The 54,216-nt window shown below is 43.7% G+C and overlaps 1 protein-coding gene across 2 annotated transcripts; it reads right to left on the reverse strand.

Annotated features, from left to right (window-relative positions):
* Positions 1–11,099: 11,099 nt before the first annotated feature.
* LOC140205483 (complement C1q tumor necrosis factor-related protein 1-like) lies at positions 11,100–36,183 on the reverse strand. Of its 2 annotated transcripts, XM_072273091.1 has the most exons (4): positions 35,816–36,183; positions 28,417–28,431; positions 26,573–26,834; positions 11,100–13,274 (listed from the first exon to the last, which is right to left on the reverse strand). In XM_072273091.1, the coding sequence occupies exons 3-4, from the start codon at positions 26,826–26,828 to the stop codon at positions 12,727–12,729; spliced, it is 804 nt and encodes a 267-aa protein (XP_072129192.1). In that variant the 5' UTR covers positions 26,829–26,834; positions 28,417–28,431; positions 35,816–36,183; the 3' UTR covers positions 11,100–12,726. The 2 variants fall into 2 exon arrangements, with proteins under 2 accessions (XP_072129192.1, XP_072129193.1); XM_072273092.1 differs by lacking the exon at positions 28,417–28,431.
* Between the last annotated feature and the right edge of the window lie 18,033 nt (positions 36,184–54,216).

The raw sequence follows: 54,216 nt of genomic DNA on the forward strand, positions 1-54,216 counted from the left end.
GGCACTGTATCATTTCTGAAAATGCAACAGATTTCAAAACATACATCATGATAATAAACACAATTCTGATTCTTCTAAACTCCAGTGCTATGTTTTGTTCTGTGATCAGAGAAAGGAGTGGGAGATGAAAGAGGTGGTGAAGGAGGGAGAGGCAATGAGAGAAAGAGAGAGTAAAATAAAGAGAGGGAAGGGAATAAAAGAGATAAAGCAAATGAAGGAAAAACTGGCTGAGACAAAGGAGTAGAGAGGGAGACGAACAAGGAAAAGTAGGACAATTCACTGCAAAGCCACCAGAGGCCACTGCATCCTACTTTGTTCGAATGAGGGCACCATAAGACCATGTTAGAAATGGGTACAACTCCAGTTACTTACCAGATAACATTAAGAACAATATCAATAAGATTGAAAGAGTAGAGAAAATATTTTCCTCTGGTTTCCTCCCACATTCCAAAGATGTACAAGTTTAGGTTAGTCAGTTGTGGGTATTGTATGTTGGCACCTAAAGCATATTGACACTTGCTCAGCACAATCCTTGAACAGTTGACACAAATGACACATTTCACTGTGTGTTTTAATGTACATGTAACAAAATAAATGTAATCTTTAATCTTAATCCTTTCCCTGCAACTTTAGCTTTGTTAGGTGACTCCTGACCCACAGTCCCAGCTACTTCTCCCCCGGTACAGACTGGTACAGCCTAACAAACAATACATTCTAGATGTTCATCCTAGAGTCATAGGGTAACACAGCATGGAAAAGTCCATTCGTCCCAACCCATCCATGCTAACCAAAATGCCAGTTTAACCCTGTCCAATTTGACCCGTGTATCTCTAGGCATTTCCTAATCGTAAAGTCATAGAGCAAAAGGGCACTACAGCACTGAAACAGGTTCTTTGGCCCATCTAGTCCATGCCAACATGATCTTCTGCCTCATCTCATCGAACTGCATCCAGACCACAGCCCTCCGTACCCCTCCCATCCCTTCTCTTCAATGCCGCAATTCAACCTGTGCCCACCACTTCCGCTGGCAGCTCATTCGACCCTCTTACCAGCCTCCAAGTGAGGGTTTCCTCTCAGATTCCTCTTAAATATTCAAGTTTCACCCTAAACCTATGGTCTCACCCAACCTGAGAGGAAAAAGCTTGTAAGCATTCAGAATCAGAATCAGAATCAGGTTATCACCGGCATGTGAAGTGAAATTTGTTAACTTAGCAGCAGCAGTTCAATGCAATACATAATCTAGCAGAGAGAAAAAAACATAATAATGATAAATAAACAAGTAAATCAATTACTTATATTGAATAGATTTAAAAAACGTGCACAAACAAAAATGCTGTATATTAAAAAACAAGTGAGGTAGTGTCCAAAGGTTCAATGTCCATTTAGGAATCAGATGGCAGAGGGGAAGAAGCTGTTCCTGAATTGCTGAGTGTGTGCCTTCAGGCTTCTGTATCTCCTACCTGATGGTAACAGTGAGAAAAGGGCATGCCCTGGGTGCTGGAGGTCCTTAATAATGGACACTACCTTTCTGAGACACTGCTCACTAAAGATGTTCTGGGTATTTTGTAGGCTAGTGCCCAAGATGGAGCTGACTAGACTTACAACCCACTGCAACTTCTTTCCGTCCTGTGCAGTAGCCCCCCCATACCAGACAGTGATGCAGCTTGTCAGAATGCTCTCCACAGTACAACTATAGGAGTTTTTGAGTGTATTTGTTGACATGCCAAATCTCTTCAAACTCCTAATAAAGTATAGCCACTGTCTTGCCTTCTTAATAACTACATCGATATGTTGGGACCAGGTTAGATGCTCGGAGATCTTGACTCCTATATAACCATATAACCATATAACCATATACCAATCACAGCATGGAAGCAGGCCATCACGGTCCTTCTAATCCGTGCCGAACTCTTACTCTCACCTAGTCCCACCAACCCGCACTCAGCCCATAACCCTCCATTCCTTTCCTGTCCATATATCTATCCAATTTAACTTTAAATGACAACATTGAACCTGCCACAACCACTTCTGCTGGAAGTTAATTCCACACAGCTACCACTCTCTGAGTAAAGAAGTTCCCCCTCACGTTACCCCTGAACTTTTCCCCTTTAATTCTCAACTCATGTCCTCTTGTTTGAATCTCCCCCACTCTCAATAGAAAAAGCCTATCCATATCAACACTATCTATACCCCTCATAATTTTAAATACCTCTATCAAGTCCCTCCTCAACCTTCTACGCTCCAAAGAATAAAGACCCAACTTGTTCAACCTTTCTCTGTAACTTAGGAAATGAAACCCATCCAAGATTCTAGTAAATCTCTTCTGTACTGTCTCAATTTTATTGACATCTTTCCTATAATTCGGTGACCAGAACTGTAGACAATACTCCAAATTTGGCCTTACCTGTGCCTTGTACAATTTCAACATTACATCCCAACTCCTATACTCAATGCTCTGATTTTTAAAGGCCAGCATACCAGAAGCTTTCTTTACCACCCTATCCACATGAGATTCCACCTTTAGGGAACTACGCACCATTATTCCTAGATCCCTCTGTTCTACTGCATTCTTCAATGCCCTACCATTTACCATGTATGTCCTATTTTGATTAGTCCTACCAAAATGTAGCACCTCACATTTATCAGCATTAAACTCCATCTTCCAGCTTTCAGCCCACTCTTCTAACTGGCCTAAATCTCTCTATCCACAACTCCACCTATCTTAGTATCACCTGCATACTTACTAATCCTATTTACCACCCCATCATCCAGATCATTAATATATATGACAAACAACATTGGACCCAGTACAGATCCCTGAGGCACACCGCTACACACCGTCCTCCAATCTGACACACAGTTATCCACTACTACTCTCTGGCATCTCCCATCCAGCCACTGCTGAATCCATTTTACTACTTTGATATTAATGCCTAACAACTGAACCTTCCTAACTAACCTTCCGAGTGGAACCTTGTCAAGAGCCTTACTGAAGTCCGTATAGACAACATCTACCGCTTTACCCTCGTCAACTTTCCTAGTAACCTCATCAAAAAATTCAATCAGATTTGTCAAACATGACCTTCCACGCACAAATCCATGTTGACTGTCCCTAATCAGACCCTGTCTATCCAGATAATTATATATACCATCTCTAAGAATACTTTCCATCAATTTACCCACCACTGACGTCAAACTCACAGGCCGATAATTGCTAGGTTTACTCTTAGAACCCTTTTTAAACAATGGAGCCACATGAGCCATACGCCAATCTTCCGGCACCATCCCTGTTTCTAATGACATTTGAAATATTTCTGTCAGAGCCCCTGCTATTTCCACACTAACCTCCCTCAAGGTCCTAGGGAATATCTTGTCCGGACCCGGAGACTTAGCCACTTCTATATTCCTTAAAAGCGACAGTACTTCCTCTTCTTTAATCGTCATACTTTCCATAACTACCCTTCCTGTTTCCTTTCCCTTACACAGTTCAATATCCTTCTCCTTAGTGAATACGGAAGAAAAGAAATTGTTCAAAATCTCCCCCATCTCTTTTGGCTACGCACATAGCCGTCCACTCTGATTCTCTAAGGGACCAGTTTTATCCCTCACTATCCTTTTGCTATTAATATAACTGTAGAAACCCTTTGAATTTATTTTCACCTTACTTGCTAAAGCAGCCTCATATCTTCTTTTAGCTTTTCTAATTTCTTTCTTAAGATTCTTTTTACATTCTTTATATTCCTCGAGCACCTCATTAACTCCAAGCTGCCTAAATTTATTGTAGATCCCTCTCTTTTTCCGAACCAAGTTTCCAATATCCCTTGAAAACCATGGCTCTCTCAAACTTTTAACCTTTTCTTTCAACCTAACAGGAACATAAGGATCCTGTACCCTCAAAATTTCACCTTTAAATGACCTCCATTTCTCTATTACGTCCTTCCCATCAAACAAATTGTCCCAATCCACTCCTTCTAAATCCTTTCGCATCTCCTGAAAGTTAGACTTTCTCCAATCAAAAATCTCAACCCTGGGTCCAGTCCTATCCTTCTCCATAATTATATTGAAACTAACGGTATTGTGATCACTGGACCCGAAGTGCTCCCCAACACATACCTCCGTCACCTGCCCTATCTCATTCCCTAGCAGGAGATCCAACACTTCCCCTTCTCTAGTTGGTACCTCTATGTACTGCTGCAAAAAACTACTGTATTTTGCACACATTTTACAAACTCCAAACCATCCAGCCCTTTTACAGAATTGGCTTCCCAGTCAATGTGTGGAAAATTAAAATCTCCCACAATCACGACCTTGTGCTTACTACAAATATCTGCTATCTCCTTACAAATTTGCTCCTCCAATTCTCGCTCCCCATTAGGTGGTCTATAATACACCCCTATAAGCATCACTACACCTTTCCCATTCCTCAATTCCACCCAAATAGCCTCCCTAGACGAGTCCTCTAATCTATCCTGCCAAAGCACTGCTGTTATATTTTCTCTGACAAGCAATGCAACACCTCCCCCTCTTGCCCCTCCAATTCTATCACACCTGAAGCAACGAAATCCAGGAATATTCAGTTGCCAATCACACCCCTCCTGCAACCACATTTCACTAATAGCTACAACATCATATTTCCAGGTATCACTCCATGTTCTAAGCTCATCCACCTTTCTTACAATGCTCTTAGCACTAAAATAGATGCATTTAAGAAACTCTCCACCTCCTACTCTCTGTTTATCCCTAATGGAGCAAACAACTTTGTTATCTTTTTCTTCCTTCTCCCCTACATCTTCGGTCTGAATGCTCCTGTTCTCTGTCCCCTGCCTATCCTCCCTCACACACTGTCTACTAGCTTTCTCTATTTGTGAACTAACCACCTAGGAACTTGAAACTGTTCACTCTCTCCATTTTTGATCCCTCTCCGAGGATTGGTATGTGTTCCTTCATCTTACCCTTCCTGAAGTCCACAATCAGCTCTTCCGTCTTACTGCCGTTGAGTGCCCATCTAGCTGCCTCATAATTTTATATATCTCCCCTCATTCTCTTCTGCTCCAGGGAATAATGTCCTAACCTATTCAACCCTCCTTATTACTCAGATCCTCAAATGCCAGCAACATCCTTGTAAATTTTATCCACACTCCTTTAAGCTTATTGATAACCTTCCTGTAGGTAGATGACTGGATCTGCACACAATGTTCTGAAATTGGCCTTACCGTCGTCTTGGGGGCTGCTATTATCGATAAATTAAAATGGGACGAGCTTGTTATACTCATCACTTGGAACATCTAACAGAGATTTATTGTTCTTCCTATGCCAGTGCCAGTTTAAAAAATTTAACATCTCAGGGAGGATTCTGATGAAATTTCACTCAGCCATCATTGTTCTGATCACCTCTGGTTTTCTGACACCTCCTCATTCTCCAAGTTCAGTGTGCCTCCAGTGGTCCACTCAGCGGAAAAGATGATTGGCTGTCAGTTACCACCATTCGAAGACCTGTTCATTGCCAGACCGAAGAAAACAGCTGGAAAAATTACTGCAGACTCCACTCACCAGTCACCTATTCACCAAGTTGCCACCAGGGAGAGACGATACAAGTCCATCACCACCATGACTACACATCATCTCCAAAGTTTTTTCCTGCAGCGATTCAGCTTCTCAACAAAACTCACACAGGTGTAATATCCTAACTGTTCTTGCAAATGTCCATTGTGTGGTCTTTCTTGCTCTCCTTGTTCTGTTGATAATTATTTAATCTCTTCATATGTTCACATTTATTTAAGTTTGATTATTAAAATTTGCACATATGACCATTCTGCTAATTGTTGATTGCTTATGGCTGTTTGCACTATTGGCGTGTAAATTTCTGGTTGCTATTGTGTTGTCTGTTATGGTATTGTCCTGTGTTTTATGTTTGGCACCGAACTACAATCAGATCTGATTTGTTTCATGCACTGGCAATAAAGTGATTCCGATTCTGATTTTACAACTTCAAAATAACTTCCCAACTCTTGTTCTCAGTGACCTAATTTATGAAGGCCAATGTGTCAAAAGCTCTCTTTACAACCCTATGTACCCATGATGCCACTTTCAAAGAATTATGGGCCTGTATTCCCAGATCCCTTTGCTGTACCGCACTCTTCAGTGCCCAGCCGTTCACTGTGTATAACTTTCGCTTGTACTTGTCCAAATGCCTTTTAAATGTATCTAATGGACCTGCCTCAATCACTTCCTCTGACAGGCGACCTGGGTTCAATTCCTGTCCCTGCCTGTAAGGAGTTCTCCCCATGACTTGTGGCTTTCATCCAGGTGCTCCAGTTTCCACCCACAATCCAAAAAGGTTGGTAGGTTAATTGGCCATTGTAAAATGATCCCAAGATTAAATGAGGGGATTGCTGGGTGGCACAGCTCAGAGGGCCAGAAGGGCTTACCCTGCGCTGTACCTCAATAAATAAATAAAACTGAACACAGTATTCCAAACACAGGCTCACGAAGTTTGTACAACATCCCAGTTTCTATCCTGTGCTCTGACTGATGAAGGCTGGAATGCTAAAAAGCTTTTTCACCTCTCTGCCTACATCAGACATCACTTCCAGGAGCTATGTATCCATGCAGCCAAGGTCCCTCTGTTCTACAACACAGATACGACCAGATGTTTCCTGTGTATTCTGCCTCTGCTTCAGAAACCATTTCAGTGGTGCAGAAAGGGTTTTGGAATGTGAAAAGTGAAGGCCAGTTGACCCTTATGGGGATGGTTCTTTATCAAGAAGATTGTCCACTCTTTTTTCCAGCCTGTTTTATGTAGAAATATACATTACAAAGCATTGTGGTTAAACTCAAAGCTGTCTCTCCAAACATTGTCTCTTACAAAGCAATGTTATTAACAGAGTGTGGGAGATATGTATACCCCCATTTTAACATAAAACAACGCCACGATTACCCAGCAAAGTCACCGTGATTTCATACAGTCTTGTGCCCATTGTTTTACAGACAGGAAATGAAGATGAAGTGTAGCCATTTTCTAAAGTGGGATAAAGGGCAATTGAGCTCTCATTTAGTCACACATTTTATCACAAGTTTTTACAATTACAATGCAATCCATAAATAGGTGTTTATATTGGCAACTGTTATATAAACATATCACACTGCAACTGTGCTCTCCTACCAGTAGGGGCGCTGCAGCTATAGGTGGAGGAATATGATAGACATTTCAGGAATGGGTAAATATAAATATACGTACATTAAATGAAGGATTTTGTTACTGATTCTCCTGTGAATATTTGCTAATTGATTTAGTGTACAACAATATTACCTCTATGACAATAACAACATGTCTTTACATAGCACCTTTAATGAGGTAAAAAAAATCCTGAGGCTGCATTTGGACAAATGCTGACCATGAGATTAGGAAGAGTTGGTTGAAAGCTTGACCAAAGAGTCGCAATAGAAAGGGGATTAGGAGGGAACGTGGACACATACACACACATCTAGTTGCATCACGGCCTGACATGGAAACACCAATGCCCAAGAATGGAAAACCCTACAAGAAGTGGTGGATACAGGCCAGTCCAGCACAGGAAAAGCCCTCCCCAACATTGAGCACATCTACAAGGAGCACAAGACAGTAGCATCCATTTACAAGGACACCCATCATGCAGGACATGCTCTCTCCTTGCTGCTGCCATCGGGAAGGAGCTACAGGAACCTTAGGTTCCACACCACTAGGCTCAGGGAGAGCTATTTCCCTCCAACCATCAGGCTCCTGAACCAGTGAAGATAAATTTAACTCACCTCAACTTGGACTGACTACTGAACACAACTGTGGACTCACGTTCAAAAACTCTACATACAACTTATGTTCTGAGTGTTTTTACTTTTCTTTTAGACCATAAGACTATAAGACATAGGAGAAGAACTGGGCCCTAGGTAACCCTAAGTAATTTCTAAAATAAGTACATGTTCAGCACAGCATCGTGGGCCAAAGAGCCTGTATTGTGCTGTAGATTTTCTATGATTCTATGTTTCTATTTCTGCACTGGCACTTATTTATTATTCTTATTATTTTGTATCTGCACAGATTGTCTGCTTTATCACACTGGTTATGTTTTCATTGATTCTATTGTATTTCTTTGTTCTACTGTGGATGCCTGCAAGAAAATGAATCACAGGGTGACATATTTGTACTTCAATAATAAATTTACTTTGAACAATCAACAGAGGAGTGAAAGGACATGGATGATGCACTGTAGGCTGGGGTATGGCTCTCCAAATGGCTTAGTGTATCTGCTAAAGGAAAGATCAATGGAGAAGTCGCTTTTTATCAATTTCAATTGAACACGGCTAAGAATTGAAAGGCTAGATTAATTTGATCCCATTATATAAATATTTTAGCTGTAGTTAAATCACAGTGAAAGATTCCTTGCTTAGAAGCTGAAGAAAGAAAGTAAGTAAACTGCTGTAATACCCATAGATGAGTTATTTATATAACACCCCAGGAAGGTACATCCCAGAGCAATGCCGTTGTGCTGAGAACCCATCAACGCACGGTGAAATGCATATGTTGCCTCAACAGTTTGTGAAATGAACAAAGCACAAACTTGCTTTTTATTTCTACTAGCAGTGAGGGGGGACCTCACTGTAACCGATTGAATATTGCAAGGTCCAGATAGAGTGGACATGAAGATTTACTTTTGAATGCTGAACGTTTGAACTTTTGAACTTTTTGAGGGGCAAATTTTTTTCATGGAGAATGGTAGGTGTTTAGAATGGATCACCAGGGATAGTAGTTGTGGACGAAGCAGACAGTTTGGAGGAGTTTAAGTGGCTTTTAGATATGAAGGGAATGGAGGGATATGGATGATATTCAACAGAGTTTAGAAAAATGTAGGGGGGAGCTTATTGAAACCCGTCAGATATTGAAAGGCACAAACAAGAGAAAATCTGCAGATGCTGGAAATCTGCGCAACACACACAAGATGCTGGAGGAACTCAGCAGGCCAAGCAGCATCGAGGAAAAGAGAGTACAGTCAACGTTTCAGATTGAAACCCTTTGGCAGGACTGGATGCTAATATTGAAAGGCCTAGACAGAGCGGATATGAAAAGGATGTTTCCTGTAGTGGGAGTGTCTAGGACCAGAGGGCACAGCCTCAGAATAGGACAGCCCTTCAGAACAGAGATGAGGAGGAATTTCTTTAGCAAGATTGGGACAGATTGTTCTCTGGCAAGGATGTGATCGGCAGGTGGGAAGCCTTCAAAGGAGAAATTTTGAGAGTGCAGAATTTGTGTGTTCCTATCAGGATTAAAGGCAAAGTGAATAGGAATAAGGAACCTTGGTTCTCAAGGGATATTGCAACCCTGATAAAGAAGAAGAGGGAGTTGTATGACATGTATAGGAAGCAAGGAGTAAATAAGGTGCTCGAAGAGTATAAGAAGTGCAAGAAAATACTTAAGAAAGAAATCGGGAGAGCTAAAAGAAGACGTGAGGTTGCCTTGGCAGTCAAAGTGAAGGATAATCCAAAGAACTTTTATAGGTATATTAAGAGCAAAAGGATTGTAAGGGATAAAATTGGTCCTCTTGACGATCAGAGTGGTCGGCTATGTGCGGAACCAAAGGAAATGGGGGAGATCTTAAATAGGTTTTTTGCGTCTGTATTTACTAAGGAAATTGGCATGAAGTCTATGGAATTAAGGAAAACAAGTAGTGAGATCATAGAAACTGTACAGGTCGAAAAGGAGGAGGTCCTTGCTGTCTTGAGGAAAATTAAAGTGGATAAATCCCCGGGACCTGACAAGGTGTTCCCTCGGACCTTGAAGAAGACTAGTGTTGAAATTGCAGGGGTCCTGGCTGAAATATTTAAAATGTCGCTGTCTACAGGTGAGGTGCCGGAGGATTGGAGAGTGGCTCATGTTGTTCCGTTGTTTAAAAGAGGATCGAAAAGTAATCCGGGAAATTATAGGCCAGTAAATTTAACCTCGATAGTAGGTAAGTTATTGGAGGGAGTACTAAGAGACAGAATCTACAAGCATTTGGATAGACAGGGACTTATTAGGGAGAGTCAACATGGCTTTGTGCGTGGTAGGTCATGTTTGACCAATCTATTGAAGTTTTTCGAGGAGGTTACCAGGAAAGTGGATGAAGGGAAGGCAGTGGATATTGTCTACATGGACTTCAATAAGGCCTTTGACAAGGTCCTGCATGAGAGGTTAGTTAGGAAAATTCAGTCGCTAGGTATACATGGAGAGGTGGTAAATTGGATTAGACATTGGCTCAATGGAAGAAGCCAAAGAGTGGTAGTAGAGAATTGCTTCTCCGAATGGAGGCCTGTGACTAGTGGTGTGCCACAGGGATCAGTGCTGGGTCCATTGTTATTTGTCATCTATATCAATGATCTGGATGATAATGTGGTAAATTGGATCAGCAAATTTGCTGATGATACAAAGATTGGAGGTGTAGTAGACAGTGAGGAAGGTTTTCAGAGCCTGCAGAGGGACTTGGACCAGCTGGAAAAATGGGCTGAAAAATGGCAGATGAAGTTTAACACGGACAAGTGTGAGGTATTGCATGTTGGAAGGACAAACCAAGGTAGAACATACAGGGTAAATGGTAAGGCACTGAGGAGTGCAGTGGAACAGAGGGATCTGGGAATACAGATACAAAATTCCCTAAAAGTAGCGTCACAGGTAGATAGGATCGTAAAGAGAGCTTTTGGTACATTGGCCTTTATTAATCGAAGTATTGAGTATAAGAGCTGAAATGTTATGATGAAGTTGTATAAGGCATTGGTGAGGCCGAACCTGGAGTATTGTGTTCAGTTTTGGTCACCAAATTACAGGAAGGATATAAATAAGGTTGAAAGAGTGCAGAGAAGGTTTACAAGGATGTTGCCGGGACTTGAGAAACTCAGTTACAGAGAAAGGTTGAATAGGTTGGGACTTTATTCCCTGGAGCGTAGAAGAATGAGGAGAGATTTGATAGAGGTATATAAAATTATGATGGGTATAGATAGAGTGAATGCAAGCAGGCTTTTTCCACTGAGGCAAGGGGAGAAAAAAACCAGAGGACATGGGTTAAGGGTGAGGGGGGAAAAGTTTAAAGGGAACATTGGGGGGGGCTTCTTCACACAGAGAGTGGTGGGAGTGTGGAATGAGCTGCCAGACGAGGTGGTAAATGTGGGTTCTTTTTTAACATTTAAGAATAAATTGGACAGATACATGGATGGGAGGTGTATGGAGGGATATGGCCCGTGTGCATGTCAGTGGGACTAGGCAGAAAATGCTTGGGCACAGCCAAGAAGGGCCAAAGGCCTGTTTCTGTGCTGTAGTTTCTATGGTTTCTATGGTTTCTAAGAGGGTGATGAATCTGTGGAATTCATTCCCACAGATGGCTGTGGAGTCAAAGTAATTGGACATACTTAAAGCAGAGGTTGATAGGTTCGTGGTTAGTCAGGATGTCAAAGGTTACAGAAGAAGACAAGAGAATGGGATTGAGAGGGGTAATAAATCAGCCATGATGGAAGGGGGAGCAGACTCGATGGGTTAAATGGCCTAATTCCGCTCCTGTGTCTTATGGTCTTAAGGTCTTATGATATGCAGGAGGAGGACATTGAGTATAAATTGTCATCAAGATCAGCACACAATTGTAGGTCTGATGGCCCGAGCAGTGTCTATATTCTGTGCTCCATGTTCTTCCTGCACATAACGCACATCCCCCCACACCATTCTCTGCATGTGTCTGTCTAAGAACCTTTTAAACACCTCTATCAAATCTACCTCCACCACTACACCTGGCAACGTTCCAAATTACTGAATTTTTTCCCTACTTTTTTCTATAAAAAGAAATCAAAGTTTATTTAAAAAGTGCCAACAGTTCATATTGAAATTCATTGGGTGGAAAGCTCTTTGCGGCATCCTGAATGAATGATAATTCTTTACTCAACTGAAGTAATTATGAATGTAAAATGGTAGCTGTATTAAATATCTGCACCTTGCTCCTTCAAGCATAAACCCACTGAGTGATTACACTTGATCTCAGTCCTGGGGCACTCCTGTTATGAGGATATTAAAATCTGAAATCATTGACTTTTTGAAACTTGTCCTTTATATAGATCAGAGTTAAAGGCCTACATGTGAGCATTATTTTTGCTCTTTTTATCATTGCTTTAACAAAGCAGCTTAATTAATATACTGCCATCTATGCTGAGTAGCAGGGTAGAGATACATCTCTACCAAAGGAGGCATAAGGTGCTCCTTCACTCTGCTAGCCTGCAGGTCACCCTTGGGCAAGGTGTAGCACCTGCTCAGGGTCATGTGAAGGCATGGGAGCAGGAGGTGGATTGTCGTACGAGCAGCTGGTGCACATCACAAGTGTTGGTTATGTGACCACTGACTCCAGGCAGACAGTCTCTGAAGAGAATTGGTAATGGCTGGGGTCACCTATCTTGTAAAGACATCGCCCAGAAGGAGGCAATGGCAAACCACTTCTGTAGAAAAGTTTGCCAAGAAGAATCATGCCCTTGAGACCATGATCATACATACGACATGGCATATAATGATGATGATGGCATCTATGTGGATCAAACAATAAAACCAACATGAGTGATTCCAGGTGAGTGAGTGTTGCTGACATAAGCTGAGGTCCCATGTAAAGCACAATGGAATAACCGAAGATGTTTCCTATAAAGTGAAGCAGGATGGAAAAGTGAAGGGTGTATGGAAAATCGAGGGGGTTCCTAGTCCAGGTTGGGTTTTATGAGATAACCGTTGAAGGTCACATAAATGTCAACATCGTCACTGTAGACCGCGTTTTCCCGCTCACGTTTGTAGAGGCGGACCCACACTTCGTCATTCTGCTGTAGCTCCAGCATGATGCTCTGGCTCTGCATGATGCTGCGGTTGCTGGGCTGGGCGTAGCAGATCACCATGTCCTGGTTGTTCTTCATGATGTGAAGGTAGGTCTCTTTGAAGTTCCACGTGTGGATGTTGAGGTTGAAATAGTAGATCCCTGGGATGTAGCAGTAGAACTTGCCCTTGAACATGTTGAAGTGACCATAAAGGTTCACAAACGTTGTGTCAAAGATCAAGGTTTGGTAGTAGTCGCTGCTGTGGAGGCCTTTCCTGCGGCCTACTGAGAAGGCTGAGTAGTGCTGCTTGTAAGAATCTCCTGGGATACCTGCTTGGCCCTGGTCCCCTTTGGCTCCTGTGGGGCCTCGGAGACCCATAGGCCCTTCCTTTCCCAGCTTTCCCTGAGGTCCTCGATCTCCCCTCTCTCCTTTCTCACCTGAAAAAACAAGAGGATGTCAAGAATTCGCTAGCAGGGGTAGGGAGTGGAGAATGTGCAGTAAGTGGTTGGTGCCATGTCTGCTCTGTTTCATCTTATATGTAAATGATGCAGATGACAGAATTGATGGCTTTGTGGCCAACTTTGCAGGTGATGTAAAGATAGGTGGAAGTTCAGGTAGTGTTGAGGAAGTAGTAGGACATGAAGAGATTAGAAGAATGGGCAAAGTGGCAGATGGAATACACTTTAGGGAGTGTATAGCCATGTACTTTAGCAGCAGGAATGAAGCCATAGACTATTTTCTAAATGGGAAGTACATTCAGAAATCAGCGGTCCAAAAGGACTTGGGAGTCTCGTACAAGATTCCCTAAAGGTTAACTTGCAGGTTGGGTTGGTAGTAAGGAAGGCAAATGCAATGTTATTATTCTTTTTGAGAGGACTACGAGCTATAAGAAGGATGTGATACTGAAGCTTTATAACACATTGGCCAGATGGTATTTCAAGTATTGTGGGCAGTCTTAAGCCCCGTATCTAAGAATGGATGTGCTGGCATTGGAGAGAGTCCAGAGGAGGTTCATAAGAATGATTCCAGGAATGAAGGGGTAAACAGATGATGGCTCTGGGCCTCTACTCAGTGGTGATTAGAAGGAGGTGGGGGATCTTATTGAAACCTACCAAATACTGAAAGGCTTACAGAGAGTAGTCAAAGGGTGTTTCCAATAGTGGGAGAGCCGAGGACCAGAGGTCACAGTCTCGGAATAGAAGGATGTCCCTTCAGAACAGAGATGAAGAGGAATTTTTTGAGCCAGATGATTATGAATATCTGGAATTCATTGCACAGATGGCTGTTAGAAACATAGAAACATAGAAAACCTACAGCACAATACAGGCCCTTTGGCCCACAAAGTTGTGCCGAACATGCCCCTACCTTAGAAATTACTAGGGTTACCCATAGCCCTCTATTTTTCTAAGCTCCGTATACCTATCTAAAAGTCTCTTAAGAGATGCTATCGTATCCACCTCCATCACCATTGCCGGCAGCCCATTCCACGCACTCATGACTCGCTGAGTAAAAAACTTACACCTGACATCTCCTCCGTACCTACTCCCCAGCACCTTAAACCTGTGTCCTCTTGTGGCAACCATTTCAGCCTCTGACTATCCACACGATCAATGCCCCTCATCATCTTATACACCTCTATCAGGTCACCTGTCATCCTCCGTCGCTCCAAGGAGAAAGGGCCGAGTTCACTCAACCTTTTCTCATTAGGCATGCTCCCCGATCCAGGCAACATCCTTGTAAATCTCCTCTGCACCATTTCTATGGCTTCCACATTCTTCCTGTAGTGAGGCAACCAGAGCTGAGCACAGTACTCCAAGTGGGGTCTGACCGGGGTCCTATATAGCTGCAACATTACCTCTCGGCTCCTAAATTCAATTCCACGATTGATGAAGGCCAATACACCGTACGCCTTCTTAACCACAGAGTCAATCTGCGCAAGTGCTTTGAGTGTCCAATGGACTCAGACCCCAAGATCCCTCTGATCCTCCACACTGCCAAGAGTCTTACTATTAATACTATATTCTGCCATCATATTTGACCTACCAAAATTAACCACTTCACACTTATCTGGGTTGAACTTCATCTGCCACTTCTCAGCCTGGTTTTGCATCCTATCAATGTCCGGCTGACAGCCCTCCACACTATCCACAGCACCTCCAACCTTTGTGTCATCAGCAAACTTACTAACTCATCCCTCCACTTCCTCATCCAGGTCATTTATAAAAATCACAAAGAGTAAGGGTCCCAGAACAGATCCCTGAGGCACACCACTGGTGACCGACCTCCATGCAGAACATGACCCGTCTACAACCACTCTTTGCCTTCTGTGGGCAAGCCAGTTCTGGATCCACAAAGCAATGTCCTCTTGGATTCCATGACTCCTTACTTTCTCAATAAGCCTTGCATGGGATACCTTATCTTTGCTGAAATCCATATACACTACATCTACTGCTCTTCCTTCATCAATGTGTTTAGTCACATCCTCAAAAAATTCCATCAGGCTCGTAAGCACGACCTGCCTTTGACAAAGCAATGCTGACTATTCCTAATCATATTATGCCTCTCCAAATGTTCATAAATCCCGTCTCTCAGGATCTTCTCCATCTACCTACCAACCACTGAAGTAAGACTCACTGGTCTATAATTTTCTGGGCGATCTCTACTCCCTTTCTTGAATAAAGGAACAACATCTTCAACTCTCCAATCCTCTGGAACCTCTCCCATCCCCATTAATGATGCAAAGATCATTGCCAGAGGCTCAGCAATCTCCTCCCCCACCTCCCACAGTAGCCTGGGGTACGTATCATCTGTCCCGGCGATTTATCCAACTTGATGCTTTCCAAAAGCTCCTGCACATCCTCTTTCTTAATATCTACATGCTCAAGCTTTTCAGTCTGCTGCAAGTCATCACTACAATGACCAAGATCCTTTTCCATAGTGAATACAGAAGTAAAATATTCATTAAGTACCTCTGCTATTTCCTCCGGTTCCATACATACTTTCCCACCGTCACACTTGATAGGTCCTATTCTTTCATGCCTTAGCCTTTTGCTATTCACATACTTGTAGAATGCCTTGGGGTTTTCCTTAATCCTGCCCACCAAGGCCTTCTCATGGCCCCTTCTGGCTCTCTTAATTTCCTTCTTAAGCTCCTTCCTATTAGCCTTATAATCTTCTAGATCTCTAACATTACCTAGCTCTCCAAACCTTTTGTAAGCTTCTCTTTTCTTTTTCACTAGATTTATTACAGCCTTTGTACACCACGGTTCCTGTACCCTACCATAACTTCCCTGTCTCATTGGAACGTACTTATGCAGAACTCCACACAAATATCCCCTGGACATTTGCCACATTTCTTCCGTACTTTTCCCTGAGAACACCTGTTTCCAATTTAAGCTTCCAATTTCCTGCCTGATAGCCTCATAATTCCTCTTGCTCCAATTAAATGCTTTTCTAACTTGTCTGTTCCTGTCTCTCTCTAATGCTATTGTAAAGGAGATAGAATTATGATCACTATCTCCAAAATGCTCTCCCACTGAGAGATCTGACATCTGACCAGGTTCATTTCCCAATACCAAATTAAGTACAGTCTCTCCTCTTGTGGGCTACATATTGTGTCAAGAAACCTTCCTGAACACACCTAACAAACTCCACCCCTTCTAAACCCCTTGCTCTAGGCAGATGCCAATTGATATTTGGGAAATTAAAATCTCCCATCACGACAAGGTGAAGTCATTGGGTATATTTAAGACAGAGATTGATACATTCTTGATTTGTAAGGGTATCAAAGGTTATGGGGAAGAAGGCAGGAAAATAGGTTGAGAGGAAAATACATCATTCATGATTGAGTGGCGGTGCAGATGAGCTGACTTGCTTAATTCTGCTCCTATGTCTTATGGTCTTCTTAAGCACCTTGTCTACTTGTGCGGTAACTTTGAGGGATCTATACATGAGGACTCTAAGATCCCTTTGACCCAATTAATGCATTCGACCTTCAAATTCAACCTTCCAAAGTGTTTCACTTTACAATTTTCTGGATTGAACTCCATCTGCCATTTCTCAGCCCATCTCTGCATCCTATCAATGTCCCACTGTAACTTAAGACAAACTTTTACACCATTGAGAAGACCACAAACCTTCATATCCTCGACAGACTTACTAATTAGTCTTTCCACTTTCATTAAGTCATTTATAAAAATCACAGAAGACAAGAGTCCCATAAATATCTTTGCAGAACACCACTACTCACTAACTTCCAGCCAGAATATGCTCCTTCGGCATCCACCCTCTGCTTTCTAAATCCATATAGCCATGTTTCTCTGGATCCCATGCCTCCTGACTTTCTGAATGAGCATACCATGGTAACATTGTCAAACAATTTACTAAAATCCACATATGTCACATTCACTGCACTACCTTCAACAATTTTTTTTGTCATAAGGTTTCATTTTGACTTTCACGTGATCCAGGGCAAGAGGCCTGAAGACCTGAAACTGTCAGGGGTTATTATCTGAACTACCTTTTCATGCAGCTAACGAATGGCAATTCATATCCCTTGATTTCACTGACTCCAACACTTATCATCCTTGTTTCGAATTCAGAAAATGAGTCTGGGAGAGGAAATTCCAGTGACTTGCCCTCTGAGTAAAGAAATGTCTTCTCACCTCCTAACCTTAGTCCTCTCCCCTTGTTCTGAGACCCATCCCTGGTTTAGACACAGCACTTAGGAGAAAGATCATCTCTGTAACTACACTACCAGTTTCCATTAGAAGTTATTTTATGTTTACAAATTATTATCTTACATTCTTATAATATCTAGAAAATATAGATACAAGTAGATGGAATTTAAAATAAATTGTAAACTAATTAAATGCAAAAGATTTGATTAGAGGCAGGGTTTCCTCTGATTACTGTGTTCTCAGCAGTGTAACTCAAGTGAGATGGGATCTTTTATTGGAAGTGTCAAGGTCTTGGATGTTGCCCCATCTTTACACTCTAGTGTCCCTGCTGCTGAAGTGTAAAAGAGTTTATAACATACAAAATATGTTCAAGTGCTAGAAGTGGGATTTGAAACTGAAAACTTCATTGTGTCCACTGAGCCGTAACCAAATTTACAAGGGGAAATGCCATGAGTTGATTGGAATTAGAATTGGCTTTGGAATTGGATTTGGAATTGGATTGGATTTGGATTTGGAATTGGAATTGGTTTGGATTTGGAATTGGCTTTGGATTTGGATTTGGAATTGGAATTGGATTGGCAATCTATTCATTATTGTCACATTATCGAGGTACAGTGAAAGGCTTGTATTGCACACTGTTTGTACAGATAAATTCAATACAACAATGCATTGAAGTAGTACAGGGCAAAGCAATAACAGAATGCAGTAGAAAGAGTAGCAGCTTGACATGAACCCTTTACACCAGCAAGGGGCACTGGGCAGCGGCAGGTCCTGACACACCTGATTGTCATTTATTTGAGTTTATTAGAGTTGTTTAACGACTACTTTTATCATTAAGTAGTCTCTGTGTTTCTAGTGACGCTCGTTATGTGAATACGGTTTCATTATGCTTCTCATTCTTGAGTGACTAGTCCTGATTTCAACCTGCACGGGTTTTCTGTGTTTTATGTTCTATTTAAGGTGACTCCGGACCAGTGCTCATCATTGAGTCCTAGATCCGAGTTCTGTGTGAACTGCATTCTATGTGCACAAGTGAACTCTTAATTTGATTATTCTCTGTATTATTCTCCAAATTAATCCTCATCATTAATTTCTACTATTGAGTCCTGAATTTGCTCCACACCTAGGTGCACTTGTTACAGCTACAGGGAAAGTGCAGTACAAGTAGACAATGTGCAAGGTAGAGTGTGAGGTCAAGTTCAATTAATTATACTGGGGAACCATTCAGTAGTCCTAGAACAGGGGGTTAGAAGCTGTCCTTGAGACTTAGGGTATGTTTTCAGGTGTTTGTACCTTTGGTCTGATGGAAGGGGGGGAAAGAGACAGTGCCTAGGTTTAGTGGTGACATTGATTATGCTGGCTGCGTAACTGAGTGCGAGGTGCAGACAGAGTCTATGGAGGGGAGGCTGATTTGGAACCAAACACAAGAGATTGTGCAGAGGCTGGAAATCCAGAGCAACACACACAAAATGCTGGAGGAACTCAGCAGGTCAGGCAGCTTCTATGGAGAGGATAAACAGTCAACATTTTGCGCCCAGTCCTGATGAAGGGCCTCAGCCCAAAACATCAGCTGCATTTTGCTCTCCATAGATGCTGCCTGATCTGCTGAGCCCCTCCAACACTTTGTGTGTGTTTTGGGAGTCACTCTCTTGCATTGCCCAGTGAGAAGCAGTCTGAAAAATAATCAGGGAGTGATGGATCACAATGATCATTGATGTTCTCTCATTCCATTAGTAACCAAGAAGGTGCTAAAAGCTGTAATTGGATTATTAGTGTGATTGAAACCACCTTCCTCAAACTCTTCCTGAACACCAAGTTGCATGAATCACCCAAGTGACAGTCCGTGCTCCAAACACAAAACACGCTCTGTCTGAATCCATGAAAATCATAAGACAAAGGAGCAGATTTAAGCCATTCAGCCTATCAAGTCTGCTCCTTCGTTGCATTTTGGGATTTATTATCCCTCTCAACTTCATTCTCCTGCCTTCTGTTCATAACCTTTGACACCCTTGCTAGACCCTTGATAACAGGTATATTACTTTGAATACTATCGGGGGGGGGGGGGGCGTGCGGGAATGACCTAACGGAGGAGAGTCACAGCGGTCAGGACTCTAGCACTGAGTCTGCCTCTGAGACTCAGAAGGGAAAGAGGGAAAGGAGGAACATTGTCATGATAGAGGATTCGTTAGTTAGGGAAATGGACAGGAGGTTTTGTGAGTGAGATCGAGATTCCCGGATGTTATGTTGCCTCCCGGGTGCAAGGATCCGGGATATCCTGAATCAGGTCCTCAGCATTCTTAAGTGGGAGGGTGAACAGCCAGAAATCATGTTCCATGTGGAGGATGAATGGGTAGGACAAGTGATGAGGTTCTGCATAGGGAGTTCAGGGAGTTAGGTGCTGAGTTAAAGGGCAGAACCTCCAGGGTTGTGATCTCAGGATTGCTACCCATGCCACGTGCTAGTGAGGCCAGAACTAGGAAGATTATACAGTTTAAAATGTGGCTAAGAAATTGGTGTAGGAGGGAGGACATAAGATTTTTGGATCATTGGGCTCTCTTCCAGGGAAGGTAGGACCTGTACAGACAAGACAGTTTCCACCTGAACTGGTGGGGGACTACTATTCTAGTGGGAAGGTTTGCTAATGCTGCAGGGTGGGGTTAAACTAGAGTTGCAGGGGAATGGGAACCAGAGTGCCAGAGCGGTTAGTGGAGAGGTTGTGGAGACAGATGTTGGTAAGACCTCAGATAAAGTTAGGAATCAAAAGGTTGAGCATGGTGCGACTAGTGTCCTGAGCTGTGTATATTTCAATGAAAGGAGTGTGGGAGGAAAGGCGGATGATAGTGCTGAAGCTGAGGTAGCTGGTTGGCAAACAGGCAATGTGTGGTGAGGAGAGGCTGTTGATAGGGTAAAATTGCAGTCAAAAGGTTGAGCTACAACATAAAAGGAGGACAAAATTGACAGGGGTGAGCACAGGACTGCACGTATTTGAATGCGTGCAGTACATGGAATAAACTTGCAGCTCAGTTGCAGATTGGCAGGTATGATGTTGTAGGCATCACTGAATCATGGCTGCAAGAAAATTATGGCTAGGAGCTTAATTTCCAAGGATACACATGATATCGAAAGTATGGGGAGGAAGGCAGAGGGGGTGGCATGTCTCTGTTGGTAAAAAAAAACAAAATGAAATCATCAGAAAGAGATGACATAGGGTCAGTAGGTGTTGAATCATTGTGAATAGAGCAAAGGAACTGCAAGGGTAAAAAGGCCCTGATGGGAGAACCCCAAATAATATTAAGGATATGGCCTACAAATTACAACAGGAAATAGAAAATGCATGCCAAAAGGGCAATGTTACAATTGTCATGGGGACTTCAATATACAGGTAGATTGGGAAAATCTGGTTGGTGTCGTATTACTGGAAGGGGAATTTCTAGAGTACCTTTTGGGATGGATTTTTCGAGCATCTCGTGGTTGAGCCCACTAGGGGATCAGCTATTCTGGATTGGGTGTTGTGAAATGAACTAGAATTGATGAGAGCTCAAGGTAAAGGAATGCTTAGGGGCAAGTGATCATAATATAATTGAATTCACGCTGAAAATTGAGAAGGAGGAGCTAAAGCCAGATGTATCAGTATTACAGTGGAGTGAAGGGGATTTCAGAGACATGAGAGAGGATTTGGCCAGAATTGATTGGAAAAGAGCCCTGGCAGGGATGATAACAGAGCAGCAGTGGCTGGAGTTGAGAGGAAAATTGGATCAGCCATAAAGAATTAGCAGAATAGACTCAATGGGCCAAATGGCCTAATTCTGCTCCTATATCTAAAAATCTTATAGTCTAATCGAGAGCCTATAAGTGTCTGCCTTAAAGATACTTAATACCTTGGCCTCTACAGCCATCCATGGCAAAGAATTCCACAGATTCACTACCTTCCTGCTAAAAAAAAAATTCCTCATCTCTGTACTAAAGGGGCATCTCTGTGAGTTAAAGCTGACTGCCCCACTATAGGGAACACCCTCGCCATGTCCAATCCATCTTGGCCTTTCAATAATCAATAGGTTTCAGTGGTATCATTCCTTATTCTTCTAAACTCCAGCGAGTTGCCTCTGACAGTAGATGGAGATTACATTTGACAGTGTATAATTTGCAGCAGGTCAGAACTTCACTGCTGTGTTATACTTTTCAGTAAAATCAGTTGACTTCCCAGAGCTGTTCCCATGCAGAGTACTGTGCACAGATGGTAAATTATATACTTCAAGCCTTGATCAAGCTATCACAAGGCACGGGAAGTTTAATAAGTTTCCGCCTGACTCTGTTAAAATTTCCAGTAAAACAATTCAACCTTCTTTCAGATGAGATATTAAACAGATGCCTGTCTCTAACAGAAAGTTGGCTTTTATCTGAAGGAGACTAGTATATGAAGCAACACACATCAAAGTTGCTGGTGAACGCAGCAGGCCAGGCAGCATCTGTAGGAAGAGGTGCAGTCGACGTTTCAGGCCTAGACCCTTCGTCAGGACTAACTGAAGGAAGAGTGAGTAAGGGATTTGAAAGTTGGAGGGGGAGGGGGAGATCCAAAATGATAGGAGAAGACAGGAGGGGGAGGGATAGAGCCAAGAGCTGGAGAGGTGATTGGCAAAAGGGGATACGAGAGGATCATGGGACAGGAGGTCCGGGAAGAAAGATGGGGGGGGGACCCAGAGGATGGGCAAGAGGTATATTCAGAGGGACAGAGGGAGAAAAAGGAGAGTGAGAGAAAGAATGTGTGCATAAAAATAAGTAACAGATGGGGTACGAGGGGGAGGTGGGGCCTAGCGGAAGTTAGAGAAGTCGATGTTCATGCCATCAGGTTGGAGGCTACCCAGACGGAATATAAGGTGTTGTTCCTCCAACCTGAGTGTGGCTTCATCTTTACAGTAGAGGAGGCCGTGGATGGACATGTCAGAATGGGAATGGGATGTGGAATTAAAATGTGTGGCCACTGGGAGATCCTGCTTTCTCTGGCGGACAGAGTGTAGGTGTTCAGCAAGGCGGTCTCCCAGTCTGCGTCGGGTCTCGCCAATATATAAAAGGCCACATCGGGAGCACCGGACGCAGTATATCACCCCAGTCGACTCACAGGTGAAGTGTTGCCTCACCTGGAAGGACTGTTTGGGGCCCTGAATGATGGTAAGGGAGGAAGTGTAAGGGCATGTGTAGCACTTGTTCCGCTTACACGGATAAGTGCCAGGAGGGAGATCAGTGGGGAGGGATGGGGGGGACGAATGGACAAGGGAGTTGTGTAGGGAGCGATCCCTGCGGAATGCGGGTGGGGGGAGGGAAAGATGTGCTTAGTGGTGGGATCCCGTTGGAGGTGGCGGAAGTTATGGAGAATAATATGTTGGACCCGGAGGCTGCTGGGGTGGTAGGTGAGGACCAGGGGAACCCTATTCCTAGTGGGGTGGCGACAGGATGGAGTGAGAGCAGATGTACGTGAAATGGGGGAGATGCGTTTAAGAGCAGAGTTGATAGTGGAGGAAGGGAAGCCCCTTTCTTTAAAAAAGGAAGACATCTCCCTCGTCCTAGAATGAAAAGCCTCATCCTGAGAGCAGATGTGGCGGAGACGGAGGAATTGTGAGAAGGGGATGGCGTTTTTGCAAGAGACAGGGTGAGAAGAGGAATAGTCCAGATAGCTGTGAGAGTCAGTAGGCTTATAGTAGACATCAGTGGATAAGCTGTCTCCAGAGACAGAGACAGAAAGATCTAGAAAGGAGAGGGAGGTGTTGGAAATGGACCAGGTAAACTTGAGGGCAGGGTGAAAGTTGGAGGCAAAGTTTATAAAATCAACAAGTTCTGCATGCGTGCAGGAAGCAGCGCCAATGCAGTCATCGATGTAGCGAAGGTTTAGTGGGGGACAGATACCAGAATAGGCACGGAACATAGATTGTTCCACAAACCCAACAAAAAGGCAGGCATAGCTAGGACCTATACGGGTGCCCATAGCTACACCTTTAGTTTGGAGGAAGTGGGAGGAGCCAAAGGAGAAATTATTAAGAGTAAGGACTAATTCCGCTAGACGGAGCAGAGTGGTGGTAGAGGGGAACTGGTTAGGTCTGGAATCCAAAAAGAAGCGTAGAGCTTTGAGACCTTCCTGATGGGGGATGGAAGTATATAAGGACTGGACATCCATGGTGAAAATAAAGCGGTCGGGGCCAGGGAACTTAAAATCATCGAAAAGTTTAAGAGCATGAGAAGTGTCACGAACATAGGTCGGAAGGGATTGAACAAGGGGTGATAAAACAGTGTCGAGGTATGCAGAAATGAGTTCGGTGGGGCAGGAGCAAGCTGAGACAATAGGTCGGCCAGGACAGGCAGGTTTGTGGATCTTGGGTAGGAGGTAGAAACGGGAAGCGCGGGGTGTGGGAACTATAAGGTTGGTAGCAGTGGATGGGAGATCCCCTGAGCGGATAAAGTCGGTGATGGTGTGGGAGACAATGGCCTGGTGCTCCTTAGTGGTGTCACGATCGAGGGGTAAATAAGAGGAGGTATCCGTGAGTTGTCGCTGTGCCTCGGCAAGGTAGAGGTCAGTACGCCAGACTACAACAGCACCCCCCTTATCGGCGGGTTTAATAATAAGGTCAGGATTAGTGTGGAGGGAGTGGAGAGCAGAGCGTTCGGAAGGAGTGAGGTTGGAATGGGGACAAGGTGCGGTGAAGTCGAGACGGTTGATGTCCCGTCGGCAATTAGCGATAAAGAGATCCAGAGCAGGTAGAAGACCAGAGCGGGGCGTCCATGAAGAAGAGGAGGGTTGAAGACGGGAGAAGGGGTCATCGGTGGGGGTGGAAGAGTCCTTACCGAAGAAGTAGGCTCGGAGACGGAGACGGCGGAAGGTAAAGAGATCCAGAGCAGGTAGAAGACCAGAGCGGGGTGTCCATGAAGGGTTAGAGGTTAAGATGCAGTTATATAAAAGTCTGGTTGAGTCCATTCAGGAGAATTGTGTTCAGTTCAGGGCTCGATACTCTGTATACTTATATACTTCTTAGAATTACTGTGGTTTGGAGTTGCCAATGGAATTCAGGTTCGGCGATGCCTTGATTTAAAAATTCTTGTCAGTGTTTTCAAATCCATCCACAATCTCATCTGTTGCTTTCTCCGTAATCTCTGCACACCATTCTAACAAGGTAAAGAAACAGATGTGGAGGCTCAGGTGAATAGTTCCTTGTAAGTGGCAGGTTGTGGAAGCAATTCAAAGGAAAAGCACTTGAGATCATGGACGATGAAGTAATAATGACTTAAGATAATGCGCTGCTTCAGACATTACTTTTTCCAGTATTGTGTCTATACTTAATTTTCTAGCAAACTCAACATCCCTCTCCCTCCATAAGGGAACACTGACTCAGACCATGAAAGGCTTGCGTCGGGCATTTCAGTGCCTTACAAGGAGCAGATTGGAAGTCTGTGTGGGGCACCACTCCTCGCACAGACACTAGAGCAAGGTGTGATCAAGTGCCTTGCTCAAGGACACAAACACGCTGCCACAGCTGAGGCTCGAACTAGCGACCTAGAGATCATTAGACGAATGCCTTAACCACTTGGCCATGTGCCTACATCCATAAGATGCTGCCTTACCCTATGAGTTCCCCCAATAGTTATTGTTTTTTCCATGGGGCAATTAAAATCAGATTAAGTTTTTTGTCACTCAAAATTTTGCAGATGCTGGAAATCTTGAATAACACACTCAAAATTCTGGAGGATCTCAGCAAGTTAGGCAGCATCCATGGAAGGGAATAAAAGATTGACATTTCTGGCCAAGACTCGTTATTAAGACTTCATTAGAGTCAGAGTCACAGAAACAGGCCCTTTGGCCCATCTAGTTCATGCTGAACCATTTAAACTGCCTACCCCATTGACCTGCACCGAGACCAAAGCCCTCTATAACCCTTCCATCCATCGCATATCCAAATTTCTCTTAAACGTTGAAATCAAAACCGCAAGCACTACTTGTTCTGGCAGCTCATTCCACACTTTTACCACACTCCGATTGAAGAAGTTTTCCCCTCATGTTCCCTTCAAGTGTTTCATCTTTACCCTTAACCCATCACCTCTTGTTCTAGTCTCATGCAACTTCAGTGGTAAAAGCTTTTACCCAATCTATACTCCTCATAATTTTGTGTACTCCTATCAAATTTCCCCTCAATCTTCTACGTACTAGAGAATAAAGTCTAGCCTATTCAATCTTTCCTTATAACTCAGGTCCTCCAGTGTTGGCATCATCCTTGTTAATTCCTCTGTACGTTTTCTCTGTACTTCATTGGCAGAAGCTGCAGACTCAGCCAGTTCCATCATAGGAACTACTAAAGTCCCCACCATTGAAGACATCTTTGAAAAGGCGATAACTCATAAAAAATGCATCCATCATAAGGACCTCCACCACCCAGGAATACCTTCTTCTCACTACTACCATCAGGGAGGAGGTAAAAAAGCCTGCAGGTACACACTCAATGTTTTAGGAACAGCCTTCTCCCTGGCATCAGATTTCTGAATGGTCCATGAGCACTCCCTCACTATTGGCACTATTTATTTAATTTTCTAATTGTAACTTAGAGTTTAAAAATTCTATATTGCGTTGTACCGCTGCTGCCAAACGATAAATTTCATGCCCTATTACAGGGACAATAAACTGGATTGGGATTCTGACCATTCCTATTAAAATGTCTCGGCCCGAAAAATCAACTGTCATCTCCCTCCATAGATGCTGCCTGACTTGCTGAGCTCCTCCAGCACTTTAAGCTTCTTTGTGTGATATGTCATGAATGGTAATGGTTTGAGAGATGATCAGAAGACCAAAACCCTACAAAGAAAGTAAAAGCTGAAATTAAAATAGCAGCAGTTCTCGTGAGTGAGTTGTCCAAAGCCGACAGCTCATTGGAGATTTCATTCGACTTAATCTCCAATCATGCGTTCATGCTTTGTAATGTGGAGGTCAAACATTGGCATTGAGAAATGTAAGAAAGGAGGAGAGAGAGTTCCGAAATGTTCACACCAGTATGTAATGCCATGATGGGAAACCATTTGATTACCTTTGAGGATGGTAATGTTGATATGAGGGTAGACTTGAGGCATGGGGTAGGGAGGGCTATAAGTGCCCTGGTGCGGGCTCGACGACGGGTTGCCCTCTCCAGACGGAGGCATGGTGTACTCATGGGGGTCGCAACAGCGGATACACATGTCCTGAGTCGATGCTCTCTCCACACCAGGTTCGCTGGATGGAGCCCCAGTCACTGGCGTCAATAAAATGAAGACCAGGATGTGTCCCCGAAGCCTTCTAGTCACCATTGCTGACTGTAAAACACAAAAAGAGACATCTTTTCCAAGAGCAAATGCCATAAAGTCATGATGGACGTAGATTAGGTGGATGGTCACCGTCTTTTCTTCAGGAAAGGGGAGCTTAAAACCAAAGGGTATAGGTTTAATTTGAGAGGGGAAATATTTGCAAAAGACCTGAGTGGCATTTAAAAAGGATGTCACTGTGGAGGTGCTGGAGTCAAATGTGATAGAGGCATTCACAGACTTTTACAGGGGCACATGAATGTGTGGGAATTGTGAAGATCTGGACATTGTGTAGGAAGAAAGGATTAGTTTAGTTGGGGATTTGATGACTCATTGAATTAGTCCGGCACAACATTGTGGGCTGAAGTTCATGAACTGAAGTGTTCTGTGCTCTATGATATCAGACTTGAGTTACAGGGAAAGTTTGAATAGGTTAGAACTTTGTTCCCCAGAGCATAGGAGAATAAGGGGAGATTTTTTAGATTATGAAGACACGCAGTCCTCTTTTATTGTCATTTAGTAATGCATGCATTAAGAAATGATACATTATTTTCTCCGGTGTGATATCACAAAACGCAGGACAGACCAGGACTGAAAAAACTAACAAAACCACATAATTATAACATATAGTTACAACAGTGCAACAATACCATAACTTGATGAAGAACAGTCAATGAGCACAGGAGATTTGATAAAGATATACAAAACTATGATGGGTAGAGGTATGGTAAATGCAAGCAGGCCTTTTTTACACTAGTGAGACAAGAACTAGGGGATTAAGGGTGAAAGGTGAAATATTTAAGGGAAACCTGAGGTGGAACTTCTTCACTCAGAGAGTTGTGCGAGCGTGGAATGAGCTGCCAGTGGAAGTGGTAGATGTGGGTTTGATTGCGACACAAATGAAGTTTGGATAAGTATATGGATGGGAGGGGTGAGGAGGGCTATGGTCCAGGTGGAGGCCAATAGGACTAGGCAGAATAACAGTTCAGCGCAGAATAGATGGGCTGAAAGGCCTGTTTCTGTGCTGTAGTGCTCTATAACCAGCATGTAGATTGAAACACTGACTGCCTATCAAACAGAAAGATCAAATATCAAAATAGTGGTAACACCTTTGCAAATCATCTGTCTTCAGAAGATAAATTTTCCTTTTGCTCAGCCTCTCAATATGAGACACATCACTATTGCTTATAACTTTCATGTGCTCTCTGCTTCTCTTCAAGCAAGCAGTGAGGTAGTAAATAATCCAGACCTTTGGATCAGGGAACTGCTAATTATCACAAGAATGAATGGGCAAGGAAGGTGATTGTGATTTATGGCTGTGCCATGGAATCACACAAATACTGAGTTAGTGAGAGATCGGAAGCATGGAGAACAAGCAGCAGGAAATGACCACCATCCATCTTCTATAACAGATTGCCTTAATTTGTCTGTTAGAGTTATGTCTGTATAGAGTTTTCGTAAAGGAACTGGTCCTTTGAAGGATGGCCTGGCCTAACATGGAACAAAGAACATATAACATAGAAAACAACATAAAGACAGGACACAGAACATGAAACATAGAACATAAAATATTGATGGTGAAAATCAAGAGTACCGTGCATGCAAAATGCTGAACGAGCTCAGCAGGTCAAGCAGCATCAAAGGAAATTAATATAGTGTCAATATTTCAAGCTAAGATCCTTAATCAGAAAGGCCCAATTATCTCGAAATATTGACTCTTCATTCCTCTCCTGATGTGTTCCCCCAGCATGTTGCGTGTGCTACATAGAACTCAGAACAGTACAGCACAGAAACAGGCCCTCCAGCCAATCCTATATTCACTGTCAGGGAAGAGTACAGCACAGAAACAGGCCCTTCAGCCCACAGTTAAGCTGACCTTTTAAACTACTCCAAGATCAATCTTCCCTCCCATATAACTTCTTCCACCCACTTAATCCTCTGCTTTCCTCTTTTGCCCATGTGCCGATCTAGGAATCTCTTAAGAGAGCCTGTTATATCAGAACCTACCACCACCTCTGGCAATTAATTCAAGACATTTAATACCCTCTGTGTAATAGAAAACTTATCTCTGACATGTCCCCTGAACTTCCCTCCACTCAGTTTAAAAGGATGTCTTCTGAAATTGGCCATTGCCGTCCCGGGAATAAGGCTTCCACAAATCCGTCAGGCTGATCAACAGCTCCACCCATTAACCTACAACACCACCACTACATCCACATCAGCAAATTTATCATAAGACCATAAGATATAGGAGCAGAATTAGACTATTTGGCTTATCGAATCTGCTCCACCTGTTCATCATGGCTGATCGAATTTTCCTCTCTGCCCCAATCTCCTTCCTTCTCCCTGTATCCCTTCATGCCCTGGCTAATCAAGAATCTATCAACCTCTGCCTTAAATATACTGAAAGACTTGGCCTCCACAGCTGCCTGTGGCAAAGAGTTCCACAGATTCACCACCCTCTGGCTAAAGAAATTCCTCCTCATCTTTGTTCTAAAAGGACATCCCTCTATTCTGAGGCAGTATCCTCTGGTCTTAGACTCTCCCACCACAGGAAACAACCTCTCCACATCCACTCTATCAAGGCCTTTCACCATTCAATAGATTTCAATGAGGTCTACCCTCATCCTTGTGAATTCTAATGAATACAGGCCCAGAGCCGTTAAATGCTGATCATATGAAAAGATTTTCTATCCTGGAATCATTTTTGTGAACCAGCTTTGAACCCTCTTCAGTTTCAACACATCCTTTCTAAACTGCTCACAATACTCCAAGTAAGGCCTCACTTTATAAAGTTTCATTATAACATTCTAGTCCTCTTGAAACTAGAGCTAACATCATATTTGCCTTCCTCACCAAGACCCAACCTATTAGGCTTGTGAGACCATGGGTTTGCGCCTTGGAAGGTTTTCAGGGCGCAGACTTGGGCAAGGTTGTATGGAAAACCGGCAGTTGCCCATGCTGAAAGTCTTCCCTCTCCACGCTACCGATGTTGTCCAAGGGAAGGGCACTAGGGCCGATACAGCTTGGCACCGGTGTCGTTGCAGAGCAATGTGTGGTTAAGTGCCTTGCTCAAGGACACAACAGGCTGCCACAGCTGAGTCTCGAACTAGCGACCTTCAGATCACTAGACCAATGCCTTACCCACTTGGCCACGCGCCAACAAGACTCAACCTATAAACTAACCTTTACTGCACAAAGACTCCCAAGTCCCATTGCACCTCAGTTTTTTTTGTATTTTTTCTCCATTTAGAAAATAGTTCCATTTCTTTGACCAAAGTGCATGACCATACATTTCTCAAAACTGTATTCCATCTATCATTTCTTTGTCTATTCTCCTAATCTGTCTAAGTCCTTCTGTAGTCTCTCTACTTTCTTAAAACTATCTGCCCCTCCACCTGTTTTCATATCATCTGGAAAATTTGCAACAAAGCAATCAATTTCATTATCCAAATCATTGACATATAATGTAAAAAGAATTGGTTCTAACACAGACTGCTTTATAACACCACTGGTTACTGGCAGCCAACCAGAAAAGGCTCCTTTCATTCCCAATCTTTGCCTCCTGCCAATCAGCCACTGCTTTATCCATGCTAGAATCTTCCCTGTAATAGCAGCCTCACATGTGGCACATTGTTAAAAGTCTTAATCCAAGTATACAACATCAACCAATTCTCCTTAGTCCATCCTGCTTGTTATTAATTCAAAGAATTCCAACAGGTTTGTCAGACAAGATTTTCCCTTAAGGAAACCATGCTGACTTTGTCCTATCTTGTCCTGTGTCACCAAGTAGTCCATAACCTCAACAATAGACTCCAACATCTTCCCAAACACTGAAGTCAGGTTAACTGGTCTATAATTTCCTTTCCTCTGCCTTCCTCCTTTCTTAAAGAGTGGAGTGACATTTGTAATTTTCCAGTCCTCCGGCACCATGCCAGAGTCCAATGATTTTAGAAAGATCATTACTAATGCCTCCACCATCTTTACCGCTACCTCTTTCAGAACACTAGGGCGCAGTTCATCTGGCCTGGGAGACTTATGTGCCCTTGGGTCTTTCAAATTTTTGAGCATCTTCTCCCTTGTAATAGTAACAACACTCACCTTCTCTTTCCTCACACCCTTCAACATCTGGCACACGATCAAAGCCACGTAGAACACATTTCTTCCCCATTCTGATGTTTGGTCTAAGCAACAATTGAACCTCTTGGCCATGTTTGAATGCTTTTATGCACTGAGCTTAGTCTTAGCTAAACTGTAATTGCTGAACTAATGATTCAGGTTCAATGTCAAAGTCAAAGTAATTTTATTATCAAAGTGTATATATCACTAATTTAGCAACTACAGTTTAGCTAAGACTTCTTTGTGCTACAATAGACTTTGATTTTACTTTGCTCCAATTGTGTACTTTCTTGTAAAAACTGTATCTAATTTATATTTATATGTATCTTGTCAGTGCTGATAAGTACCTGTGATGCTGCTGCAAGTAAATTTTCCATTGTATCTGTGCATATGGAGTACATGATTTTTTGCTTTTGCCTCTTCTGCCCAATGGCAGAGGGGTGAAGAAAGAAATGTCCAGGCTGGAGGGATCCTTGCTGATGCTTTAATGATATTAGGTTGTGTATCAATGTATCTTGCAGCACTGGCTCCAATTCCATGGACATGTACACAATATGCACATAATGACTACTACTACATAATCTCACCATTTTGCAGTCATGGGAAGAATGTACAAATTCCTTACAGACAGCAGAGGGAATTGAATCTAGATCTTACAGCTGGCACTGTAGGGTGATTGTGCTAACTGCCAAGCCACTGTGCTGCCCCTTCTGTTTTTGTGATCTCAGGCTGGGATAAAGATATGTGAAAACTCCCTTGATCATCCAAGGCAATAAGAGGCAGCAGCTCATTTTAGCATCACATCTGGTTCTTTCTGCATTTGGGGAATTAGCCAAGCTCCTTGGGCTCTAGTCTCTGAAGTGAGACTTGAACCTTTGAACTAAGTGAACCATGGATAAGGTACAGCTATTTGCATTGCAGATCTAAAATACCTACCTTCAGTGGAGAAAGGGAAAAGTTCTTGACTGGTTAGGCCTTTGGGCCTACATTTTACAGCCTCTTCAGAATCAGAGTCAAGCTTATCATCACTGAATACAGTACATCATGAAATTTGTTGTTTTATGGCTATAGTGCAAGACAAAAAATTACTATAAGTTACAAAAAATAGATAGTGCAAAAGAGGAATAACAGGGTTCATGGGTTCGTGGACTGTTCAGAAACCTGATGACAACAAGGAGGAGGAAGCTGTTCCTAAACCTCTGAGTGATGTCTTCGGGTTCCTGGACCTCACCCCAAAGGTAGTAATGAGAAGAGGTTATGTCCTGGAGGGAGGGAGTCCTTAGCGATAGATGCTGACATCTTGAGGAATCACCTCTTTAAGATGTCATCGATGGCAGGGAGGGCTGTGCCCGTGTTAGACAACCCTCTGCAGCCTCTTTCCATCCTACATATTGTAGCTGCCATAGCAGGTGGTGATGCAACCAGTCAAACTGCTCTCTACTGTGCATCTGTAAATGTTTGCAAGAGTCTTTGGTGACATACCAAAGCTCTTCAAACTCCTAATGAAGTAGAGACACTGGAGTGCCTTCTTCATGGTTGCATCATAGCGTGGGCCCAGAATGGATGTTCTGAGATCTTGACGCCAGGGAACTTGAAGCTGCGCACCCTTTTCACTGCTGAGCCCTCAATGAGGACTGTTATATTTTCAACCGGCTTCCCCTTTCCTGAAGTCTCTTCATCACTCCATGCAAGTTGTGTGGTGCTTTTGTCTTGGACAAGTTTCCCACTGGCCTCAGCTGAACTAAACTGTACAGAGAGTTTGAGCCCATTTACAGATGTGCCTGTGACTCTGGATATGGGAGTACACATAGAGGCTGGGATCCTGCCGAGGGGCTCGATGGCACCAACCTCTTAATGGGGCCCAGGAGAGTTTTCTGGCAAACTCTTCCTTCAGATGGAAAGTTCATCCAAGAAACGGCAACGTCCATGCTTGGAGCTGTTAGTAGGATTGGGTTAGACAAAGAACACGTTCCTGCTCATCGAAAAGTGGGGCATGGATGGAGGCTATTTGACCCATCATATTCATGCAAGAATACAGAGCTTAGGTACACCCCAGCAGTGCACGTGTATAGCCTGTTCAGTTTGTATACACCCACTTGCTAATCTATTAATGAATCCATGAATAAAACCCCCAGGTGGGGGGGGGGGGGGCAGAGCAAAAAGCTCCTAAAGTTTTCACTCCATTCTTCTGAATGATCTATACAAGACCATAAAACATACAAGCAGTATCGGGCCCTTCGACTTGGTCTCCACACCCACCCGTGGCAATGAATTCCACATATTCACTACCTTTTGTCTGAAGAGATTCCTTCCCATCTCTGTTCTAAAGGGATGTCCTTCTATTCCAGGGGGTCCCAATCTGGGACCTATGAACTCCTTGCTTAATGGCATTGGTCTATGGCATAAAAATGGCTGGGAAATGAACCCCTGTTCATCTGGTCCCAGACTCTCACACTATTAGGATCAGATTTTCCACACCCGCTCTATCCAGGGCTTTCAATATTCTGCAAGTTTCAATGAGATCCCCCTTCCTTCTTCTAAACCCTAGACTCCTCATATGTTAACCCTTTCATTCCCAGGATCATTCTTGGAAACCACCTCTGGACCTTTTCCAATGCCAGTGCATCCTTCTACACTTATACAATTTCCTGATTTTGCAGGAAGCATGAAATGTTTTAACTGACATTGAGTTAGGCCCTTCTGGTCCCCCCCTCCATAACCCTGCACTTATATCATTCAAGAGCTGCCATTTTCAGATAAAATTTATAGACCTTTGCTTGATGTTAATGACAAGAAAATAATGAGTATAAACATTGGGAGGTCACTTTGCAGCTGCATAACACTTTGGTTAGGCAGCATTTGGAGTATTGTGGGTAGTTCTGGTCACCACAATACAGGAAGGATGTGAAGGCTTTGGAGAGGGTGCAGAAGGTTCACCAAGATGCTGCCTGAATTCAAGTATTAGTTCTGAGGAGAGATTGGACAAACTTGGGTATTTTTCTCTGGAATGTTAGAAGCTCAGGAGAAATCCGACAGAAGTACAGGATATAACACTATGAGAGCTACACGCTCAGTAGCCACTTTATTAGGTTGTAATTGGGAGAAATGTAAGTAATTCACAACTACCGACATTGAGTTGGGGTTTCACTTCATGAGGCTGGTCTGACCTAATGATGTAATTACATAAACAGTTTTTAACACGCCTTATGTTCAGTTTCTGTGGTGTTCAATAAATGAGTTGCCATGGCTTTTCTGAAACATAAAACGCCTCCGCTGTTTTATTTGCAAAAACCTACAGATAAACTTGTATACCCGCTTGTTAATGCAAATATTTAATCTGCCAATCATGTGGCAACAACTCAATACATAAGAGCATGCAGACATGGTCAAGTAGTTCAATTATTGTTCTTACAAGGATATTGCTATGTCTGAAGGATCTGAGTCATAAGGAAAGATTGAATAGGTTAGGACTGCATACTTCAGAACGTAGAAGATTGAGAGGAGATTTGACAGAGTTATTCAAAATTATGAGGAGTTTAGATAGGGTAAATGCAAGCAAGTTCTTTTCCACTGAGTTTGGGTGGGATTACAACCAGAGGTCATGTGCTAAAGGAGAAAGGAGATAAGTTTAAGTGGAACATGAGGGGAAGCTCCTTCAGTCTGAGGGTCATGAAAGTGTGGGACAAGGTGTCAGCGCAAGTGGTGCATGTGAGCTCGATTTCAACATTTAAGCAAAGCTTGGTAGGGGTATGGAGGGCTATGGTCCCAATGTAGATCAATGGGAGTTGCCAGTTTAAATGGTTTTGGCTTGGACTAGATGGGCTGAAGGGCCTGCTTCTGTGCTGTACTTCTCTATGACTCTACAACTCCATGACCAAACATCAGATTGGGGAAGAAATGTGATCTAACTGACTTTGACTGTGGAATGATTATTGGTGCCAGATGGGGCGGTTTGAGTATCTCAAACTGCTGATCTCCTGAGATTTTCACACACAACAATCTCCAGAGTTTACAGAGAATAATGTAAGAAACAGAAAAACATCCAGAGAATGGCTGTTCTGTGGCAATAATAATGTCTTGTTAATGAGAGAGGTCAGAGGAGAATGGCCAGACTGGTTCAAGCTGACAGGAAGGCGAGAGTAACTCAGATAACCACATGTTACAACTGTGGTGTGCAGAAGAGCATCTCTGAATGCACAACACATTGAACCTTGAAGTGGATGGGTTACAGCAGCAGAAGATCACAAACATATTGAAATACACTCAGTGGCCAATTTATCAGGTGCCTCCTGAGTGTAGATAGTAAGCAGCTTTCCCAGGGAAATGTCAAATACTACAGGGCATAGGTTTAAGGTGAGAAAAGGAAAGTTTAAAAGAGATTTGTGAGGAAGGTTTTTACACAGGGGGTAGTAGATATCTGGAAACCTCTGGTGGGGAAGTGAGAGAAGCTGATACGATGCTTAAGAGGCAATTAGACAGACACACAAAGGATGCCGGCAGATGAGACTAGTGAAGCTTGCCATCATGGTCAATGCAGACACGATGGGCCAAGGTGACTGTTCCCAGGCTGTGAAATGACCCGTTAACTGTCAATCATTACTTCCACGTTCCCCTTAAATTTCCCCCTCTGCCACTATTCTACGCCCCCCCCACTAACACCCTGAACGCTCCTTGCCTAAGCTCTCCCATGTCCTCTTTGCCCGTGGATTCCTTCTCCTGAGATGTGAGAAAACCCTCCAATAAACATGCAACCCCAGAACCATCAAAATCTCCCCTACCTTCCCTTGGCCCTCAGCCAAAGTGAGAGTCTCGCGAGTATCAAGAATGAGGCACGATCAGCTGCTCAAGATGGATTAATAGTTAAACAGACTTACCGGCTTCGGTTCTCAGAAGCAAATCTTCGAGCACAGACAAAGAAAAATGTCTTAGGAGTAAAGAAATTTTACCACTCTATTTTCTCCTGGTTATGTTGTTCTAATTTGAAGAGCTAAATTAATTTTTTAACCATTTGTCTTGGTTCTTTGTTTTCTGTCTTCTGTCCTTCTGTTGTGTTGTTCACATGAGAGCTGCTGAAATTTCACAGAATACTTCAAGGAATCTGAAGTCATTAGTGAAACTTGGCAGTTGTTCTCAGCTCACTCCAACCCCGCTCTACAGAATGCTGTCCGGATACCTCTGCTTCCCTCCCTCCCACTCTCTCGTTTCTACCTCCTTCTCTCCTCTCGCTCCTGCAAATGCCCTCTTGGTCTCTTTCCCCAGAGTCTATATGTCTTAACAGGCTGTGCTAAACAACAGGGATTAGTTCAGTTGATAGAGAGAGAGAGAAAGGGGGAGAGAGAGAGAGAGAGAGAGAGAGAGAGAGAGAGAGAGAGAGAGACCGAGAGAGAGAGAGAGACCAAGAGAGAAAGTGAGAAAGAGAGAGAGAGGGAGGGAGGGAGGGGAAAATCCTTAGACTCAGCTAGAAAAATCAGCTTGTTCTGTCAAATTTATTTATCCTGACTAAGTGCTTTTTTTGACCTGAAAAAGGGAGGAAGGGTTTCAGAGACAAACTGAAGCTTATGTATCAAATTATGAGCCTTTTGGAATGAGTGAACCAACATAATTTTAAGTTCAAAGTTATTCCAGCTGTCCATCATCCCCAACAGAATGAAAAACAGCTGTGTGTGTGAGTGTGTGTGTGTCTGTTTATTTATATATAAAAGTCTTAGTCACATATATATGGCTAGAGAGTGTAAGAGTTTTGCACAGTGTTGTATTTGTCTACGTGGAGCAGACAGCGAGTTTGTAAATCTGGTGGGAGTATGGGATGTTGGGAATGGCGAGGGTGAAATGCCACAGGAGGGGTCTGGGACAGGTAGCAGAGCAGAAGTGGCAGGGGTGGGTGGTGGCACAGTTGCATACACGCACACACTCTCACACATTCGCACACGCGCACTCAAACACACACACACACACACACACACACTCACACTCTCTCTCTCACACATTCGCACTCACACACTCACACACACATACAAACACTCAAACACACACACACAGACACGCGCACACACTCACACTCACACACTCACATGCTCACACTGTCACTCACACTCTCACACACTCTCACATGCATTTGCACACAAACACACACACACACTCACACATACACACTCTTACAAACATGCACTCACATTCACGCAGACACTCACTCACACATACACACTCAAAAATCACGCATGCACTCACACGCACACACCCATACATACACATACACACACATATACAGACACATACACTCAGACATACAGACACACACATGCACGTACATACACATACGCACACTCACAAACACGCACACAGACTCATACACTCACACACATACATACACACGCATGCACACTCACACGCACAGTCACACACATACACACACTCCCAAACATGCACAAACACATGCACATGCTCTCAATCACAATCACACTCACACACACACATACATTCACACACACACACACTCAAACACATATGCACGCAGAAACAAACACACACAAGCACTCACACACACATGCACACAAACACACACATATACACACTCACACACTCACATACTCTCACACTCACACACTCATACACACATAAACACACACACTCACAAACATACAAACACACACGTGCACACACACACTCACACACACATATAAACACATACATTAATACTCACACACATACTCAAATACACACGTGTGTGCATACACACACACACAGGCACACACAATGACACACACACTCACACATGTGCATACACACACACACTCACACATATACACATATATTCACATATACACACGTGTGCGCACACAAACACGCATGCGAACTCGCACATACTCATACACACGCTAACGCACACATACTCATGCACTTACACGCTCACACTCACACTCACACACATACACACACATACATTCACACTCACACACACACTTAAGTACACATGTATGCACACACAAACACACACATGCACATATATACACACATACACATACACACATGTGAGTATACAAACACACACACACTCACTCATACACATACATGCACATACACACATATATGCACATTTTCTCTCACACACATACACATTCATACTCACACACGCACACGCACACACACTCTCTCTCATGCACACATACACACACAGACATACACACACACACACACACACACACACACACGCACATACACACACACACACACACACACGCACATACACACACACACACACACATATATAAAACTGCCATAGCCCATCCACTTTCAAGATCTGTCATGATGTGAGCTCACAGATGTGATCTGCAGACCACAGCTGTAACGTGTGGTTATTTGAGTTACTGTCAGCTTGAGCCAGCCTGGCCATTCTCCTCTGACCTCTCTTACTGACAAACTGTTTTTGCCCACAGAGCTGCTCATTGTTTTTCATTTTTTTTCCCTGTAGACTCTAGAGACTGTTGTGTGGAAAATCCCAGGAGATTAGAAGTTTCTGAGATACTGAAACCACCCTGTCTGGCACCAACAATCATTCCATTTAAGTGTGTGTGTGTGTGTGTGTGTGTGTGTGTGTGTGTGTGTGTGTGTGTGTGTGTGTATGTGTCTGTGTGGGAGTATGTATATGTGTGTATGTTTGTGTGTGCCCTTCTCCAAGGACCATCACCTTGTCATGATGGAGAAATTTGTGAGTTCCTGAGATCCCAAGAGTGATTCTATCTGGAGATTAGGTCCTGGTAGGGTCACCCATGACAGTAAGGTCAATGGGGAGATTCTAGACAAGGAGTGATCCATCCAAACTGGGCCCTGCCCCTGATCTATCAAGGACCATGTGGTGTCTGCCCATTCTTCAGCATCTGCATGTTAAACAAAGGTGTTCTCCATTGAGGGAATCCACTCAGATTAAGGCCCCAGGGCCATTCCTGAGTCAATTAGTTACTCCTATAGTGAATTCTCCATTGGAACAGAGCAACCAACTTGCCAAAAGAAGGAACCCGGGACGGGGGCTAATGACTGGTCAGAGAATGAGAATTCTAGGCAGCACCAAAATTTCATTTACAGAGGCAAATCTTCAACCTAGCATCACATTCAATATTGGCCATCCTGAGAGGCAGCATCCCCTCATTTCCACCTTGATGACACAGCAAACAACATTTAACAGTAGAGTACAGTGTTACATACCTCGTGGTATCTTGTGACTGTCTTATGACCATGATGTAATTGAATATCTTGTGAGAATGATGTAATGGGCTAGTGATGGTGGGGTTATGTAATCTTCCCACCAGTGTGAGGTCACATGATGTAATTTTCCTGCCAGTGTGATGTCACATGATAGCATGTTGCAACACTGTTGTCACGCAGTTAGTTCGTTAGTTAGTTTTGCTGTGTATTCATCTCATGACGCAGTTTCATTTTAAAGTGGAGTTTTTACTTTCTATTTCAAGGTACAAAACCGTTGTACTGGCAGTTTTGCCAATCACTGCCAGTTCTTGTTTGTTGCACCTTTGTTTTACCTTTACAGTCTGGTATTGGAGTCTGAAGTCCTTACCAAAGTACGGGAACCCGAAAGATTAAGTAAAGTTGGTGTTGTTCGCCTGTTTTATAAAGGATCAACCTTATTGAATCTTTGTTCAGGAATAGTGGCCTGCATCTGAGATAACCTCTGCAAGATCAAGAAGATTTGTGCAGTGTTTACCCTCCAGGAAAAAGGACAGTTCCTTTAAGCCATCTTATTTCCTTCGTCCTGAATCCTTTGGGCAAGGCAGCTCTCGGCTGGGATCAGCAGTAATGTCATGTCTTCGAAGAAATCAGTTTTCAGGGAAGTCTCTCCTTACTGACTGTATAAATGACTTGGACTTTCAAATTTACCACTTTAAGACTGTGTTCAAATTTACCACTTTAAGAACTATTCCAGAGTTTGGCTATTTGTCAAATTGCCGTATAGCAGTTAACTTCCAGTTAAGTTAGTCATTTGTTTACTTTTCACTATTGTTGAGCAGAGTTCAATAAATGTTTATGTTTGTTTATAAAACCTGACTCAATTCTATATTCATTGTTGCCGACCACATAACAACAAAAACAGGCCCTTCGGCCCACAACGTCGTGCTGAACTATTTAAGATAAAGTGCCTAATCCCTTCCACCTGCACATCCGTAGCCCTCTTCTCTTTGTATGCTCCAGCACCTATCTATTGTTCCTCCACCATGTCTGCGTGTACCACGGCCAATCGTATTAAATCTGCACTAAGCTTCTGCTTCAGAAACAAGACAGGCACCACTGAGAGTGATATGTAACATCAGTTATTGCAAGATGATACCGAGCTGTGACGTCTCTTGAGATTCTGGCTCAAATGTAGTTGTTTTTAAGATACATAGGGACAGTTTTGGAGACAGTGGGGTATTAAGAGTCAGGTCAGGGCTGAGGTCAGGGTCACTAAATGAAGAGTCAAAGGCAGTTGTCAGAGATTGGAGTCCAGGTTGGAGCTCACCAGTGTTGAAGATCAGTGATCCCGGAGGATGGAGGTCAGCTCAGCAAGCACTAGGAACACAGACCAGTGATCTCTGTGGTCGGAGACCAAGGTCAGCAGGTCCGGAGGATGAACCAATGATCTCTGAGAACAATGTTGAGGATGAAGACCCGTGATCCACAGGATCAAGGACAGAAATCAGTGAGCCCCAAAGGATGAGGGCCAATGACAGTGAGGGTAGGGTTAAAGGTCCATATGGTCAGGTCGGGAGGCTTGAGGTCATCAGGTCCGGAGTTTGGGATGTCCTGACCTGGTGGATGTGGGGGTTCGTTTCACTGTTGTTGAGTCTGTCTTGCTGCACATATTGTCCCTCACCTCGTATCTGACTGGACCTACACATGTACAAAACAATTCTGTATACACTATTAGTGTCTGGGCAATATCCTCCCGTGTTTCCCTTCCTATTGCTTGTACATTGCGACAGACACACAACATAAAGATTTTTACTCCTTCATGCTGTGATTTGACTGTAAGAAATAAAATAAATTCTAATTCCATGTTGTGGAAAGTTCTTTTAGGCTGGGGTCATTTTCCAGTGACAGGTACAGAGACGGCACAGTAGCTACAACCTCCTAAAGAGGCCTCCATGTGTCCAATTTCAGTGCATGATTCTGTCTGCAAAGTACAAAAGTGTGGCTTTTAACATCATTTCCGCAACTTGCCAGACTTTACTGGAAGAGCTGAGTGGCTGTGACCGGTATACAGGGTATGTTTGGTGTGCCAGAAGAGGGTGAGTTCCGGTTGCCAGCCAATCATCTGAACACAAGAGATTCTGCAGCTGCTGAAAATCTTGAACAAAACACACACAACGCTGGAGAAACTCAGAAAGTCAGGTAGCATCTATGGAGGGGTATAAACAGTTGACATTTTGGGCTGAGACCCTTCATTAGGAATGGAAAGGAAGGGGGGCAGAAGCCAGATGATGAAATTTACCCCCTCCTTCTTCTCTCCTGATCCATTCCCCACTCTGGTTCCACTCTCAGCCCTTCTCTTCTCCTCACCTGCCCATCACTTCCATCTGGTTCCTCTCCTCCTTCCTTTTCTCCCATACACCACTATCCTCTCCTATCAGATTCCATCTTCTTTAGTCCTTTCCCTCTTCCATCTATCACGTCCCTGAAGAAGGGCACAGCCTGAAACGTTGACTCTTTATTCGTTTCCATAGATGCTGCTCTTTTTATTGATACCCCTCACCACCCACCCACTTTACCCCTCACCTGGCCTCACCTATCACCTGCCAGTTTGTACTCCACTCCTTCCTCTACCTACTAACTTTGACTTCATCTCCCATCCTTTCCAGTGCTGTGAAGGATCTCAGCCCAAAACATCGACCTCATGGTGGGGTGGCCAGTGCTCATGCAGAAGCTGGCTGTGCTTACAACCCTCTGCACTTTCTTCCAATTAAAACTTGATGAAGTGCTTCAGCCTGAAACGTTGAATGTTCATTCCCTTCTATAGATGTTGCCTGCCCTTGCAAGTTCCTCCAGCATTTTATCTTCTGTTGATCATTCACACTTTTTCTGCTTTTCTTTCAGTGGGATCTTGCTGTGCACAGTTTGAGGGGGGCTGTGTTTCATGATTACTCTTTGAGATGCCCTCAGCTTTCTCCAGGTGTCCCAGTTTCCTCCCACAGTCCAAAGACAGACCGGTCAGTAGGTTAATTCGTCATTTGTAAATTGTCCCGTGATTAGGCAAGGGTTAAATCAGGGGTTGCTGAGCGGCACGGCTGGAGGGGCTATATCTCAATAAATAAAATAAAATAATGTTTATCAAAGTGTTTCATGACACCCAGGAGCACAATAGAACCAAGAGCTTTTCTTCTGTATGACCTCTTCAAATGAGAAGCCCAATGTAGCCAGCTGAAAAGTTAACACAGATTCAAAATAAAAAATGACAACGTGACGGTGTCTGGCAGAATAATGCTGTGCTTGCGGCAATTTCAATCTCAGTATATAACAGGATATGTACAATTGGATTGTAAAAAGCTGCCTTGTGTGGGGAGCAGGATTGAGAGAGGGATCAACGTACATCTGAAAAGTCCAGCTCCAAAATACTTGACATAACCTAGACTAGCAGCTCTTAGTTACTACCCTCAGAAAAGCCATTAATCCCAGTACAGGAGTGGAAAATAACCCTTGTATTGTTGATGTCTTCTGCTGCTGTGGCCCATCCACTTTAAGGTTTGACATGTTGTGGGTTCAGAAATATTCTACACACCACTGTTGAGTTACTGTCGTCATCCTGGCTATCCTCCTCTGAGCTCTCTCATTAAGGCATTTTCATCCACAGAACTTCCGCTCACTAGATTATTTTTCACACCACTCTCTGTAAGCTCTAACTTACAGTTCTCAAACTTTTTTATACCATGGACCAACACCATTAAGTAAGGGGTCCATGCACCCCAGGTTGGGAACCCCTGCCTAGGGACAGTTGTGTGTGAAAACCCCAGATCTGCAGTTTCTAAGATACTGAAACCATCCTGTCTGGCACCGTGATCATTCCTTCCCATTCTAATGTTTGATCTGAACAACAACTGAACCTCCTGACCATGTCTGCATGCTTTTATGCATTGCGTTGCAGCCACACAATTGCCTGGTTTGATATTTGCATTAACGGACAGGTGTACCTAATGAAGTGGCTACTGAGTGTCGTCCACTGAAAGTGGAATCATAGGTTCAAAGTCCAAAGTAAATTTATTATTAAAGAAATATATATACATATGTATGTGTGTGTTTGTATTTAACCATATACGTACAACCCTGGGTTTCATTTCCTTTTGGGCATTCACAGTAAATGCAAAGAAACACAGTAGAATCAATGAAAACCCATGCACAAGATAAACAAACAATGCGCAAAAGACAGCAAACAGTGCAAATGCAAAAACAAAAACAAAAACAAAAACAAAAGCCATGAATCGATAACACAAGATGAAGAGTCCTTGAAAGTGAGTTGATATGTGGTGGGAACAGTTCAGTGCTGTAGACAGTGGATAAAGAAGGTGTCTGGCACTCTGGCCTTTATCAGACAGGGCACTAAGGTTAAGAGTTTAGACTTTTTGTTCAATTCTGATCCCCTCATTATAGAAGCATGCGGAAGATTTAGAAAGTTTTCAGGGGAAAATTGTCGAGATCTTGTCTTGGGTAGGTTGTGCGAGCTCAGGAGTTTCTTTTGGGAGCGAAGGATGATGAGAAGTAACTTAATAGAGGTGTACCAGATATAATAAGAAGTGTAGAATGACAGCCAGACACTTTTACCAAGGGCAGAGATGGCTAATATGAGTGAGCATAATCTTACGGTGATTCAAGGGAAGTGTGCTGGAGGAGGTTTCCATACAAAAAAAGGTGAGTACGTGGAACGTGCTGCCAGCAGAGGGGGTAGGGGTGAAAATGGTGAATGTGTGGGATGTGTTCCCAGTGGATGAGGTAGAGGTGAGAATGGTGAGTGTGTGAGATGTGTTCCCAGCGGAGGGGGTAGAGGTGAGAACGGTGAGTGTGTGAGATGTGTTCCCAGCGGAGGGGGTAGAGGTGAGAATGGTGAGTGTGTGGGACGTGCTGCCAGCAGAGGAGGTAGGGGTGAGAATGGTGAGTGTGTGGGACGTGCTGCCAGTGGAGGGGGTAGAGGTGGGAACGGTGAGTGTGTGGGATGTGTTCCCAGCGGAGGGGGTAGAGGTGAGAATGGTGAGTGTGTGGGACGTGCTGCCAGCAGAGGAGGTAGGGGTGAGAATGGTGAGTGTGTGGGATGTGTTCCCAGCAGAGGTGGCAGAGGTGAGTGTGTGGGACGTGCTGCCAGTGGAGGGGGTAGAGGTGAGAACGGTGAGTGTGTGGGATGTGTTCCCAGCGGAGGTGGCAGAGGTGAGTGTGTGGGACGTGCTGCCAGCAGAGGGGGTAGAGGTGAGAATGGTGAGTGTGTGGGATGTGTTCCCAGCGGAGGGGGTAGAGGTGAGAACGGTGAGTGTGTGGGACGTGCTGCCAGCAGAGGAGGTGGGGGTGAGAACGGTGAGTGTGTGGGATGTGTTCCCAGCGGAGGGGGTAGAGGTGAGAATGGTGAGTGTGTGGGACGTGCTGCCAGTGGAGGGGGTAGAGGTGAGAACGGTGAGTGTGTGGGATGTGTTCCCAGCGGAGGAGGCAGAGGTGAGTGTGTGGGACGTGCTGCCAGCAGAGGGGGTAGAGGTGAGAATGGTGAGTGTGTGGGATATGTTCCCAGCGGAGGGGTAGAGGTGAGAACGGTGAGTGTGTGGGACGTGCTGCCAGCAGAGGGGGTAGAGGTGAGAATGGTGAGTGTGTGGGATGTGTTCCCAGCGGAGGTGGCAGAGGTGAGTGTGTGGGACGTGCTGCCAGCAGAGGAGGTGGGGGTGAGAACGGTGAGTGTGTGGGATGTGTTCCCAGCGGAGGGGGTAGAGGTGAGAATGGTGAGTGTGTGGGATGTGCTGCCAGTAGAGGGGGTAGAGGTGAGAATGGTGAGTGTGTGGGACGTGCTGCCAGCAGAGGAGGTAGGGGTGAGAACGGTGAGTGTGTGGGATGTGTTCCCAGTGGAGGGGGTAGAGGTGAGAATGGTGAGTGTGTGGGACGTGCTGCCAGCAGAGGGGGTAGAGGTGAGAATGGTGAGTGTGTGGGATGTGTTCCCAGCGGAGGTGGCAGAGGTGAGTGTGTGGGACGTGCTGCCAGTAGAGGAGGTAGGGGTGAGAACGGTGAGTGTGTGGGATGTGTTCCCAGCGGAGGGGGTAGAGGTGAGAACGGTGAGTGTGTGGGACGTGCTGCCAGCGGAGGTGGTACAGGCAGACATTTGAGAGATTCTTAGGTGGACCATTGAAAAATGGAGGACCATGTGGGTGGGAGCGTTAGATTGAGAGCAGAGTTGGTTAAAGGACTGGCACAACAAAGTGAGGTATTCTATGTATATGCTCTGTTTAAGGAAAAATGTCATCAGGCTGGATAGAGTGGAAAGATATATAGGTTTCCCCCGCCATCCGAAGGTAGAGCGTTCCTATGAAACGGTTCGTAAGACGGGAATGTCGTAAAGCGAAGAAGCAATTACCATTTATTTATATGGGAAAATTTTGTGAGCGTTTGCAGACCCAAAAATAACCTACCAAATCATGCCAAATAACACATAAAACCTAAAATAACAGTAACATATAGTAAAAGCAGGAATGAAATGATAAATACACAGCCTATATAAAGTAGAAATACTTCTCTACAACGATTGCCTGCACAGATCTCCGTAGCGAAAATCTCACGCAAGTGCTCTCGGCAGAAAATTTCATGCAAGCTCTGTTGGCATAAACACGCTCTCCAGTAAACTTTAAACTATGAGGCTGCCAAATCTACCAAATAACACGTAAAAATACACAGCCTATATAAAGTAGAAATAATGTATGTACAGTGTAGTATCACTTTGAAAACAGCGCCGAGCACACTGATGGTGGGTTAGACTGATTTGTCGCAGGTTGGGGTCGTGCAGTGGCCCCCACCCTCCGGGCCGCAGACCCGATGCATTGCCGCGAAAAATGCAGCGGTAGCCGAGAGGCACACAGCACATCTTTAAGAAAAAAGCCGAAATAAACATGCTAATTAATTAGGTGCTGCCCGGCACGTATATGTTGGCGCAGATCAGAGGCAATTGCCGATTGGACACCGCTTTTCGAATGTTCGCTTTACGAAACCTCATTGTTACGAAAGACCTACATTAGTACCCTGTTTTCGCTAACAGAAGGCATTTTCACTGTTACGATAAAAGCAGCGTGCAATAAAAGGCAGCTCACGCCCCGAGCAGCCGCTCTCCCCGGATTCGGAACGGCATTCTCGCCGGCATTGCTTAAACACGTGTCTGTGAGCAGCTGTTTGCAAGATGAGTTCTAAGGTATCGGAAAAGCCTGAAAGAGCTCGTAAGGGTGTTACATTTAGCGTAAAACTAGACATAATTAAGCGTTTCGATCGTGGTGAACGAAGTAAGGACAAAGTGAGTTTGGCTTGTGGAAGCTGACGAAGATGATGTTGAAGAGGTTTTGGCATCCCATGACCAAGAACTGATAGATGAAGAGCTGATGCAATTGGAAGAGGAAAGGATAACAATGGAAACCGAATGAGTAATGATAATTTTGAAAGGGTACGTCGGTTTAGGGGGTATTTGCAGGATGGTTTGGGTCCTTATTAAAGAACTGTGTGATAGAAAAATGCGCGAGGCTCAGCAGTCAAGCAAGCCTTCCACATCAGCCACAGCAGACAACGAACCTCGACCTTCGACATCGAGGCGGGCAGAGATAGAAGAAGATGAGCTGCCTGCTCTAATGGAAACAGACGACGAGATGACACCCCAGTGTCCCACCACCCCAACCCCCAGGCCGCGGACAGATACTGATTCGTGGAGAATGCAGCAGTAGCCGGGAGACACATAGCACATCTTTAAGAAAAAAGTTGAAATAAACATGCTAATTATTAGGTGCAGCCCAACACGTAATTGTGGGCCCAGATCAGAGACGACGCAATCAGAAATCGGCACTGATCTGGGCGGCACCTAATTAATTAGTATGTTTATTTCGGCTTCTTTCTTAAAGATGTGCTCTGTGCCTCCCGGCTACCGCTGCATTCTCCGCAAATCGGTATCTGTCCACGGCCCGGATGGTGGGGGCCACTGCACCACCCAAACTCTGACGACTCAGTCTAACACACCACCATCAGTGTGCTCCGCACTTTCCCAATTCTGGTAAGTGATACTACACTGTACATACATTATCTCTACTTTATATCGGCTGTGTATTTTTACGTGTTATTTGGTATGATTTGGCAGCTTCATAGCTTAAAGGTTACTGGAGAGCACTTGCGCCGTGTTTTTGCCGACGGCGCTTGCGTGAGAATTTCTGCTGAGAGCGCTTGCGTGAGATTTTCGCTACAGAGAACAGTTCTACTTTATATAGGCTGTGTATTTATCATATCATTCCTGCTTTTACTATATGTTACTGTTATTTTAGGTTTTATGTGTTATTTGGCCTGATTTGGTAGGTTATTTTTGGGTCTGCAAACGCTCACGAAATTTTCCCATATAAATAAATGGTAATTGCTTCTTCACTTTACGACATTTCGGCTTACGAACCGTTTCATAGGAACGGTCTACCTTCGGATGGTGGGGGAAACCTGTATGCGAATGTTGCTGGAACTTGCCAGCCTGAGAGGTTGGTCAGGCTGGGACTGTATTTATTGGTGCTCAGGAAACTGAGGGGTGACCTTATAGAGTTGTGTATTATGAGCGGGTGAATGCACTTATGAGAGGGAGAGGTTTAATAGGAATGTAAGGGGCAAATTTTTCACTCAGGAAGTGGCACATATATGGAATGAGATGCCAGAGGAAATGGTTGTGGCAGGTATGATAACAATATTAATAAGACACTTTGCCAAGTACACAGGCAGGAAATGTTTGGAGGGATCTGGACCAAACTTAGGCAAGAGGACTAGTTTGCCAAGTAGACAGACAGGAAAAGTTTAGAGAGATTTGGGCCAAACATAGGCAAGAGGACTAGTTTTCCAAGTAGACAGACAGGAAAAGTTTAAAGGGATTTGGGCCAAACATAGGCAAGAGGACTAGTTTTCCAAGTAGACAGACAGGAAAAGTTTAGAGGGATTTGGGCCAAACATAAGCAAGAGGACTAGTTTGACAAGTAGACAGACAGGAAAAGTTTAGAGGGATTTGGGCCAAACATGGGCAAGAGGACTAGTTTAATGGACATCGTGGTCAGCGTGGATGAGTTGGGCTGAAGGGCCTGTTTTTGTGCTGTGTTAGTCTGTGACACTGCCAGACAAGCTACTCTGCTGCCTCAGCCAGTGTAATAAGTACAAACATTCAGAAATGGGGGTACTCACCTACTAGGATACTCTTCCCCTTGGTAACGTGACTCTGTAGAGGGAGCAGCTACTTAAGCTCGTAATGAAATACAAAATTCGAAATTGTTTGTCATTCTTCAATACACAAGTGTCAAAGACAATGAAATGATTGTTTCTCCAGATCCAATGCAGCATTAACAAATCAATTAGCATAAAGAACACAATAAACAAACAAAAAAATTTGTAAAACTAAGTATCTTCATATCTGACAGGTATGAAATATGAAATCACCAATCCCCTGGAATGGAAAAGTCTACAGAAAGTGGATACAGCCCTCCCCAGCACTGAGCATATTTACATGGAGCACTGCCACAAGAAAGCAGCATCTATCATCAAGGACCCCCACCATCTCTCTTCTCGGAGGGCTGCCACGCTCTCTACTTGCTACTACCGTTGAGCAGGAGGAACAGAAACCTTAGTTCCCACACCACCAGGTTCAGGAACAGTTATTACCGTGAGGCTCCTGAACCAGTATGGATAACTTCACTCACCTCAACTCTCAACTGAACTGATTTCACAACCTACAGACTCACTTTCAACGACTCTACAACTGATATTCTCAGTATTATTTCTTATTTGCATAATTTGCCTTATTTTGCACATTGGTTGTTCAACAGTTTTTATGTATAGTTCTTCATAAATGTTATTATATTTCTTCATTTCCCTGTTAATGCTTACAAGAAAATGAATCTGAAGGTGGTATATGGTGACATACACATACTTTGATAAGAAAATTTTACTCTGACTGATTTTACTTTGGCAATCTATCCTATCTTAGTCTTGATAGATGCCACATTCACCACTTGCAGCCAGCACCATCGGACATAAAAATATCCACCAAGGGTCTAGTTGGGGCCGGCGTTGGTGGATAACCGTAAACAGTCAACATTCCAGGCTGCGCTCATGTTTAATGGGCAGAAAATTAAGTGCATGTGTCTAGCACACTGGAGAACTCAACAACGTCTGTAACAAAGACGAACTCCACCAAACACCTGTATGACCTCAGAAAATATTGGCTGGCCAAAGGACATCGTCTGTGATGCGGCTTGTAGTTTGAGAGCATTATCTATCCGTCAATTAATCGTTTGTGCTGCTAACCCAGCCCCCATAGGAGGCTCGGGCACCTGCTGGCTACAGTGCGGGAGTGACAAACCAGGCCTCCTGACATAACAATGGATGCACTCGAAAGCCCACCCAAAAACACAGGGCCTTCCGCACGTAGAAGGCCCCATCGATTCACCATGCGGTCAATCAGCCGTGTGTGCACTTGTCACGTTCTTGCGATCAATCCAGTTCGGTTCAGTGAGTCCTTGTGATTCCACGAGCCAATCAGCAAACAGCACAAGCATAGCTGTGCGCAGTTGCCTTCTTGGACACCACTCAGTCCATCGCCAACATAGCATACCCACAATGCTTGGCAACATAGCATACTCACAATGCTTGGCAGGATAACACAGGCAACAATGACAACAACAGAACAACAGAACCAAAACAACAATGCAAAACAAGCCCCTTACACACACACACACACACACACACACACACACACACACACACACACACACACACACACACACACACACACACACACACACCTTTGCTCCTTTGACAACAGGACAGTCTGTCTCTGGGCCTGCAGCTGACTCACTGACATTGGGACTTGAACTTCCCTAGTGGACTCTGTAAGACTTGCAGACCTAGGTTTTGGCCATAGGCCTTGACTTCTGAGCTTCTGATCCGGCATTAGGTTCCAATCTTTGCAATTGACCCCCAAGCCTACTGTTGATGCCAAATGATGATCCTGAACTCCAGGTCTTAAATTCCAAACTCGTGCTGGCAGGACCCGCACACAAGGCCTCGAACTTCAGTCTCACCAATGTGCGTACCAAGGCAGTCACTAGCCCTTGTGTCTCCTGTCCGCACAGATATTCAATCCCAGAACACGTCAACGACTCACCGATCTTTGGGCGAGGGGCATCCACCAATCCCCCCCCTCACTCTTGCTGGTCTGCCAACCTGATATCAGACCACAGATGTCCACGTCATTGGCTTTCAATGTAGAACACAAAGCAAAGTCCCTCTAATTCCCCACATCCCTGTCCTTATACCCTAACTTGGTCGCTAACTCCCCTCTCCGCCCCTAACACCATCCCTGCAAAGGTAAAAAACAGTGGTCTGAAGCACAGTTTTTGATGCTGCCTGCACCTCAGCACCATTTTGACCAGAATCACAGTGACGCAAAGTTTGCAAATGGAGTGGTAATGGAATAATCCATTAATGTAGTCCACAAAAGTGAGCCTCCTAAATCCTTGTCGAGAACTGGTTCATTCTTGTTACCTATACCGAGATACGTTCTCCCCATGACCACATGGGTTTCCTCCGGGTGATCCGGTTTCCTCCCACATTCCAAAAATGTACCGGTTGATGGGTTAATCAGTCATTGCATATTGTCCTGTGATTACGCTAGGGTTAAACTGAGGGTGGCAAATTGTCCTGTGATTAGGCTAGGGTTAAACTGGGGGTTGCAAATTGCGTCTAGGTAGTGAGAATGTCGCAGAATGGTTATAGAGAAAGCGTAAATGGCGTGAAGTTACCGGCATTCTGTCTGCACTAGACAGCATGTCTTATGAGGATAGATCGAGCGAGCTAGGTCTTTTTGAAGCGAGCGAGGATGAGGAGCGACTTGATGGAGGTCTGTAATATGATAAGAGGTATACATCACGTGGACAGCCAGAGATTTTTTTCTTAGGGTGGAAATGGTTAACACAAGGGAGCATTATTTTAAGGTGATTGGAGAAAAGCATAGGGGGGATATTCTTTACACCAAGTGTGGTGGGTGTGTGGAGTGAACACAGTGCCAGGGGGTGCTAATAGAGGCAACTACAAACCCCATTTCCTGAAAAGTTGGAATATTTTCCAAAATGTAATAAAAACAAAAATCTGTGATATGTTAATTCATGTGAACCTTTATTTAACTGACAAAAGTACAAAGAAAAGATTTGCAATAGTTTTACTCATCAACTTAATTGTATTTTGTAAACATACACAAATTTAGAATTTGATGGCTGCAACACACTCAACAAAAGTTGGGACAGAGGCATGTTTACCATTGTGTTACATCACCTTTCCTTTTAATAACACTTCTTAATCGTTTGGAACTGAGGATACTAATTGTAGTAGATTTGCAATTGGAAATTTTGTCCATTCTTGCTTGATATAAGACTTCAGCTGCTCAACAGTCCGTGATCTCCATTGTCTGATTTTCCTCTTCATGATGTACCATACATTTTCAATAAGAGATAGATTTGGACTGGCAGCAGGCCAGTCAAGCACACGCACTCTGTGTCTACAAAGCCACACTGTTGTAGCCCATGCAGAATGTGGTCTGGCATTGTCCTGATGAAATAAGCATGGACATCCCGGGAAGAGACGTGGCCTTGATGGCAACATATGTCTCTCTAAAATCCTAATATACGCCTCAGAGTCAATGGTACCTTCACATACATACAACTCACCCATGCCGTGGGCACTGATGCACCCCCATACCATCACAGATGCTGACTTTTGCACCTTTCGCTGATAACAATCTGGATGGTCGTCTTCATCTTTGGCACAGAGAACTCAACTCTCGTTTTTTCCGAAAACTAGCTGAAATGTGGACTCATCGGACCACAGCACACGGTTCCACAGTCTTTCGGTCCATCTGAGATGAGCTCGGGCCCAAAGAACTTGCCGGCGTTTCTGCATAGAGTTGATGTATGGCTTCTTCCTTGCGTAATACAGTTTCAAGTTGCATTTCTGGATCCAGCGACGGACTGTGCTGGGTGACAATAATTTTCCGAAATACTCCCGAGCCCAGGTGGCTGTAATTGTCACAGCAGCAGGACGGTTTCTCAGGCAGTGCCGCCTGAGGGCTTGAAGATCACGCGCATTCAACAGTGGTTTCCGACCTTGCCCTTTACGCACTGAGATGTCTCTGAATTCTCTGAATCTTTTCACAATATTATGTACTGTAGATGTTGAAAGACCTAAATTCTCTGCCATCTTGCGTTGAGAATTGTTCCTTTTCAACTGATACTTGAATATTCTGTGTACTTTTCAATCTTATTTTAACTCTGTCCCAACTTTTGCTGAGTGTGTTGTAGCCATCAAATTCTAAATTTGTGTATGTTTACAGAACACTATTAAGTTGGTCAGTAAAACTATTGCAAATCTTTTCTTTGTACTTTTGTCAGTTAAATAAAGGTTCACGGAATTAACATATCACAGATTTTTGTTTTTATTGCATTTTGGAAAACATCCCAACTTTTCTGGAAATGGGGTTTGTACATTTGGGATAGTTAAGTAGGCACATGGATGATCGGAAAATGGAGGGCTTTGTGGGTGGGAGGCGCTAGATCGATCTTAGAGTAGGTCAGAGGGTGATGGGCCAAAGAGCCTGTACTGGGCTGGGTAATGTTCTATGTTCCATGTTCTACTGATGGTCAAAGTTCCTGGGATCACTCAGTTCACAATGGGCAAAGTCATCTTCAGGTATAAACATGGAACATAGCTTTGAATTTTGTATACTCAATGTGGATGACAAATTTGAACTTTACATTCACCCTGAGATTATATCACATATCTCAGTCTGTAAACAGAGTGAGGAGTCCCTCAGACACAGAAAAGTTTCTCCTTAATATGGGTTGCAATGCGATCTGTTGGCAGTGTTTGAGGGACTGCATTAGTTAATGTCTTGCAGTGGGACGAGTACTGATCTGCTAAATCCCTTTTACTGAACTTCCCGTTGGCAAATCAAGCTCAGCAGAAATTTGCAAAGCGTTAGTGGTAGAAGTAAATTAGCAGGAACCTCCTTCAGCACGCGGAAAGGGAAACTATGATCACAAATATAAAACAGTGGGATCTTACCTTTGATAGAGTAAAACTGTACTCAGCATATATGTAGCGCAGATGGTTCACATAACATGGCCGGAAGGAAACTGCGATAATTAGAAACAGACTCACAACTGTATGAGGTGGAGAGAACATTGGTATTTTAAACAATACAAGAACAATGTATTTTAATGTAATTCTTAACTCTTAAAGTTCAGACGTGTTCAAAGCTTATGAATGGCCAACTTATGCCACTCCAAAAATCTGGATGGATCTTGCTGTGTAATTAATATTTCAGTAATATTTGAGGAATACTGTTAGTAAGTTGTTTGAGTAAACACTATTTGTTTAAATAATTCATTATAAGTTCTGTGAATCACATATGTCATGATGCTACCAGATCTCACGTGCGCGCTTCGCTTGAAGTAAACACGAACTAATATACACACATTCCGGACGCTCGTCTTTTTCTTTCGATTCATTTCTGAACTTACAAAAGGTAATAGATCTCAGAGCAATAATAATAACTACAGTGAACTGCTTAGTTTTGGTTTAAATTGCGTTCTTTCTTGTACAATTCTTGTATAATATGATTTTTTTCTGTTGAATGCTGTGCCTATGATGCTGCAGCAAGTAAGATTTTCATTGTCTGTGCACACACTTGTGTATATGACAATAAACTTGACTGGAGTTGATCTGAGCTTGCTAGAACCATCATGAGCTGTCACAAGGCGCAGTGGCTAGTTTAACACTTTGCATTGTGAGCAATCTGGGCTCACTCCCACTGTTATCTGTAAGGAGTTTGTACATTCTCTCTGAGACTCAGTAGGTTTCTTCCCGTTGTTCTGACTCCCTCCCATATTCCAGGGATTAGTTAGAGTTAATAATTTGTGGGTATTATTGTGTGTTTGATATTACATGGATCCATTTATTATCAGAGAATGTACACAGCATACAACCAGAAATTCTTCATCTTCACAGACAT

The sequence above is a fragment of the Mobula birostris genome, chromosome 11 (assembly GCF_030028105.1).
Source record: "Mobula birostris isolate sMobBir1 chromosome 11, sMobBir1.hap1, whole genome shotgun sequence".
Classification (NCBI taxonomy): Eukaryota; Metazoa; Chordata; class Chondrichthyes; order Myliobatiformes; family Myliobatidae; genus Mobula; species Mobula birostris.

Bases quoted from the DNA above. Each gene is read 5' to 3' on its own strand.
- LOC140205483 (XM_072273092.1), bottom strand. From the start codon at position 26,828: ATGGTGACTAGAAGGCTTCGGGGACACATCCTGGTCTTCATTTTATTG. The intron at 13,275-26,572 runs GTAATCAAATGG...TTGTTTTTTCAG, and splicing joins CAACATTACCATCCTCAAAG to GTGAGAAAGGAGAGAGGGGA.